The sequence below is a fragment of the Oryza glaberrima genome, chromosome 8 (assembly GCF_000147395.1).
Source record: "Oryza glaberrima chromosome 8, OglaRS2, whole genome shotgun sequence".
Taxonomy (NCBI): domain Eukaryota; kingdom Viridiplantae; phylum Streptophyta; class Magnoliopsida; order Poales; family Poaceae; genus Oryza; species Oryza glaberrima.
The window spans coordinates 11535879-11607967 of record NC_068333.1 but is presented as its reverse complement, the minus strand read 5'-3'; the positions used below and the strand labels follow the sequence as shown (position 1 = coordinate 11607967).

The 72089-nt window shown below is 41.3% G+C and overlaps 2 protein-coding genes, 1 long non-coding RNA gene and 1 pseudogene across 6 annotated transcripts; 1 reads left to right on the top strand and 3 right to left on the bottom strand.

Annotated features, from left to right (window-relative positions):
- Nucleotides 1-32675: 32675 nt before the first annotated feature.
- On the bottom strand, nucleotides 32676-40855 carry LOC127781900 (uncharacterized). Of its 2 annotated transcripts, none has more exons than XR_008019096.1 (10): nucleotides 40706-40854; nucleotides 40550-40618; nucleotides 40201-40389; nucleotides 39620-39751; nucleotides 38486-38625; nucleotides 36955-37038; nucleotides 34975-35076; nucleotides 33850-34032; nucleotides 33686-33765; nucleotides 32676-33224 (listed from the first exon to the last, which is right to left on the bottom strand). XR_008019096.1 is itself a non-coding variant. In XM_052308965.1 (10 exons), the coding sequence occupies exons 1-10, from the start codon at nucleotides 40740-40742 to the stop codon at nucleotides 33185-33187; spliced, it is 1044 nt and encodes a 347-aa protein (XP_052164925.1). In that variant the 5' UTR covers nucleotides 40743-40855; the 3' UTR covers nucleotides 32676-33184. The 2 variants fall into 2 exon arrangements, 1 of the variants encoding a protein (XP_052164925.1); XM_052308965.1 differs by having other exon boundaries at nucleotides 33862-34032; nucleotides 40706-40855.
- Nucleotides 40856-42935: 2080 nt separating this feature from the next.
- LOC127781317 (B3 domain-containing protein Os03g0619600-like) lies at nucleotides 42936-49852 on the bottom strand. 3 transcript variants are annotated; one of them, XM_052308257.1, is made up of 9 exons: nucleotides 49521-49852; nucleotides 46267-46354; nucleotides 45701-46160; nucleotides 45423-45625; nucleotides 44755-45184; nucleotides 44338-44546; nucleotides 43840-44199; nucleotides 43526-43755; nucleotides 42936-43084 (listed from the first exon to the last, which is right to left on the bottom strand). In XM_052308257.1, the coding sequence occupies exons 2-8, from the start codon at nucleotides 46342-46344 to the stop codon at nucleotides 43621-43623; spliced, it is 1875 nt and encodes a 624-aa protein (XP_052164217.1). In that variant the 5' UTR covers nucleotides 46345-46354; nucleotides 49521-49852; the 3' UTR covers nucleotides 42936-43084; nucleotides 43526-43620. The 3 variants fall into 3 exon arrangements, with proteins under 3 accessions (XP_052164217.1, XP_052164215.1, XP_052164216.1); XM_052308255.1 differs by lacking the exon at nucleotides 49521-49852 and adding an exon at nucleotides 47964-49272; XM_052308256.1 differs by lacking the exon at nucleotides 49521-49852 and adding an exon at nucleotides 47964-49272 and having other exon boundaries at nucleotides 45423-45622.
- Nucleotides 49853-62424: 12572 nt separating this feature from the next.
- LOC127782924 (uncharacterized) lies at nucleotides 62425-65166 on the top strand (annotated as a pseudogene).
- A 3380-nt stretch (nucleotides 65167-68546) lies between these two features.
- On the bottom strand, nucleotides 68547-71395 carry LOC127782798 (uncharacterized). The gene is made up of 4 exons (XR_008019227.1): nucleotides 70991-71395; nucleotides 70497-70748; nucleotides 69669-69786; nucleotides 68547-69545 (listed from the first exon to the last, which is right to left on the bottom strand). It is a non-coding gene; the product is annotated as an uncharacterized LOC127782798 (long non-coding RNA).
- Nucleotides 71396-72089: the final 694 nt, after the last annotated feature.

Genomic DNA, 72089 nt, shown 5'->3' with positions numbered 1-72089 from the left:
AGACGACGACGTCGGCTGGCACACGGGCACGAAGGAAGAAGCGGCCGAAGGAAACGTTGACGAGGAGGAAGGAGAGACCGGCGCGGCGGCGGCGGTTTCCGGATGAATCCGAGGGCAGGCCGGGGTGGAGGTCGATGCCGTGGTACCGAAGGAGGAGATAGCGACGTCGGCCGGTGCTCTGGCGCGACGACCGGGGCGACTGGAGGCGGTGCAGTGGCGGCAACACCACTGGACGTCGACGAGGACGCGCCTCCGGTGGTCACCACGTGAAACGGAGGGCAGGCCGGGGGAGAGGAGGCGGCTGCGACGCCAAGGATGGCGACGGCACGGCCTACCGGTGCACGGGCGAGGAGGGGGAGGCGGCTGGAGGTGGCCGGCGGCACGAGAGAGAGAGAAAGGCGGTGCGGCCACGGGGAGACGCGGGAGGAGGCTAAAACGAGAGAATGGAGGAAGGGGATCCCATTTTATAGCGGAGGGGAGCTAGTAAAGGGGATTAATTCCCCCTAATCAATTTGGAAAGAAGGGAATTGATTCACGCGGATTTGTGGGAGGAAACGGATAGGGTTTCACAGGAGAGGGAGGAGCCGGGCAGGAGGAGGAAGACGACCGGCGCCTGGGCAGTGGGACCCACGCGGGAGGCGCGGTCAACGCGCATAGAATTTTTTTCATTTTTAAATCTTTTTCTTTTAATATTTACAGAAATAATCCATCGGCGCAAAAAATTACAAAAATAGACCCTGCCGCCCTCCACTAGGGCGGCAAGCTGACGTGGCAAACGGGGGAGGGACGGGCGGTGACGGCAAACGGGAGAGGGAGGGTTTTTTTGCACGAAAACCCTTGCCGGGCCCCCATGCAAAAAAGGCAGCCCGGGCCTTGTACTTTTTGGCTGGTACTTTTTGCATCTGGGTCCCTTGCCGGCCTAGATGCAAAAAGTACAAGCCAGATGCTCTTTAGGGCTGCAAAAATTGCATTTAGCCGTCAAGGGGCTAAATTCAATTTTCGCAGACGGCGCCATCGAGCCGCCGTCTGCCACGTCAGCTTGCCGCCCTTCATTAGGGTGGCAGGGTCTATTTTTGTAATTTTTTGCGCCAATAGATTATTTTTGTAAATATTAAAAGAAAAAAAATTAAAAATGAAAAAAATTCAATGCACGTGCGGCGCGCGTGCGCGGGAGGGCTGCGGCTCGGCTTGGGCCAGGGCAAGCCCAGGCGGGAGGAGGAGAGGAGGGAGTGGGCCGGGAAAGAGAGGAGGGAGGGGCGGCCCAGGAGAGAGAGAGGGGAGGAAAAGAGAGGGAGGGAGGAGAGACTTCGGCCGCGGGCCGAGGGGGAAGAGGGGAACTTTGTGCTAGACATGGCCCAAAGGAAAAGGAGGATTATTTTTAGCTTTTCTTTTTAATAAACTTTCTTAGTTGTTGTTGTTGCTTAATAATTATTTTCGGTATTCTGAAAATTCAAGTAAAATTTGAGAGCTCCTTTTAGACCAAGGAGAATTTAATAAAAATTCTTTGGGCCACATTTGAATTTTTCTAGTACGTATTTTAGTGTATGCCAATTTCTTTTTTGAATTTTAATTAATTCTATTATTCCTTTTAGAGAATGATTTTTATTTCGGGATGAATTTATCACGAGCGTGACATCCTTCATTACATCCGCAATCATATCGGCCCATGGTCGTTGCTGAGGTACTCCTTGAGGTTGTTGTGGCATGAGCTCGAATTGATTGTATTGAGGAACAAACTGGGGTTGAGCCGATCCTCCCTGCTGATATTGAACTTGTGGTGAAGGAGGCTAATACTGATAATTCAAATTGCCTCCCTGGTAATTTGCAAAATTTGGGTAAATATTGTGCACCAAATGCTCGGGGACAACTTGAGGTATCACCGTCTGATCTGGCTGTACATGATGAACCAAGTGCTCTGGAACAACTTGATTCGCAGCATGCTGCCTTGGCTGATTGTCAGGGGTTGCAAACCCAGCCGATGCATTCATCAAGCCTTGCTGTTGAATTGGCTGAATAACTTGTTGCCTTAACGGCGTTTGCTGAATCGGTTGCAAAACCTGCTGCCTAGGTGGCGTCTGTTGAATTGGCTGCACAACCTGTTGGATTGGTGACGTTTGTTGAATCAGCTGCACAACCTGCTGCCTTGGTGGTGTTTGCTGAATCGGCTGCTGCTGGGTTGGATCAACAGTAGGTTGAGGAGGTAAGAACATAGCTGCAACATGATCTTGCGTTAGCCGATTCACATTCTGTCCACTATGCTGTGGTTGCTCTCTCACCAATAATCGAGGATTCATTAATTGACCTGGTGCTGATGATGGTGCAGCAGGTGCAGGAGCCGATACTGGTGCCGTCGGCTGAGCCGATGGTGTATTAGGAGGAATTGGTTGAACAGTTGGCTGATTATCAGTGATCAATGGCCGATAATTCGGGAATACCCCTCCTGGTTGATAAACCGGTCCTGTAGCCTGATATTCAGCCATTGACCCATCAACCATTGTCTTCACCATGTTTGACAAAGTGTTGACTAATATTCTAGATTAATTGATCAAAGCATGGTGCACGGCATAGTCAACTTGATCCTAAAAGTTGTTAAACTGTAACTGTGTTGTATTGCCATCTTGATTAGGACCTCCACCTTGAAATCCCTGAACACCATCACCTTGAATTCCTTGAGAGCCAACACCATGAACTCCTTGAGAGCCATCACCTTGATCTTCTTGAAAGCCATCTGCAGCACCTTTATTACTCAGTTGAGCCGCATCATCTGGAGCTTGTTTCACTTTTCCATCCTTAGAAGAACATGTCCCAGGAACATCAGCAATTACTTTTACTTCGTACTTCTGAACAAGTGTTCCCTTGCGGGTCTCCGTGAATGAGCTCAAGAACTGATTCCGTGCTTGGTGCATCATTGCCTCAAGATCCTTTTGCTGTTCAGGTGTCAATTTGTCAATAGTGACGGGCACAATGTTGCCTTCAACAACCTCAGATAGACCCAGCTTAAGGATCTTAGCTTTAACAGAGCCAGGTTCACCAGCCGAGGACGGCGATGCTGGTGGTTTCTCAGCCATGGGAAAAAACTGCTGTTGTGATTCTGACTTCTAATCGGTCCCACCGGGCGTGCCAAAAGCGTGTTGATGCAAAACACGAGGCCTGGGAGATCTGCTTAACTCCAGTGCAGGTCCAAAACTCGCCTGCGGGTATACGAGCGTGCCAGTTGATTTGATCCTACAATCAACAAGAACAAAGACAAAGAAACCGCGGTTAAACCCATAAACTATAGCCGATTGGCTAAGTGCCATGCCGATGACATATCATTTATCTTCGAGCCGATGTCATATATGTATCGATTGGCAATCGTGAATAAATAAGAAGGAACTAAATCTACTTGATCGGCTGTAGATATAAACAATATATACTCCTTATATCGATATATACTTAAATCAAGTGATTGGGATAGATCAGTCGCCATGCCGAGACAGTATAAATCACTTAGATCGAAATATGTATTAATAATATCTATCCATGCGCGGCAATCATCATGAAGCTTATCAACTTAAACCGACAACGTTTCTGTGTCATATTGTCGGATTCAGCTCAATCGGCTAACCTTGTCCGACTCGAACTCTGCCCATCTTAGCCGTAGCCGATTCGGACTTCAGCCGATCTTGCCGATCTTACTCTGTTCCCTGATCGATTTCCATCTCGACTTCTACTTTGATTCCATCTCCATCTCCGATACTTAGATTACCAAATTTGGTCGTTAACACCAGCAGACAAGGGACAAGTCCATTCCAGAAGCATGGGAATGATGTAACATCCTGAAAATTCCCAGTAATAAAAATCACTAAAATCTTGAACTTTTTAAAACTTTTGCATCATGTTGGTTGATTGCTATTGCTTGCCAAACCGTAAATGATCACAAAGAAAGTAAAGAAAAGATCTAAAATTTAAGCAATAGATATAATTTACGAGAATATGTTATTTGTTACTAACCCTGCAAATATTAGTGCACAAGAAAGCAAGCCAAATCAAGCATAAGTCAAATATTAATTTCTATTATAAATCACAGATCAAATATTAAATATTCGAACCATGCTGATGGCTTGATGCCATGATTAGCTAAAAGAAATAGTAAAATCAAATCTAATTCATTTGAATCCAATCTCACATGAAATATAAGAACACATGAAATGATGATCACCACTATAATGATCGTGTCTATAAATAAGTAATTCACCAGGATATATAGATTGATACTTAGAACATTTCGCCGAGTTCCTCATGACATGAAAATCACTCATATAAAATAATGGTCATATAAATAAATTAAGCTTTATAAGAATATGTGAGTGTCTAATTAAACAATTAGATTAGTATTGTGCCGAGTCTCAATTTACTATTTATAGAATAAATAGATTAAACCCCTCCATACAAAATAAATTAACATCTAAATAAGTTGAGCTAATGTGCTACTATGTTAATGATGGTCTCATTAGGAAATTATAGAATCTTTAATAAGTCGTAAATATTGGACAATATTAATTTTGGACAAATTCACACTTGGATACATAATAGGAGCACTCAAATGCACTAGTGAAAATACAAATTTAATTTGCAACTTTTCTCAATTTATAAAACAATCAAAGCCCTAAACGTAGGAAAATAGGAAAAATTAGAAAAAAATATATAATATAAATAAAATATGAGTAATATTAATCTAGGGTGAATTCATTAGAGGAGATAACACAAATATTGAGTAAAATGCATATATGCAAAAATTAGGAATTGTGGAATCAAATTTATATGGGAAATACACTAAAATCGGGATAAATAGGAAAAGTCACTGTTTATTGCCTCCTAAGTGTTCGATCACGTCCCCTAGCCCTAGACGCCCGTCTGTCGCGTCGCCGCTGTCGCGCCGTCACCGTCGGCCGTCCTGTCACCGCTCGCCTGTCGCCATTGCCCCGCTCCGCCGCTGCCGCCGCGCGCCGTCGCGCCACCTCGCGCCCCGCGCCCGCGCGTGCCGCTCGCCCGTCCCCTCGTCGAGCCGCGCCGAGCCCTTGCCGCGCCGCTCGCCGTCCCATCGCCTCGCGCCACGTGCCCGCCGCCTCGCGCCCCGCGCCGCTGCCACGCCGCGTCGCCGTCGCGTCACCCGTCGCCCTGCGTCGCGCCCCGTGCCGCGCCGCCTCGCGCCGCCGCGCCGCCGACGCTCCACCCCTTCCCCCCTCCTTCTCTCCCTTTTCCCCCTCTCTCCCCTATAAAAACCCCGGCCCTTTCCCCCTCCTCCACCCCACACCACTCCTCCATTCCCCTCCCTCTCCACCGCGCCGCCGTCGTCGTGCCGCCGCGCCGCCGCCTTCGGAGCCGCCGCGCCGCTGCCGCGAAGTCGCCACGCCGCCGCCGCGAAGCCGCCGTGCCGCGACTGCGCCGCCGTCGCCGTCGTCGCCGTCACCGCCGCCGCCGGTGAGCCGTCTTTCCCCCCCCCCCCCCCCTCCACCTCGCGCCCACCGCCGTCACCGCCCGAGGGAGAGGCCGAGGGAGAGAAAGAAGAAGGAAGGAGGAGAGAAACCGGAAGGGAGAAAGAGAGAAAGAAAAAGAAAAGAAAGAAAAGAGAGAGAGAAAGAAAAAGAAAAGAAAAAGAAAGGAAGGAAAAAAGAAGAAGAGAGGGAGAAAAAGAAAAGGGAAATAAATAGGAAATTAGAGGGAGATTAGGGGAGTTTAGAAAATTTAAAATAATTAGAATTTAGTTATAGATCAATTATAGTCGTAGAATTGCAAAATTTAATATAAATTATGGATTATTCTTGATAATTTCTACAAGAAACCAATCCGCGGTAGTAATTTAGATGTAATTAACAACTAAACAATTAGATGAATTTTTATAGACTATTATAGATTATTTTTGGGTAATCTCTATAAGTAATTGATTCACAGTAGAAATTCGGATTTAATCACTAGGAATTTTAGACGTATATTATATTTAATCGTTTATTCATAGACTAAACTAAATCGTATAACATTATAAGATAATTTTAAGATTCCGTCCGATATTTAGTTCGCGATAGAAATTTCTAACCTATTATATGGATATAATGCTCGGGTAGATTAAATTAAAAACTTATGATAATAAAATATATTTATAAATATTAAATAATTAATATCAAGATGATGCATAATAGTTAACTTAAAAATGTGCCAATAAATAAAAATGGATAATGTACAGTAGAATAATTACCTTTAATATGTTTTGTCAGTGTAGCAACCACATAAATTAATTATAATCACTGTTTGAAATTAATGGATATATAGGAAAATATTAGCGCCATTTATTAAACTATGTCCAAATATAATTAAAACCCATGACTTATTAGTTATTTAAATAAAGTTAGCCTTATAATTATTAGGTAAGTAAAATATGGATACACATAGATCGGTCCTAAGCTTGTTTATGGCAAATAATAACAGAGCTAGTGTGATTAAATCACCTATATGAAATTAATCAACGACATATCCCATATAATAGCATATAGTAGGAGAGGTGAGCAACCCTTAGTTAACCAAGCAGTAAATAGCAACTATTCAAATAAATGATTATATATATATTAAGATATTGTACACACACATATATTGTACATCCTATTATAGATATATGGTATCGTATTAATTTGCTTGTTGCATATATTAATTTAGAGGGAGTATATGACAAACATGAATATTAGATAAATACTAGTTATAAATCTTGTCCTCGTATAATTACAGATCAACTGTAAATTTGGAATATTCATTGTAAAATTATGTGATGGGATAATCCGTAACCATAATATGATTAACCTAAACAATTCTAACATACTAAGCATGGGTAATTGTTAACCTTTTATAATTTATTTTGACAAGTAAAATATGTACATAATTAAAATAAAGCCTCCATTAATAAAATAATAATACAAATGATTCACAGTAATTATTTGACCGATCCAAAATCCATCCGACAACAGAACCTCTAGTGTATAACCGTTCTATTTAGATAGATGCATGTGTAACCATAATCCTTCCTTAGCCATTAGCTAGACTGAACCACCATGACAACAGAAAGACTAAGAAACCTTAGCTCTTAGCTTGATTAGAGTCCATTAGCAAGCGCGAATAATATGAGCAACCTTAGGTTCGACCTCAACAAATATATTTTGTTTGTGCATATTTGATTGTTGCTTGAATATTGGTTTTTCTCGCGTATTCTAGACTGTGTATCGGTTAGTCGTGAGGCAACGTATGCAGCTTCCAGGAGGTGAAGGTTGATCAAGATTATATTAAGAATAAGGACTACTTTGAGCAAGGCAAGTCATCACTATTCTTTGAACATGTTGATCCCAATTGCGAAATTATTTTTGTTTAAAAACAAATTGCATGCAATGATGAACATCCTACTTGTGATTATGCCATGCCTTGATTATTGTTTACCCCTTATGCCTTCGTAACCATGTTTACATATGAGTCCCTAGTCAACTATGACAAATGCTTAGAAATGTTACTCTAGATTTATGCATACTCATATTTATCAAATGCTATATGCTTGGGCAATTACCTTTGGGAAGGTAATTGAGATACGGCATGTGGAGACATGAGCGCCACATTGCCATGATATTGATGACATGATTTGTGAAAGGAAAATGAAACTAAACAAATATTTTCGACTAGGGCGGATGGAGGATTTGGGTGGTATTCGGAAAAAGGCTAGTGCCGTCCCTGGTCAATTAAGGACCGAGCCATGAAGTTAAGCATGAAACGACCCACGTACAACCACACTTCTCGTATGGGTATAGACCTAGCGGAGTAGATAGCTGAGCGGAGGCAGTATCCATGCGTAGTGGTCTTCTTTTAGGTGTGTGATGCGGCAAGCAGTCTGCTGGCGGATGCCCAGTTCGGATGGCCAGGTGGATGGCGGATGCCCATTCCGGATGGTCAGAGGCTGGCTTGGCAATACTACATGAGGATACCCATAAGAGAACAATCATGATGGACTCGGTTCAACGACAAGAAGCAACGTAGGAATGTGTGTGTTTTTTCCTTCCCGGGAGCGCCAGAACTCCTCTCACTGCTAGAAACGTATGACGCCTAGAGTGCATGAGGGCTAAAGTTCATGGAGCGGGTACTGCCAATGCGAGGTTATCGAAAAGCTTTGCCGTGATGCGTCTCATGTGTTGGGACAAGGCTCATGTGTTGGGCAGTCGTGGAGTGCGGGTAAAGTGTACATCCATTGCAGTGTGAGTAAACCAAATCTATTCGAATAGCGTGCTCGCGGTTATTGAGCACCGGGACATGTATTACACTTGGCTAGACTCTAAATTCTTAACTTGTGTGGGATGGGATATTGCATGATGATTTTTATGCTGATGGAGCCACTTCTTGAGAGGAGGGAAGGTGGACGTCCTCAGAAAACCATGACGACTCAATGGCGGGAAGCTATCCTTGGGATCACAATGGATGGTGGACAGAACCGTCGTTGTTTAATGTGATCACTGGAACTAAAATTTGATCAGTCTATGATAGGTCTTAGGCTTGTGAAAATATTTGCAAAACGCAGCTTTATGCAAAAGAACCTGAAGCCATTCCTTGAATACCCTCTATCATATGCATTGTTGTTGTGGTGGCTTGCTAAGTACGGTTGGTACTCACCCTTGCTATTATATATCTTTTAGGGGAGTGTTGAAGAGAAGCCCTTGTCGGTACGCTTGCGTATCCAACAAGATGATCGGAGTGCGGTCTTGTTCTAGGTCTCGTTCCCCAGTCAACTGCCTGTGGCATGTTAACCGGGCCCTTATATTATTTTGTCTTCCGCTGTTGCTCTCTGATAGTTGTTGGCCTACCTGGCCCTAATGTAAGTATTTAACTCTTTTAGCCTGAATTCATTCGTGATATGTTGTGATCCAACTACGTATGTGTGTACCAACTACTGATCTAGGGATTGGTACGGAAAAACACAGAAGATTTCCGATTTCCAAAATCGGGGGTCTACAAATGACTACAGGAGTACGTGGCCGCCTGTCCTCATCATGGGATGGACGACTGGCTAATCCTGCAGAACTTTTATAATGGGCTCACCCCAATGTCCCGCGATCACCTGGACGCGGCAGCTAGAGGAGCCTTCTTCTCTAAAACGGTTCAAGGAGCCGTTGAACTCATAGAGAAGATGGTCTCCAATATGGGTTGGAGCGAGGAACGACTCCAGACACGTCAGCGAGACATGCACACTGTCAAGGAGACAGAGTTACTTGCTGCCAAGCTGGACCTCCTCATGAAACGCTTGGACGACCACGAGAAACGGCCACAAGGCACCGTCAAGGCCTTGGACTCTCACATCACATATGAAGTCTGCGGCGGCACGGGTCATTCTAGGAACGACTGCCCAGAAACCCGTGAGAAGGCGATGTATATGGGCAACAACAACGGGTATCGTCCACAAGGTGGTCAGAGGTGGAACCAACCACGCCCATATTATCAAGTAGGTAATAATAATGGTAACTTCTCTAACCAACCCTCCTTGAAGGATCTTGTTTTTGTGCAAGCTAAAACCACTGATGCACTGAGCAAAAAGCTTGTCGCCAATGATAAGATCTTAGAGAACATGAATGTTAAGCTAGATGGCTTTGCTTCCGCATTTCAAAACCAGCTGAGCTTTAATAAGATGATAGAAACCCAGTTAGCTCAGTTGGCATCTTTAGTCCCTGCAAATGAAACTGGGAGGATTCCAGGGCAACTCGACTCCTCCGTTGAAAATGTTAAGGCGATCACAATGAGGGGAGGTAAGTCCACTCGTGATCCGCCGTATCCTAACCCTGCAGGAACTAATGGGATGTCAAAAGAAACGCCATCTACTGACTCGGCTGACATGGAGATTCAGCCAGAGAAGACAGTGCCGCAGGAGTACTGTGACACACGGTTGCTGCCATTCCCTCAGCGGAGTAGGAAACCGTCAGTGGACGAGCAGTTTGCTCGCTTTATTGAAGTGATCCAAAAGATCCATATCAATGTGCCGTTGTTGGACACTATGCAAGTGCCGACATAAGCCCGTTATCTCAAGGACATACTCAACAACAAGAGACCGCTCCCAACAACGGAGGTGGTCAAGCTGACGGAACACTGCAGGAACCTGATACTCCACAAGCTCCCGGAGAAGAAGAAAGATCTGTGGTGTCCCACGATCACCTGCTCGATCGGGGCACAACAATTCGACCAGGCCTTGTGCGACCTTGGAGCTAGCGTCAGCGTCATGCCAAAAGACGTCTTTGATAAGCTCAACTTCACGGTGTTGGCACCAACACTGATGCGCCTCCAACTGGCTGACTCGTCAGTCCATTACCTGGCAGGGATAGCGGAGGATGTTCCAGTTAAGATACGGGATTTCTTCATCCCGGTGGATTTTGTGGTGCTGGACATGGACACGGGGAACAAGACCCCGCTCATCCTAGGCAGTCCGTTCCTTAGCACCGCAGGAGCCAACATTGACATAGGAACGGGGAGTATCCATTTCCATATCAACGGGAAGGAGGAAAAGTTTGAGTTTCAACCAAGGACGGAACAATGCTCCATGGTCAGGATAAAGTACGGACCGAATCCGCAGAATATTCAAGTGGTCGAAGTGGAGCCACCCAAGACGGATAGCCTGGTAAAGTTCATGCAGAACTTCCTAGAGAAGGAAACAACAATGCCCAGGAACCGTTATTGGAAGAAACCGGTAAAATCACCTGTACCGGCCAAGAAATTAGAGCAGCCGACTCAGAAGAAGCCGTCCTCTGCACCAAAATAAAAGAAGGTGTGGAAGAAGAAGCCAAAGACGCCCACTCCATCACCTCCGGAGACGGTGGAAAATCCGCGCACTGAATCAGAAGGAGGAACGGTCTTGCACGTCGGACTTTAAATGACGCAACCTTCGCCAACAGGTAAATTGGTATGTATCCACATATTTGCTTTCAACGATTTGAATTTTTTGCATCACTGCATGTTTGAATTTCAAAACTACATTTAGGACTTTTGAATTTCGAGGAAATTCTTCAAATGAATTTTTCAGAGCAAACCAAAACTTAATTTTCAACGAAAATTCACAGTGCCACGACCACACTGACCGTTGGATTCCAACGGCCAAAAGTGGGGCCAGTTGGGCCCACCAGGGGTTCTGCCGAACACCCTGGTTCGGCCGAACCGGCCAGGCCAACGGTCGGCCGCCTCCCTTTTTGAGGCAACGGCTAGTGGGCCCCACAGGTCAGTTTTGACCGTTGTGGGTCCACTACTTAAGCCAATTGGCCGGGAGAAGGAATTCCACCCCATTTCAACTCATTTTCATTCCCTCTCTAAAGTTTGCTCTCAAGTTTATTCATGCTTTGATAGTTTTCCTCAAGTTCAAACTATTTAGTTGTGTATATACAGGTTGCTTTGTGAAACTAACCGGCGGGTGAAACTCTTGTCATTTGTAACACCCGCCGAGTTAGCTTGTTCTTGCTCCATTGTGCAGTATGAGGAGGCGACTATCTCGTCTGTTCAAGGGGTCGAGCTCTCCATCAAGTCGTCATGACGAGTCTAGTACTCGCTCATCAGCCAATGTCTCGATGGAAGACGACGATGCTCCGCAACAACTCCTGAGCGACGCTGACCTCGACCTTGTCAGTGATCAGGAGAGACAAGCCTACTACATGCTGAGCGACCGGGAGTATGCTCACACGCGAGAATACTCACCGGAGTTGCTGAAAAAGATAGGTATGGATGTTGAATTTCGTTCTATTTGGAAAGTTGTTGGTTGGCAGTGATTTGCTGTGGTAGATGAGCCTGGTTCTCGTTTACTTACTTTGCAATTTCTGTGCACTTTGAAAGAAATAGAAGATGGTATTTCTTTTCGCTTTTTCCGTAAGGAGTTCACGCTCACATGGAAAGGCCTGAGTATGCTTCTTGGTTTTCACAATTCCTGTAAAGTCGACCTCCAGAAAGGAATTTCTGGGTTCGAGAAAAATAGGTTTTAGGAAGATATTTCTGGTGCTCCAATTTGCAAGAAACCTAGAACAAATGATATCCATAATCATGCACAAATGGATTGCTATGACTTTGTCTCCTAGAAGTGATCTGAGACCCATTAGGGGAGATGAATTAATTATCATGTTTGCCATGGTGAGAAAGATCAAAATTTCTCCTGTGAAATGTATGATAAGGCAATGGTTAGACAGTATAAAGTTCTCTGCTCCTGTTGAATGCACTTCTCTGATTACTAGGATAGCAAAAGGGCTAGGGGTCGTTAGCGACCGAATTGCTTTTATCTCAGCCACTCGTCTGCGTATTGATGAGGCCTATCTAGTGCAAGGGCATATTTTGAAACATGGAGCAGATGGATCTTTGATATACTTTTTCCCCGGTTGTACAAATGAAATCCCGTTGCCAAATGCGGGGTATCATTTGTACAACTGCCATGAACTAACCATTCCCCTGCATACCATAGAAGAATCTCGTGCAGGTAGAACATACAGGGAGACGCGCAACATGACAAGGAACGAACAAGGAAGTTCATCATCCTCTACACTCGTGCAGATGTATGAGGCAGGATGGGCACCAACTGGGGATGCACCCGGATGGACCCAAGCTCCACGCCATAGCATCGGAGTCTCAACCTGGTCAAGCGCCAGTGAGGACCGGTGGCATGCGCCTCATGACATCCACTGGGGGGACAACCAACCCTCCAAATCAAGTGGTGAGCCTCCATCTCCAAGTGAATGGCGCTCAATTTCCTCTATTTGGGACTTGGGTGAAATCACTAGGAGGATGGACACCCTTGATATACAGACGGGGGAGATCCAGTACAACCTCGCGGAACACATAGCTCAAACGCAAGAATGGCAACAATCTGCTGACGCTCAGTTCACCAACATCAACAACATGATGCAGCAACAGCATGATGACCTTCAGGCGTACTTTCGCTTTCAGGGGTTCAATCCTTATCAAGGACCCTGAGCGAAAGCCAAGCTTGGGGGGAGACTTCGCTCCCCCCACCGAGGTAACTTGTATCACATTGCATATTTCCCTTTCCAATTGCATATTTGCTTTCCAATTGCATCCTATAAAAAATGAAAACAACATAAAAATTTGCAAAATAGAAAATACCAAAAAGATAGGATAGGTTTGAGTCATGCTAGGTAAGACAAGCTAGTTCTCTTTGTTGAAATGATTAATAGTTGCTCTGTTTATATCTCTTATATATGGGTTCTTGGTAAATACTCTATCAAAGGTTAAATATAAGTAGCCAACAATTATCCGGGAACCTGAGGTAAATGGGCTGCATTTGCTAATCTAAGTCTAAGTTGTTGCAAGATATGAGATAGTAAATATGAGTTGCTATGATCCTCGTACTAGTTTGACTTGAATTCTGGATGTTTTGTTTTTCAAAATGATAATATTGAAAGTTCCTCATTTGATATAAATTCCTACCAGAGCCAAAAATGTGCTATCATGATTGAACCATATACATTTTGGTTACTTGCCATTCCATTGAACTTTGTCAAACTCTTGTGACTTGTATAGATACTTCTCATACTCTATGATCAAGATCATACACCCACATATATGCACAAGCTAAACTCCTACATTGGGAGCTAAGCAATATTCCATTCCATATCCATATTTCCACCAAAATAAATTCTCCATATTTTCATGTGCTTTCTTCTCCTAAAAAGAAAAATCCTTTTGAAAAAAAAAGGAGGGAAAGGCATGGTTATAAAAAAAAGTGAAAAATAAAGTTATGCTCCATCAAGCATGAGCATGATTGAAAAAAAAATAACGTAGCCATGCCTTCTCCTAATAAATAAAAGAAGGATTTTTGGGAGAAGAAAGTAAGCACAAAGGAGAAGCATTTTTCTTTTATTCCTCATACACCATTTCCACCATATACCACACACATTATGCACGATCTTGATCTTGAGTATGTTTAGTTATCTGCTTTAGTCCAAGTTTTTGACTTAGTAACAGATGTGAATGCAAGTATGCCATGTTTGATCCTTACCGAGCTCCACATATAAACCTTAGAGTAGGAATCAAAAAGGCATCATTTGGTGAGGAATTCAAATTGATACACTTAGAGAAACTGAGTGAATCAATTGAGGAACTTGGTTTTCTTTTCCAAAATCATTTGAAAACTTCCGGAATAAGAGTTGAATAAAGATTGGGTGATTAGTGCTCTAATTGATGTTTTGTCTTTCAACCGCCCAAGATAAGGAGAAACAGTGTCTCGTGGGAATCAGGGGTAAGGGTAAGCTGTCACATCCTGATTTTCGTCTTAGGATTTGTAAATTATTTAATAAATTATTATTAGAATTTATATTAAATGTTCATTAATTTACAAGTGAAGTTAAATGTGGGAAATAAAATTTCCTAAATATAAAGCATGGATGGATTTAATTTTTATTAAATTCTTCATGGTTAATTATACTCTCTGGAATTTTCTCGGATTTTTCGGAGCTCAATTCCTAATTTTAATCATACAAAGAGCATTTCAGTAATTACCCACATATTAAATTAATCATTAAATGGTCTAATTATAATTTTGTTAAGTACTTTGAGTGTCCAAGTATTTTCAGGATTTTTCTTGAAATTATTTGAGCATTGGAAGTATTTGTAACAATTCAAAGATCATTTAAGTGATTATTTTAATTGGAAAAGTAATAAAAATCCTCCTCCTCAGCTTGGGCCATTTTCGGCCCATTCCTTCCTCTTCTCTCCCTCCTCGCGCGCGTGCTGTGCAACCCACGCCGGCCCAACCTGAGCCGCCTCCTCTCCTCTCAGCCCAGCCAGAAAAGTCTACTTTCCCTCCCAGTCGCTACAGTGCGTCTTCAAGCTCCAGCCACCGGCCGAGCCGAGTTGGCTGCCATGCCAAGCCGCCTTGCCGCGCCGTTTCCTCCTCAATCTCTCCCCTTTTCTTCCGATTGTTTGAGGGGTTTTGATCCTCTCGTTCTCCTCTATCTTTACCCCCAAAAATCGGAGCTAATCGTTGAGTATCCTATCCGAATCGAACTCGTTTTCGAGTTCCCTAGTCCTCCTCTTTCATTTGCCCCCTCTCCCGTGATCTCCCGTGCCTCGTAGCGCCGCCGCCACGTGCTCCACCCCGCCATCGTCGCCGGCCGAGCTCCATCCGCGTCGCGCCGCCGCCTCCGTCGTCGCCGCCGGTCGCCGTCACCGCCGTAAGGTGCGCCGAGGTGTGGGCAAGCTCGGCCGCTCCCTCCCCGCTGTCGCCGGTCACCGGAGCCCCGTCGCCGCCGTCGACCGAAGCCGCGCCGCCGCTAGACCTCGTCGCCGGCCGTCGTCGTTCGTCGTTTGGTTCGAGGGTGAGTACCGTTGGGTTCGTCTCGTCGTCCTCTACGTGTACATGCCTTCCAAATCCGCAGCCGGCCGCCCTAGCTCCGGCGAGGTCGCCACCCGTGCCGTGGCTGCCGTCGATGACGTCATCATGACGTCATCATCTCCTCTTTTTCAGTTTTTTTTAATAGATTAAATCTTCGGAAATTCATAACTAAATCATCGTAACTCCGATTCGAGTGGTTCAAGTTGCTAAATTTATCTAAAATCAAGATCTACATGTTAAAAATATCCACATATACTGTTTATGCTTGTTTTTGTACTGTTTTGTTGATTTTTTTCTTTCGCTTTAGTTTCCGACGTTCCGGAGGAGAGCGTTTTCGTTGAGGAAGGTTCAGAAGTGTTTGCGGAAGATCAAGGCAAGTCAAACAGATCCCAAACAACCCTTTGAGCATGTTGAACCCGTTTAAAATTGATGTTTTATTTCAACTTATGCATTATTTTCGAATGTCGTCGGGTGGTGAGCCTTTCCCAATTAATTAATGGCCGAAGATGACTTTATTTTCCTATGGGTTATAATTTGATTAGCTAGAACCTTATATATTGGTTTGGTTCAGCTAAATGCTATATATATATAATTGCTTAGCCATGCTTAGAAACATTATCACATAATTGGGATAACTAATGTTACACTATCACTTATGGTTATATTTAATGGTAGCTCACGATGGTTAATCGTGTTATGATAATTAATTGATAACTAAAACTTGACAATGGTGGGTTGTGAGCACATGGTTTTGAAGGTCGTGCTCATGGCAATTAAGGACCAGTTCGCGAGCTACTGTTGTGAGACATTAACCGTGACAACCACAAGCCAGCGTGGGCAACGGCTTTACCTTTTGTATAGCATGATTCATTGCGGGGTACCAGACTGAGAAGCGGCGAGAAGTCCGTGGGGGTCGCTGGGGAGTCCATGCCTCTGGTTATATTTATAGAGGGGGTGATTATGATCCAGGAATGGTGCACTGTGGTGAGTTATGTTGTGCAGAGGGTATTGTCACAACCTCTATTCGGGTACTTTCCAGTATCGCGACGCATGGTAGACATGATGTTGAGGCTGTGTCTTGTGGGTACAGTGGTACACCTCTGGCCAGAGTAAAACTATTCGAATAGCCGTGCCCGCGGTTATGGGCGAGTTGAGCAATGTTTTTCGTGATTAGTCTCACACCTCTCACAATAATTATTGATGCTATAATTGGTAATAATTTGCTTAGCTCCTGGTTTGGAGTTAGATCTGTACAGCCGAGGTTGGTTGTTCAGGTTTGGTTGGGCCTGTGCAGCATTGGGGTGCTGTTCAGTGTTGATTAAAATTGATGACTAATTACTCTATTGTTTTACTACTCTTAAATCTTTGCTAAATGCTGTTTTCGCAAATGAACTCTATATTATGCCATCCTTTGGTATCCTTGTGCACTTGCATATTTGCTGTGTGGCTTGTTGAGTATGTCATATGCTCATTCTTGCAATAATCAATCAACCTCAGTTAAAGAAAAAGGATCCAAAAGGAGAAGACGTTTGGCTTATACCCCAGTTGAGCTGCCTGTGGGAGTGGAGCTGAAGCCATCGCTAGACCGTTATTCCGCTGCTGTTTTTCTTTTCTTTTGTAAGTATGTAACGTTATTATTATGATGGATTTGTATATTAAATTGTCAGTTTGTGTACCTCGGCTGATTCCTGGACGAGGATTTTATGCACAAATAAGTTCGGAAATCACTAGTGAATTTCCGGGCGTGACATAAGCCACCGTGCCAAAGATTATTTAATCTGAGAGAGAGTACATATACCTTGCACCTGTATCTTTGAGATATGCAGCATAGTAGCAACTCCTGATCAACAACCAAGTCTTTGTTTCCTTTTTGTCCTTCACTCGAGACGAGCAAAGGTTCAAGCTTGGGGGTTTTGTTGACGGTCGTTATCGATCAGTTTCGACCGTCAATATTACTAAAATAGGAGAGAACTAGTGATGTTTGCAATGCATAAATATGTTAGAATAATAATATTCCACTAGTATTAAGTCTACTAACCTTTTGAAGAGAATGACAATAAAGTGAAGGAGAATCGACATCAACACCAACGATAAATCAATCGGACGATGTCTAGAACAAGACTTATGTATGAATGGGCCAAGAACTCAGAATTGACACGATGAATTGGGCCAAAATTCACAAGTCTGCGAAGAGAAGCAACAGAGGAGGCCGCTAGCCGAAATTGGGCTGGATCGCGCCGGCCCCAGGTTCGGCCGAACCAGGGCTTCTTAGTGCCATCCGATCTAGGGCTTCGCCTGGACGGTGTGGATTAGCCCCCAATGACGGTTGGAGGGCATTTCCGACCATTCCAACTGCCACAACCGTCATTGGGAGGCTATAAAAGGAGTTGCTATTCTCACTTCACTTACACACCTCAAGCAAGAGCTCTCTCATTCCTCTCAAGTTTAGTTTAGTAGTATCTAGCTGGTGGAATAGAATTAGAATAGGAATCAGGAGTCCGGAAGCCTTCGGAAGAGTTCGGGTATGGCTCTAGTAGCTTTCCTTTCCTCTTTTGTAACCTTTGTACTTTTATTAGAATACTCTTCTAAATACATTTCTGGTATTGAAATACTTTCCGAGTATATGAGTACAACCTTTACATTATGTTCATGTTATACTGAATATACTGCTAGGTTATCTGGGAGATGCTTTGGTGCGGGTATAGTGTTTGCTTATGCAATTACTCTATGTCATGACGATGATATTAGAGTAGTATTTGGTAGTTTAGACGCGGTGTCTAGATTACGAGATACCATTATTTGGGGTTATATATTGCGGATGAGAGGTGGGCCGCTGATGGTGACAGCTCAATACGGGTGTTCCTCCGCGCCTATATATAATCCTAAGTTAATTTCCTGGGGAGGGTATTCCTCCGTATTTAGCCCGGTTGGATGGTCATGACGGGCTGTCGTAAGGAACTCAGCAGTTAGGGGTGGCTTCTCGAAGTACCAGGAGGGCATTGGATAGAGGGTATTGGCTAGTATACCAGTTAACTAGAATGTATGTATACTATGTATATTAGAAGTATAGGAATAGATTCTCTTTCTCTTTTCTTTCCACCTAGCTTAGATTAATTATTATGAGGATGAGTAGTAATGCTTGTGTGTCACTCTACCCTTGGATTATCTTAACCCCTGCTTAGAATATGATTATCACAAGTAATATATAAATTATTAGTTAAGTTCTCTCTGCATGCTCTTCCCACGGGATAAAATAAATACAATACCCTTGGAATACTCTCGAGTGAAATGCTATAATGGTATATCCGTGCGCTTGCGGATGAACTCTGTAACCATAATATACCAGAAGTATTTCTGCGCCATTGCTGGGAATTATATTTCTAGTAATGTCGTTGTTGGTATTTATTAGCGACACTACTGGGAATATAATTCCCAGTAATAGCACTAGAAATAATTCTGGTATATTATGGTCACAGATATGATCCGCAAGCACACGGATATACCATTGTAGCATTTCACCCGGGAGTATTCCAAGGTATCGTATTTATTTTATCCCAAGGGAAGATATGATAAGAGAGTACTATGCTAATAGTTTATATATTACTTATACACATCAAAGTCTATGCAGGGGTTAGTTCAGTTCAAAGGCTAGGTTGACACACAGAAGAAAGAAGTAGGAACTACTCTCTCTAAAATATAATCTAAGCATAAGAGAGTACTATGCTAATAGTTTATATATTACTTATACACATCAAAGTCTATGCAGGGGTTAGTTCAGTTCAAAGGCTAGGTTGACACACAGAAGAAAGAAGTAGGAACTACTCTCTCTAAAATATAATCTAAGCTAAGTGGAGAAAGAATAAGAAAAGTATCATTCTTGTACTTCCATTATACATACATCTTTAGTCTATACTAACTAGTATACAGTCATGCAACCAATGCCCCGTACCTAGTGTCCTCCTGGTGTTTCGAGAAGTCACCCCTGACTGCCGAGTTCCTTATGACAGCTCGTCATAACTATACAACCGGGGCTAAATACGGAGGAGTACCCTCCCCAGGAAATTAACTTAGGATAATATGCGGGCGCGGAGGAATACTTGTACTGAGCTGTCACCATCAGCGGCCCACCTCTCATCCGCAGCATATAACCCCAATTAATAGTATCTAATAATCTAAGCACCGTGCTTACATTACTAAATACTACTCTACATCCTTGCAACCGACATAAAGCAACCGAATAATCGGACACTAAACCCACACCAATACACCTATCTGGAAAGCTGGTTACACGACTATATTGATTCAAGTATAAAGTAAAGTCGGTACTCAAATAATATGAATGGAATAAAATACCGAACTTGTATAAACAAGAATATTCTATTAATTCAATAAGTCTTACAAAAGAAGAAAGGTAAGCTATTAAAGCCATACCAGAAATCTCCTGAAGGCTCGAGGACTATGAAGACTATTCTATTTCCTACTCCACTAGCACTAGAACTACTAAACAATACTTGAGAGAGCTCTTGATCTTCTTCTTGAGGTGTGTGAGGGAATGAATGAGAGGAGGGGTATTTATAGCCCATGAGGTGCCTTGGGAGTGTGGAGATGCTCCAAGCATCCTATGAGCATCTTTGCTCTCCTCTTGACATGTGGCATGATGAAGCATCCAAAGAGCATATTTCATCTCCTCTTGCCATGTGTCCACTTTCATGACGGTTTCTACTGGTAGAATTGTTCCCAACCGTCATAAGATACCTGTAGATAACTGCTGGTGGAAAATGGGCTAGATTGGGCCAGTTTGGGGTTCGGCCGAACCCTGGCTGGCTCCCCTGGCCCACAACCTTCTTCAGGATGTTGTCATGTGTGCCCCACTTTATGGTACACAATGTTTTGGGTCAGAATGATGGCTCATTTCTGAGTTCTTGGCCCATCCATCCATAAGTCTGATTCTCGACAGCGTCTGTTTGATTGATCGATTGTTGTACTGTCGATTCTCCTCCATTTTGATAGCTTCTCCTGCATGGTTAGTTTTCCAAGCATATAGTGGAATAGAATATTTTATTTATGGAATAATGCATTGCAAGCATAGCTAGTCTTCATATATTGGATAGTATTGATGGTCGAAACTGGTCAATAACGACCGTCAAGAGTCGTCAAGAAATACCTACACCACAACCACCGCTACTCAATCCACTCCGAAGGAGGAGCGATTCCACATTTAGGGAGTGCGAACTCCCGGCGGTATAGATGGCCATATGGCCCGCGGCATACGGCCCGGCACGAAGCCCGCAATTTTGGCCCGGCCCAAGCACGGCCCGGCCCGACTAGGGTCGTGCCCGTGCCGGCCCGGGCCGTGCCTGGGCTGCACCCTCGGCACGGTGGGCCAGCCCGGCACGGCCTGATCAAATAAAAAAAATATAGGGACAAAAAATAGACTTATATAATCGTATAAGGCATGGCCAAGAAAATAGGTATACAAAATAGACTTATTTTCCAGCCATTTAAACACAGCCCACAGAGTTGAGGGACCAAAAATAGACTTATTTCCAGCCATTTAAACACAGCCCACAGAGTTGAGGGATCAAAAATAGACTTATTTCCAGCCATTTAAACACAGCCCACAGAGTTGAGGGACCAAATATAAACTCTTTCTGTGAGGCAGCACAATAGCCCATTGTGCCTTCGGGCCGGCCCGGCACGGCCCGACTAGTATTGGGCCGTGCCTGGGCCGTGTATGCCGCCCGTGGGCTGGCACGGCACGGCCCGGTGCATCGGTCGGGCCGTGCCGGCCTGACAAGCCTCGGCCCAGGCACGGTCGGGCTTGGGCCGTGCCGTGCCGGGCGGCCCAGATGGCCATCTATACCCGGCGGTGGGTATGGCAAGGGTTTACTCCGGCCATTGACGGCATCGGAGAAGGAGGGGGCAGCGGAATCCCGTAGCCCTCCACCTATGAAGGTGAAGTATCACTTGACGCCCTCCAATTGTGAGGGCTCCCGGCCAATTCCAAGAAGATGAGGTGAAATCGCCGGAGCCCTCGATCCATAAGCTCGTTGCGCAAGTGAAGAAACTCTGTAAGGAGAACATAGAGCTTAGGGATCGTAATGCAGAGCTAGGGGTAGAGCTTGCTGAAATTAGAAATAATTTCGACACCCTTAGTCGCGGTTTGTGCGCTAAAATCAAGCGTGCATTCATAGAGATGGGAAAGGAAAATAAGTATTATGCTAATTAGATGTTTCCTTTCCCATGAATAAAATAGTAGTAGGTGCTTGGTCTTATTTTCCAATGATGTAAGCACTTGCTATGAATAATGTGGCACATTGGTGTTAACCCCAATGTTTGCCAAAATTTGTTGTGTTTCATGTTTAATAAAGTTCAGGTTTTGAATAAGTGTGGGGGAGACATCCCAACTTCTGACGTGCATATGCTCTGAAAATTGATGAAATCTCTGAACACCTCGAAGCACCAAACTCTGCAGCAATTTGCAGAGGAATTGGGCACCAGAGTGGTTCGGCCGAACCACCAGGTTCGGCCGAACCAAGTCTGGCCACAACCCCTCTCAACTTTCATAGGTAAGCAGGTGAGCACGTCTTGTATTTGTGTATCTCCACTACGGTATAGTACTAGAGCTGAAAATTCAGGAAATAATTGGTTCAAGCATAAAGTGAAAGATAACTAATGAAATTCTTCATATGATTGATCTTGTATATTCATTATTCTCAGCTAAACTTGTGCTTGTGAACAACCATCCATGATTAGGGAACCTTATACATCTAAGTGATTGCTTTATGTGAGATAATTAAGATGAAAGGAATCCTTGCAACTTTGTTATGACTCTTGGGAATTTGTTTTCAAAAAAAAATTGTTTTTAAAGGCTCAATCCTTCAATTGACTTTACCTTATACCTACCAAGGCCATATGCAAGTATATCATTGATAAACCTTATTATGCATATGACTGCTTGACATTATGCATATTGAGCTTTGTCAAATTTATGTGACTTGTGTTAGATATCTTTCATACTCTCATGATCAAGGGGTCAATTCCACTTTCATTTCCACATATAAAATTAATCTAAGCTTCTACACTAGAAGTTGGCTTTCCACAAAAAAAAAATATATCCATTCAAATAAACTCCTACATTGAACTATGCTTTCTTCTCCTAAAAAAGTTCTTGGCAAAAAGAAAATGAGAAAAGGAGGGAAAGGCATGGCTGTGAAAAAAAAAGAGAGAAGAAGGAAATAAAGTTTGCTCTCAAAACATTGAGCAAAGAAAATATAGCCATGCCCCTTCCATAATCATGCCAAGAGAACCAATTGGAGAGAAAGTATAGGAAAAAGGGAGAATCATTTTCTTTACTCCATCATTCCACAAAAATATTTTACTTTTTCATTTTCCACCATAAATAAAGACCCTTGATCTAGGAGTATGATTGATTATCTTCTTGAGTCCACATTTTTGGTTTTGCAATATATATGATGCAGGTACGTCACAGTTTATCCCTACCAAGCTCCACATATTAGCGTTAGAATAGAGATGAATTCTGGCACACTTTGCCTTGGTGAGGATCCAAAAAGAAAATATACATCTCTGAGAGATAAGAGAGAAAGTCAATATGAGGAAAAGAGCTGTTTTGCGAAAATCCATAAAAATCCATAAGTCTAACAGGGAAGCAAGGAGGACCGGAATCAAGATTGTTCCATTTATCAATCACCCAAGGTGGTAAGATAGCTACTGACAAAGTTCACAGGTACAGGTATGGTTGTGAATAATTTATATGCTTGATTCATATCTTAAAGAATTTCATTCTGCACTAACCTTTACTCAGGGACGAGCAAACAGCTAAGTGTGGGGGGTTTTGTTGGCGGCTGTTAAATGCCGATTCTATACCGCCAACATCTGCATAAGGATCAGATAATAAAACATCCAACATAGTAATAAGTGTTTAATCTCACATATTCCACAAGTGTTGGTGAATATTTGTATCTAGATGATAAACCCGGTGTTGGGAGGAAAATCAGACTAAAGTGAGGAGAATTATGTATCCATGCAGGGAGGGATTGTGAACTTCATCAAAACATCCGTGAATCAGCCCAAAACTCCGAGAATTGGACAGAGGAGGACCAGAGGAGAAGCCAGGCCAAAGGCCAGGCCAGGGGGGCCAGCCCAGGTTCGGCCGAACCCTGGTGAGCGCCGTTGGATCCAGGTTTTGGCGTGGACAGTCCTGATCATCTCCTGATGGCGGTTGCGGGGTATTTCCGACAATTCGCATAGTACAACCGTCATACATACCTCTATATAAAGACCTCACTTCACTCACTTCAACACACACTTCCAAGCTTGAGCTGAATTATAAGAGGCTCTATTGTACTATATTGTATACTAGAATAGGAAGAGAATAGAGTAGAAGAAGTCAGAAGAATTCCGAAGCTGTCGGTAATCTTCTCATATTTCTTTTATTTTGTTGATTACTCTGAATTCAATATAATATTCTTCTTGAGTAATTTAGATTTATATTGTGAGAATTATCTCTTGGTTAGTTTCTAAATAGCATACGAGATTATTGTTCACTATAATCAACTAAAATATAGTGATTGCTTTAGTGAGTTATAAACACTAAAGTAGATATTAATTACTTAGACGTGGTGTTTAGGTAATTGTTATCCAGTAATTGCTGCGTATCCCACAGTACGTTTGAGGTAGGTGTAGAGGTGGTGACAGCCCTCGAGATCACTTAAGTCCTCTCTGTTCGGGTACGAAGTAGAGCGACTTCTAGGAACAGCAGATTGCCAGTGCCTGAAGTATTGCGTTAGGATTAAAGTTAAGTTTTCCCTAGACACTGTTTCTCAATAATAAATCCTCTCGATCCTGGCCTATCTTTGCTTGGTGTCCTTGGATGAACCGGAGGAAGCTCTGATCACACACGTTCCCTTGGATTCGATACCCTTGGAATACTCCGTAAGGGAAGTGCTACATCGGTGTATCCGTGCGCTTGCGGATTTTATCTGTAAACGTAAGAAATACCAACAGTTGGGCGCCACTCCTCCTCATCACCACCCGTTAAGGCGTACGATCCGGCCATGCGGGGACCAGATCTAGTCCTACTGACGCCAGATCTGGCCACCAGCGCCCGTCGCACCCGTGAGTCCTCCCTCCGGTCATGGCAGCGCCCCAGGCTGTTGCGCCCGCGAGAGGAGGTAGGGAGCCCTTCCGCCGCTGTCATTGTGTCCCCCCGGCTTTGCCGGCGGCCGCTCAAGTGGCGGCGAGGTGTAGGGGAGGAGAGGAAGAGGTTGGCGATGGCACGCTCCCCTGGTCGGTGTCCGTGCTACCGTGGGGCTAAGCGGCACGAGGGTAACGTTACATGAATCTCAAAATGGTTACAGCTTCACAATATGGGGGAATAGACGAGAAAGATGATTATGGTGGAGATGAAGTTATCACAAACAAAACAAAACAAAACAAAAAAAGTCAAACATGTATGATTAATTAAGTTTAAATTATTATAAACTTAAACTTAAAATTAATTAATTTGATATTTTTAAACAACTACTTCCTCCGTTTCACAATGTAAGATTTTCTAGCATTGTTATCATTCATATAGATATTAATGAATCAAGACATATATATATATATATATATATATATATATATATATATATATATATATATATATATATATATATATATATATATATTCATTAACATCTATATGAATATGGGCAATGCTAGAAAGTCTTACATTGTGAAACGGAGGGAGACTAAACAGGAAGTTTTACAATGAACAAATCTTTTAGCAATTTAAAAGGCATGCTAATGAAAACCGAAATAATATTTGCATCTTAATTAGAAAAAAACGAGACCAAACTTGGGCCATGCACATGGATCATGGATAGCCACTTCCCGCTCTAGTTCCATACTTGCATCCCATCACCACATCTAGCGTGTGTTTAGTTTGGAGATCAAGTGGATGGATTTTTTAATGGGATGATTCTATTATGTGTTTGGCATAAGGGAATGAATAGTCGTACTCTTTTACCGGTGAGATGGTGTGGCCTTCAATCAACGAGAGAGAAGAAGTGTGTTGGATTGGCCCGCCAATTTTTAAGGTGTGGCGTTGATACAGATTTGGGGAGAATATTCCCTTTCAAGCCTTGTTTCGTTAAGAGTAAATTGCACCCAAGGTGCATCACCTTGGTAGGTGGGTGCAATTTGGTGCATTAACTCGAGAAATGAGCGTTCTAGTGCAACAACTTGGTAGGCAAGTTCAATTTAATATAAGAATTTTATAAGTAATCGTATAAATGCAACAACTTGCAAGGTAGCTATGATTTTTATTCAATAAACTTAGAAGTTATGCGACAACTTAATCATTTAGAGCATTTTTTATATAGATTCAATTTTTAAGTAATTATTTTGACAATATACTAGTGTGGATTTGTATAAGCATATTTATATTTTTATCCTAATAACTAATAACTAAAAGTCAATTAAACTGGATGTAAAAATTATTATATTTCGGTTGATATTTGAGAAGGTGAAGAAAACAAAAAAAAATCTTAAGGTAATTGGATGTAAACTCTATGTGCAGTATAATTCTTAAAGATTAAATTCAATGTTTAAGGTAATATCTTTAGGATTACTATGAAATGGCATATTGACATCGTGAAAAAAACTCGCCTAGCATATGCCTAGCCAAGTTGATACACCAAAATACTAAATTGTCAAGTTATTGTACTAGAACACACCCACTTGTCAAGTTGTTGCACTCGGACGTTCAATTCTCAAGTTCTTGCAATATATCACACCCACCTGCCAAGTTGTTGTACCGTGTGTGCAATTTACTCTTTGATTAATCCCCAAAAGGAAGTGATTGGAGAGGATTGAGTAGGATTAATTTCACACTACAATAGGTGTGGAATAAATCCCCCTCGATTCCCTTGTGGAAGGCTTCTAGGATCAAACCATACTTGCCTCTCAACTCAAATACCCTGAAAAATAGATTTGACCTAACCCGACATAACCCATCGATTGAACCAAACATATGCTAGAGTCGAGAGGTGGCGGTTGGAGTGCTCTACTAATATACTACCTCTGTTCTAAGAGCATCCGAGCAGATACTCCATCCACCAAATAGCATACGTGGGGACAAGCCTGCTAGGATGGAGTACTTCATACAGGATACTTCATACAGCATACATGGGCCAGAATTCTGCTAGAACCACGTATAAATAATCTAGCAGATACTTCATACAGGCATCCAAAGAGAATTTGGTGTCTCTCCCTATAATGCAAGGTGTAACAAGGTGTAATATTGCTCCATATATCTCTCCCTTCTGCCTAGTAAGTTAAAAGGATGCTCGGGATGTTGCTCGGAGTGATCCGGTCCGAGGTGTGTACCAACCTACCTCCGCATCCACTTAGCATTGTTCATTACTCGATGGGTAGCCCAGAACTTCATAGGCCAATAGGGCAGTTCTGAACTCTCGGGGCCCATCGAGCCCACATATATAAATCATATAAACATGAACCATGTCACTTTGCTTCACACACTTGAAAGCTAATGGCCAGTACACCGAAAGGCCTAAAGAAGTTCAATCAATTGGAGCAATATACGGCCAGGTTTGATAAATCGATCGTGTGGATGGGCGAAACTATGTCATTCTTATTGACACAAGGGGGTTGATTATTATATCAATTTTAAATAAGAAATAACCATAGATAAATCCATATATCCATCACGACCATAAACAGGTCCATAAAACCAAACACATGAACTCTATCATGTGTATCACCCGCTCACAAGCGGTGCCAACAATTCTCAGCATATAGCCATAAATAGTTCCATAAGCATGTTTTCATAAGCAATAATAATATCCATAATAAATCGATAGCATGTTAAATAATTAACAGTTTGTTTAAGTGTTTCTCAAATTTTATCCTAAGTTGGTTAGACTCTAAGGCTCATTAAGGTGTTTATAACAATAACAGAAAATATAATGCAATAATAGTAATATACTTAATTTAAAAGAATTCGTGCAGTCTATCGTACTCCAAACACGCTACTAAAATAACTCTCTAACTACTAGGATTAAATTGTTCAAGGGAGGGTGCATGTCTTGCAACCTTCGGGCTCGATGCAGTCGTACAAACCGTCTCCTCCTAGCGCGGAGATTTCACTCGCTCCGACTACCGGACCAACGTCAGTGCTTTCTATTTATGCAACAATCATCACCACAATAAATAACAGAAAAACAAAGATATTTATGCAACAATCATCACCACAATAAATAACATAAAAACAAAGATAACCAAAAGAAAATAGTATCACAAAGTGCAACAATGGGTGGAAAGGATTTTAAAGAAATAATTTTAGGGATTTTTGGAATTTCGGTGAACGGCATACCCTAGGGCTAAAATTAGGGTCGCGACAACGGGTGCTCTGATTGCAACGAAACTGATACGGATGGATTCGGAATAATTCTAGGAGTTTGGAATAGGTCACAGATTTTGATTTCGAGGTCAAACGGATGGTCAACTTGATAGGAAAATAAAAATGATTTTTCTGGAAAATCGGATTTCCTATTCTCGTTCTGTACACAGGAACTGGCCGGAATCCCACATTGCCAGCAGCAGAGGAGGCCGGTTTTGGACAAGGGGACGCCGGTTTTGTGATATACGGGTCGAGGCGATTCCATTTTTATGGTTGGCGGCGAGAGAAACGGGAGGCGGAGGCGGCCATGGCGGCGGCGACTCCGGCGAACTCCGGGGTAGGCGGCGGCTATGGTGAGGCGATGCCGGCGACGTTCCGGCGATGCATTGAATGGGCAAAGAGAGGGGAAAGGGAGTACTCGGCATGGAGAATCCGTTTTTACCTTCAATTTCAGAGGATTGGCGATGTATGCGACGAATTTTGAAGGTATGTGAATGGCGTAAAATTAGGGCTTCGGGGATTTTTTCCTCCGGTGACGATGATTTGATTCAGCGGGGGTTGGTGCGGATTTGAGGAGGTGAAAGAGGTTGAAATTGCGCTTCTTTTGCCTCCAATCTTGAGCCTTCTAGTTGAGAGACGAAGGAAATACGGAGGCGGGAAGTTGGAGGTGTCGTCCGGGCATTCGTTCGTCGTTCATCCTCGTGTGCGCGCGTGCGAGCGTGTGCGGGCTGGCACGAGCTGGGCGCGAGCGCGGCGCGGGATTGGCGCGAGGCAACACGGGCGCTGGCTCGGCCTGGCTTGGCCTAGCCGAGTAGAGAAGAAGAAAGAAAAGAAAAACAGAGAAAGGGAAGGAGAGGGAAGAAAAACAGAGAAAGGAAAAAAATATGGAAAAAGAAAATTAAGGTGGAAATAGAGAAAAGGAAAATTTTGGGGAAAATTAAAATAGATAATATTTGAATTGATGTGGAATTTAGATGGTCCGACATTCGGGATAGAATTAAATCGGATCAAAGGAATTATTTGAGGGATGATATGCACTTTGCGATAAAATTAAACGAGAAAAGAAACATCAAAAATAAGCATGGAAAATATATTTTAAATAAACTATTAACTCGAAGGTTATATTTTTAGAGAACCAAAGCAAACTAAATTGGTTTTAAAAAGTTGTCAAATTTTAGGGCTGTTACAGTTCTACCCCCTTAAAGAAATCTTGTCCTCGAGATTTACCAGTTGGCAAATAGGTGCGGGTAATTCTTTTCCAGCTCAGACTTTCTTTCCCAGGTTACCTCATCTTCTGAGTGATTTTTCCACTGTACTTTGCAAAATTCAATTCCTCTATTTCTTAACCTCCTTTCAGTGACCTCCAATATTTTCTCAGGTTCTTCTTCATATGTTAAGTCCGTCTGTAAAGCAATGTCATCCAGAGGCACTTGTTCTGTTGGTTTTCTTAGACATTTCTTGAGCTGTGAGACATGAAAAATAGGATGAATTCCGATTAATTCTGCTGGTAGTTGCAACTGATATGATACTTCACCTCTTCTTTTCACAATTCTATAAGGTCCAATATATCGAGGTGCTAATTTTCCTTTCATTTGAAATCTTTGAACTCCTTTAAGTGGCATAACCTTTAAATAGACAAAATCTCCAACTTCAAAACTTACGTCTCTTCTTCGATTATCACTGTAATTCTTTTGTCGATTCTGTGCTGTTTTGAGTTTTTCTCAGATAATCCTAACGTATGCTTCAGCATCATGTGCAATTTGTGGACCAATCAACTGTCCTTCTCTTGTTTCAGTCCAATTAAGTGGTGTCCCGCACTTTCTACCATATAAAGCTTCAAATGGTGCCATCCCAAGACTCGACTGATAACTATTATTGTAAGAAAATTAGGCGAATGGCAAACAAATTTCCCAAACTGGACCATAAACCAAAACACATGCTCTTAGCATGTCTTCAAGTTTTTGATTAACTCTCTCAGTCTGTCCCCCAGTTTGTGGATAATATGCTGAGTTGAATCCCAACTTTGTACCCATCGCTTCATGAAAACTCCTCCAAAATCTTGATGTAAATTGAGTTCCTCTATCAGAGACAATTCTTTTTGGTACTCCATGCAATATAACAATCCTTGTGAGGTACAACTCAGCAAGCTTGTTTCCATCATGTGTCTGCTTAATAGGCAAGAAATGTGCTACCTTAGTTAATCTGTCAACTATAACCCAAATGGCATCATAACCTCCTTTAGTCTTTGGTAGACCTGTAATAAAATCCATACCAATTTCATCCCATTTCCATTCGGGTAGGGGCAAAGGTTGCATTAATCCAGCTGGTCTTTGATGATCTGCTTTCACCTTTTGACATACTTCACATAAATTGACACATTCTGCAATTTCTTTCTTCATATTAGACCACCAAAATATTTTCTTCAAGTCTTGATACATTTTTGTACTCCCAGGCTGGATAGAAAATAAAGAATCATGTGCTTCTTCTAATATTTTATCCTTGATCTCCTTCTTATCTGGAACACATATATACGCCCTTGGAATTTTAAAATTCCATTATTTTCTGTAAATCCTAGGGCTTTGTCCTCCTTGAGATCCTTTCTCAAGGATCTCTCTTTCATCACGCCATATCGCAATCATCGCCCCCAAACCCCTTTCTCACCCCCATCCACACAGACTGAGTAACGCCTCGTCCATTGCAAATGTAACCATTAAAAATAATAATATATTACAAATAATATATCCGTTCAAATATAGCCACATAAAAAACAATCCGTTTCAAATACACCCGATATTTTTTTCTTGTTCGAAATATAACGATTACAAAAAATAATATTACAAATGTATGGGTAGTTGAAAGATATTACTAAGGGTTGTAATATGGAGAATGTAATACGGATAATATATTGAAGTGAAATGGGATATAGAGAGGGAATTTTTATGGTCATCCGAATGGGAGCGATAATGCTAAAAAACTAGTGCTCCTATACAAATCCCCATGCATTACCACTATAAGGCTGTGTTTGCAAGAGCAAGTTCCCAACACAGCAACACTCTCCTCTCGTTTTCTGCGCGTACGTTTTTCAAACTGCTAAACGGTGTGTTTTTTAAAAAAGTTTCTATAGGAAAGTTGTTTAAAAAATCATATTGATCTATTTTTTAAAAAAAAGCTAATACTTAATTAATCACGTGTTCATGGACTACTCCATTTTCCGTGCGCAGGTTCCCATCCCCCTAACGAACACAGCCTTCCCGGCAGGGAAAACAGAGCGATAGATTAATACGTGATTAATTAAGTATTAGCTATAAAAAAAACTTGAAAATAGATTAATATAATTTTTTAAAGCAACTTTCCTATATAATTTTTTTTAAAACGTGTACCGTTTAGCAGTTTAAAAAGCGTACATATAGAAAAAACGAGTGAGATGGGTTGGAAACCCATGGAAAAAAACACAGCCAAGTGTGTAACCTAAAGATTGTAATGGGCGAGGGTGTACGTAACACAGCCTAAAGCACATTTTTAACCAATCTATTTTTTCTGAATTTTCTTTTTTACGTGAGCACGTGATGCGCGCCCGAACAGGAGGGAGACCGAGAGTTCTCTTTCTTTTTTTTTTTTTTCGAAAGTGCGGCAGGGAGGTTTTTCAATCACGTTGTGCGCCAGCAGGGAAGAGAATGATACTCCGTTTTCAAGTAGAGATATAGCTAAAATAGTAATTTGTGTCTACGGTATATAAATTTGGTAGGTGAATATAATCTATATAAATTTGGTAGGTGAATATAATCTAGTGCAAAAACTTAAAAATTAAGCGTATAGGTGCAACAACTTGGCTAGTACGTGTATTTTGGTTAAAATATTAATATTCCACACCATATTTTTTATGCCTTATAAAAAAACAGTCACTCATGCCATCTCGACAAGCATCTATGGGTTGGGTGTGTTTAGTTCACACCAAAATTGAAAGTTTGGTTGAAATTGAAACGATGTGACGGAAAAATTAAAGTTTATGTGTGTAGGAAAGTTTTGATGTGATAGAAAAGTTGGAAGTTTGAAAAAAAAGTTTGGAACTAAACAAGGGCTATATGTATTATGTATTGCTTCTAATTTGTTTGTTATAATAAGAAAATAATCTATCGATTTGAGACCGAAAGGCGAAAGATATATGATTATTAAGAGTAAGTGCATGCAAATAACATGATTTCCGAGTGATTCGATTAATCAAAATATTCATTATCTCGGGTTATGAACATGGGAAAACACAAAATAGAATCCGTGAGCCAATGATCTAGCAATTAAGGATATAATACTAGGATTAATCAAAGGTATGTATCAATGTTCTTTTACTAAAATACACGTGATTATCAAGTTTATGTACCAATCTACTCATTACTCATTTTTCAAGTTCTTGCACTAAATCGTTCTTATACTGTGGATGCAATTTACTCTAAAAATTATTAACAGAGATAGTATTATTTAAACCTCAATTTAGTAAACAAAGTTGGACCCCAACACTCCTTTTGGAGCACGTTTGTTTTCCCACAAATCAATTGCTACTACCTTTGTTCTAAAACTAGCAAAATACCCATACTTAATTGAATATATGTTCTTCACTTGATTCAAATAAAAATTAAACTATTACATAATAAAAGCAAAAAAAATATCATGGTTATAAATCATGTAAAAGTACTGGTGGTGGTATATATATAACAACTGATTATGAATCTGAAAGTCACTATATTTTGAACAAAAGTATTACTATGTTAATATGTTATTATGCCTTATTCGATTACAATTGATTCCTATGTTGGACACGGTGTCTAGAAACTACATTCAAGCTAACTTTCAAAACAACTGCATCCACATTTTAAACATGAAGCCAAATTTGTTAGAATTGTAAACTTGATACTCGCCATTCTCCAACCCCCATTATCGTGCAACTACTTGAATTCACAAGGTCAAAACTCACGCACATAACCAATTCCTGTAGCATTAAGACGACAGCCCAGAGATCACTGGTTGAAATATGACTGGGATAACAGTAGCTACATGATAACTATGCTAGCTAAGAACTGCAGGAATCAGGTAGTCCAATGGTAACCAGGCAACTTGCACTACCTACAACAGTCACTAGTTGCGCTAGATGTAACAGAAACATTTGCGGAGTATATACGTTACTCCGTACAACGGCATCCACCTTTGAAGAAAACGATGGTTCGTAATGCTTGAGCACCCACCAGTTGGTTACCACAAAACAGTAGATTCGTAATGGCCAACACCCACCATTTTGCATTCCAGAGGAACCAATTCATAAAATCCGAGTAGCATTGTGCAAAGGTAAAGCAGGAACCGAAACATCTTTCGCTGGCAACACTCAATAGAGCCTACTTAGCTCAAGTGCTTTGGGATATCCTCAAGGACTTGAAAGCCTCCCTGCATAGTTCAGAAACTATCAGAACAAATTAACGGTGCAGCAACTTTCATTGGAGAACAATCAAAATTACATGATAGTGTCATGATCAGTAAGTGTTGAGGTGCCAACATGTGCAAATGGTAATGCTATGCGTACCTCTCTTTGAACAACTAAAAAATGTAGAAACTATCATTGAAGATCACTCCAGAGAGATATACTAGAACTCTAGCAGCAATGCAATGGTGCAAGTGCAAATGAAGGATATGTTAGGTGAGATATATTATGGTTGCCACTGCCATTGGCGATAGTCTAAAGCATAGCGAGTTCAGACAGGAACAGAATTCAAATGAATTATACAGTTGAATAAATGTAACCAAGCCTAAACCTACAGCGTATGGAAGTTTTCACATAACTAGAAATTATTGCCCGTGAAACACAGGGTTACAATAATAAGCTGTAGCATGACTGGGTGTGAGGATACCGTAATGCATCTTCAATCTCGGCATTCTCGGGATCCAACTTCAATCCATCAAAAAGGGCTTCGCACGCTCTCCGGTAGTCCTTTTGGTAAATGAACAAGTGAATTATTCAAAAATAATCTGCAACTTAAACCACTCCAAGAAAACTAAACTGTATCTCTGGTACCTTCTATCTGACCTTCAGTAACATCAGAACTGTGCGCTGCCGGTAGCAAGCCTTTGGCCAGTCAGGCCGCTTTTTCCTGCATTCATGAGCATCCGGCAAAGCCTTATCACCATCACCCATGTGAAGCCAGCAAAGGCTCCTATTTGACAGCAGAGTTGCATCATCAGGGTCAAGGTCGATGGCCTAAATCAAACAAGAAGACCGACAGTAAGAACTAAGAAGATTTGTCAAGAATAAAAGAATAGTAACAAACTTGTGAACACTCACAAAGAAGCTTTGTAATTTTATGACCGCAATTCAGTAATTTTATGACATAATAATACAAATGTAAAAAAAAATCTGAATGTATCCATAAACATCTGTACTAGTTATCAAGGGTGAGTCTATCGTAACATACTGCTTTCCTGTTTACAACATGTAAGATTCACACTTTTTGTAATATCAGAAAATGGTTGCTTTACTTCATTGAGCATCCATGGGACTAATATCAGCATATATAATAAGAAATATGCCACAGATATCGGGAAGAAAACAAAAACAACAAAGATAAAATACACATAATGGGAACAATTTGGAACTTAGTACGCAGTGCGCATAACTTCCTTTCCAACCGATAGAAATAACAAGGCCAGTTAGTTGAACCTCACAAGCTGTTCGTAAAGTGCTGTGACTCAAAACCTTAGATGAAAGCCATGTAGCTGCGAGTTCAATGCAACTCTCAGAGTATATTACTCCCTCCAGTTCCATAATTCTTAACGTTTTGGACAAGGTTGAGGTCAAACTTTTATAGCTTTAACTATCAATAACTTTAAAAAATATTTAGAAAGCAAATATTTATTTATTATATTAGTATAATAGAAAAACATAGTCAAAGATATATTTTGGAGACCGCATAATTGTCCAAAACGTCAAGTATTCTATTAAGTATACAACTAATCAGAGCATTTGCGTTTTCATTCAAGAAAAAAACAAGTTGAGATTTTTTTTTTTGTGAAATCATAACCTCACCTTCTTAACATAGACAGCTGTGAAAGCCCTTACAATGTATGCAATGGAATAATAGAAGTTGGAAAAACAAAACAAAAAAAAAGAACGTAAAGGATGGCACTTTATTGATAATAATACCTTGCTGTAGAATTCTGCTGCAGAAAGATAATCTTTTATCTGAGCCGCTCTACTTGCTAATGACTTGAGCTCTGCAATTTTACTTCCATTCACAACTTTGTCCTGAAAAAGTGAACCACAAAGAATACCAAAGAAACGAGATATGGAAAATCCATGTTAAAGATATAATAGTTCCAAAGCAACTAATATGCACAGAAGAAACAGTACCAAAACATAGAGGAAAAGGTATGAGCAAGCTACATCAACAGAGCCCTGAAGCGTACTCGCCCTCACAGTTTCTTTACCACCACCACTTGCTCATATGAGCAACTACCTAAGCTCTCACTAGTCACTCCCAACCACCAACCCATCTGATCTACCATCTATATCGTCTGTTTTAAGGACTCATGGATAGATAGAAAAATTGTTACTTAATGCCTACACAATATTTCAGTAACTCCTTTTCAAATAGGAAACTATATTGACAGAGCCAGGTTAGCTTCAATTTACATGAAATTTACACATGGCAGGCATGCCACATGAACGAAATATTGACTTCTCCATTACAAGTCATTCTTGTCCAAACTGCAATTCCAGGACAATCCTATTACAAAGCTTTGAAAATTAATCAGCGTGATTAGTTAATCATTAACAACAAACAATGGCAAAACATTAGAAACAGACTGTACGTCTCTACACTAAGGTTACCGTTCTTACGGTGGCAAATCCAGGATATAAATTGGGGTGGGTCTAGCGTAGAAACATCGAATGATTGAAACTAGTAGTTTTTTATCAACTCAGTATTTTTCTAAGAAACACATATGCACATGTGCTGAAAAGTAACATATTACTTCTGAATTCTCCATATTAATTTGCAGTATACTTCCTCCGTTTCGCAATGTAAGTCATTCTAGCATTTCCCACATTCATATTGATGTTAATGAATCTAGATAGATATATATGTCTAGATTCATTATATCTATCTAGATTCATTAGCATCAATATGAATGTGGGAAATGCTAGAATGACTTACATTGTGAAACGGAGGGAGTATTGACATTATGACAAATTGGTATGGTTTACTCAAAGTATGTTCCATATTTGCAACTTTGGGCGCTAGCTTGAAGCAGTGAGGCGCTAGCATATGCCGTGCAGCTACTTTTGCTAATCAGGTTCATTAGTAGCTAACATAGGCAGGGGATGGAGGTGGGGCGCATCAGGCCCAACAGTGGAGAGAAATTGAACTAAATCCCCACCAATTGAAGGGTTGATCTAATCCCCACTTATCCAAGCACGCACTATAAGGGTTAGCGGTTAAAGAGGGAGACAATACTGCATGCGCCCATGTGCATTCATTACCGTATCAGAACGACGAAGTGAAGCTATGTATAGCCGTATAGGGAACAAGCAACATATAGTCATTTAATCAAACACTTTCCTCAAAAGCTTAAGAAACTGCATTGTTCAATTCTTGCAAAGGATTCTACTATGATAAACAATCTGCAAGGTTCAAAGTGCAAACTCATAATAGCAAAGATATCTTACATCATCAGGCACATGGTGATTGGTATCAATCTCTTCCAGCTTGGAATTCAAGAACTCAGCTAAACCATTAATTGCAGCATCCAGGAAATCAGTTAATATAGAATCATCAGCGCCAGCTTACCATGGGAAAGAAGTAGTTACATATCTGCCCACAAGATTGACTTTGGGTAATATGTCCTAGTTTGTGCTATTTTACTATTTCAGGTATGAAATAACTGCCTTAATGCCACTGCCTGTCATACATGAGGCAGCAAAATTGATGGTCACAGGTTTCGGGAAAAAAATAGCTAAAAATGTTTGTAAGTGTTTCATGAGACAATCATAGTCAATGTTCGCAAACCAAACACTAACAAAAGAAAGCCAAATTGTCCTAACTTGAGAGCGAAAAATGTCAAAACAAAGTAAACAGTCACAACGTAATCCTAGGATTTGACAGCTGAGATGAAGCTACAATACCTCAACCAGGAGTTCTACACATCTTTCTGAGGCAGCTCTCTTAGCAAGGAGGAGAGGTGTCTTACCATTGACCACCCTGTTGCACTGGTGAGAAACACAGAATTTGCACAAATTAGTTTATGAACCCATATTGCTGCTCAAAGCTTAAAAAAAAATACAGACTCGCCACACACACATATAAACATACTCCTTCTGTCCCAAAAAAGCTCAACCTAGGAGGGGATGTGACCCCTCATACAACGAATCTGGATAAAAGCCTGTCCAGATTCATTGTATTAGGAGGGGTAGGCTGAGTTTTTTTGGGGACGGAGGAGAGAGAGAGAGCAGCTTCCTGGGTTTGGCAAAAGAAATAAGCATCCCTAAACTCTGGCATATAATGAGTGAATTTCACAAGATGAAAACACTATCATAAAAATGCATTTCTAATAATCATTTTCATGAAAGTACAGTTCTATTGTCACCCATATCACAAAAAAAATAACTAAAAATTAGTTTGCATAAATAAATTTCTATTGTCACCCCATATCGCTAAACTATAATTCTTGGTTCTATTGCCATTTTGTATCACAAAATTACACATTTAAGAGGTACAGTTTTACAAGGCCAAATCTTAGAGGTGTTGTTCTGTTTTCTGATACAATATGGCACATTGGCACTAGGTGTAGCTTTGCAGAAAAAGAAACGATGACAGAGATGTGGTTTTGTTAAAGTAATTCTTGAAAGTGTAAACTTGCGATGATTTCTCAAAGCATAATTCTTTCTCACGTTTATGGAATATCTGAATTATGTTATCTGATTCATGATGGCGCTTAAAATGAGAATCAAGACAATGTAGGTTAATCTGTTTAGGCCGCTAATATACAGAAGGGCAATTGGACGTACGAAATTTGTTGATTATATGAAGGGCTTCTTCAGATCGCAGGAATTTTATAGGATTTTCACAGGAAACAGTTCAATACTTCAATTCCTCCTAATTTCCCATGAAAATCCTTCAAACCAAATAGGACCGAAGGTGGATAACATGTGCAGTGGTACAAGAGCAGAAAAAGTACAGGTAGAACGCTACTTCTGTTCGTATAATAGAACCTAATTTCTTCTGCAAAGAAATGACATCACAGTTTCTGTTTTTCAAGAACAAGAAAAAGCGCCCCATGTCTATTACACGACAGTAAATATAGCTAAACTGGTCGCCCAAAACAAAGCATGCAAATGTATATGGATCTGCCAACTATTTTATGCACATAATGCTTCGAATTTGAATATAAGTGGATGAAATACTTTTCATACTTCATATCAAGAACTAGGGGGCATAAACAAATGATATGAAGATTTCTATGTCAATTATACTGCACATACTAGCTAGCAATGCACAAAACTGATCTCATTCCTTTCAGAATTCCAAATACAGGCAACAATAGATAACATAGAAAATGACAACAGGGCTATGGTTCAAAGATCTAACAGTAAAATCAAGTACAATTACTAGTCCAAGGGACAACTTAAGGCAGTGATGATATGCGGTTGAGCTTACATCTGCATCATGGTCCAGCAGTATCTTCAGGGTATTATCCTTCCCTTCAAGAGCAGCAATATGAAGTGGTGTCCCGTAAACAGAGACTGGATCAACATAAGCTCCTTTTGCAAGCAGTTCTTTCACGATTGCACAATGACCTGAACAAAAGATCATAATGGGTCAACACAAGCTCCTTTTGCAAGCAATAATTTTACAGCTTCGCAGTAACCTGAACAAATATAAAACAGATTGTTACTGCGTAAGAGGATATGGCTAGTGCTGACAATATCATTATATTGTAAAGCACGTTAAACCACAGTTTAACCTGAAAATGTGCTACTGAATCCTAACAAAGGGGAGAAAAATCCATAGAACTAACATCTACACTTAACACGACGAAGGACATGACTGACTGATCATGAGCAATGAACGACTCACCCCCAAACATTTGGGGCACTGTGTACAACCAAATGACCAATAGCTGTTGAAAACTGTAAACATTCAAGTTTGCGCCTTTTCTTTCTATGGCTGGACACAAATTTGCAGCTATTACAAGAAAACCACCTATCAGGCCAAAAATAAGTTTATGAAAGTCCATAGATAAAATTAATGCTTCTTATCCTTCCATAAGCCATGAAATTGAAAGGACTTTTAGAGAATACAAGTCCCATGCATAGTGGCTAGTGGGAGTGAAAAATGTTGGGAGAGAAAGGGAGAAATCAAAATCATTGCATTTGTGAACATGCGTAAACTCAATGTTAGATTTAATGAAACTAACTTGGTGTTGTAGATAGTGCTACGTTTTTCTATAAACGTGGTCAAACTTAAGGAAGTTTTGACTTAGAAAAGAAGTCAAAATGCCTTATAACATGAAACGGAGAGAGTATGCAACTTCTACGCATAGTGGCTAGCAGGAGTGAAAAGTGTTGGGAGGAAAAGGGAGAAATCAAAATCAGAACATTAGTGAACATGCGTAAACTCAAATTGGTGCATATGAATATGTGCATAAAATCCATTTCCGGGGAAAAACCTAAAAGCATTTTCAAACTAAAGGTTGTAAGCACAGCCATCCAAATTCAAATATACATAATTTATTTAATACAAAATAAAAGGCACTGATGACAAAAAAAAAGTTTGTTTGTAGTGGGAGACCGAATCCAGCGGCGCAATGTAGAGGGGTGAGCCCGCAAATCATGGCATGATCTGGATCAGCACCATGATCAAGTAGATACTTGATAATGTCCAGATTCCCAAGCTCTACAGCGTTAAACAGAGCTGTTGAACCTGAAGAGCAAACAGGTGAAAAAATTTACTATATAGATTACCATTAGGTCCAGCGGAAAAAAATATTTTCCTATGAAAAGATTATATCTATGCAAAAATATAAAACCAGAAAAGCTAGACAATGGCATTTAGAAATTTCTCCTATTGCATGAAGGAGAATGGCAGTGCATGTACCAAATTGGACATATCAGTCTGAATATGTTCACTTAAAATGTTAATGGGTGCAAGTAATTAAATAACATACTATCATAAGACAAATAACATTTTACCTTCAGTCGTCTTTATATTTCTATGGATAACATTTTGGGTAGGAAATTACCATCTACCAGAGACAACATTTCAGAGAATAGCACAGACTACCTCAAAAAATGAGTTTACATGATCATGATGTACGGAGTAGCTAGCAACTGTACATATTAGCGTTTTGTTATGAGAGAGGTGGACTGGACCTTTGTTGCTGACGTCATTCACATCGAGCTGTAGCGTCTCGACGAGGTACGTGCACATCGCGAGGCTCCCGCTGGCGGCAGCGGCGTGCATCACCCCGACACCTTCCAGTTGCGGCACGCCCTCCACCCTCACCTCCCCCACGAACTTGGCCAGGCGGCCCCTACCCATATCCAGCATCTTCGCCAACCCTGCTTGCAACGAACGGATCGAGACACCAAAAATCAAAACAAAACAAAAAAAATCAAAATCAATATCAATATCACCACGCGAGCATCAGGAGGACCGAAATAACTCGCGGCGCAGAATCCACCCAGGCCGGAGGGCGGCGGAGGAGGAGGAGGGACATACGCTTGAAGCGGCGGAGGTCTCCGTTGAACGCAGCTTGGATGAGCTTGAACTCCATCGAGCCGGCGGCAGCTGCGGCAGTGAAAAGGGGAGGCAGGGTTGTTAGCGGTCGGGGTGGGGGCTAGGGTTTTGGTACGGAGCTTGCACAGATACGCTTACCGCCGTCGATGGAACCGGGGACGGGAGCCCACTCCATGGCGAGCGACGGCCTGTTTGGGGGTGAAATGGAGGAGGAAAATGGAGTAGGGTTTTGGGTGGAGACGCGTTTGTGTGGATTTGATTTTTGAAATGGGGAAAGGAAGTAGAAGAAGGAGGAGGCGTACGTGGGAAGGAAACGCCGCGGGGTAGAGAATGGGGCCCGCGAGCGATCGTTTCTCCGTGATTCGGTCGGAGAATTTCTTCCGGGTACCCACTACCGCACAAAAGTGGTACTACTACCAAATACTAATTACTAGGCGCCTACAGATCGGCCATCCGATTTTTTCTCACAAATCGGACGCTGTTCCGAAATTGTTTCACTAAGTAGATTGAAAATGTTTCAATCGTTTAAAAAGTTGAAACACAACCAAATCATCTCATGGAACATTTTGCTACGACTATGAAACAAACGGTTTCCAAAAAAAAGGTATTGTTTCACCCTATATAAAACAATGTTTCAGCAAATAGCAAAAGGATGTTTCAATTCACTGCAACATTTGATCCATACATAGTGAAACATTACGAGTACACTTGCTGAAATATTGTTGGTGGAACAAAAATTGAAACAAATCCCCTTAATAGAGAGTTTCCATAATATATGGGTAATTTGTTGCAACGGCGCATCCGTGCATGTGGTGGGGCACATAGTGGGGGCGGCGTGGAGGCCCCGGGAGGTGCAGGAAGGGGCGGGCGCCCGATCCCCAGCATTTTCGTACCAATTACCGCACACAATGCCATGAGCTTTAAGTTTCTAGGATCTTCTGCAGGTAGATAGGCTAAAAAATAACTAATTACATAAATTGCGACTAATTTGCGAGACAAATCTTTTAAACCTAATTGCTCCATGATTTGACAGGTGCTACAGTAAACATTTGCTAATGACGGATTAATAAATTCATCTCGTGGTTTACTGACAAATTCTGTAATTAGTTTTTTTATTAGTGCCCGAATACCCCATGCGATACCTATATAATACCTGATGTGACACGCCAAAACTTTATACCCATGTATATAATCACCCCATATAGAAAGGGTGTGATATCACTGCTTACAATGTATATAGCCTATGCTCTCTTAGTACCCCGGTTAATTCGCACATTGCAGATGCACTTACTGCTACGTAAGAGTGATGTATTTACATCAGTTTTAATTTGACAATATTAGCATATACTCCCTCCGTCCCTAAATGTTTGACGCCGTTGATTTTTTTAAATATATTTAACTGTTTGTCTTATTAAAAAAATTAAGTAATTATTAATTTTTTTTCTATAATTTAATTCATTGTTAAATATACTTATATATATATATATATATAGTTTTACATATTTCACAAAAGTTTTTGAAAAAGACAAACGGTTAAACATGTTTAAAAAAGTCAACAGTGTTAAATATTTAGGAAAGGAGGGAGTATATACTCTGCAATCACACACCAGTTATGCGAATTACTACAAGTATCCACACGGACTCAAGTGTTGTTAACATTCACGCATAATCCTTCCGGCAGTCGGCAGACACCATGTTGAAGGGGCCTTTAGCTCTGCACCCAATGTTCCGAGTTAACTACAAAACGGAGTAGCAAAGGTGCTAACTTTATCTCATGGATCATGATAAGCTACAGTCCGTGAACATTGCAGTCATGGTTTAGCCTTATACACTGTCAAGTGTTTGCCTGAAAGCACTTGTCAATAGTCTTTAAAAAAGAAGAGAAAGAAAGCACTTGTCATTCAAAGTTTCAAACACAGCTTGCTGTACCACAAGCCTTGCCGTGAAAAATAATTCAACAAGTTAACACCAGTTATTACACAATAACCTTAGAAAAAACCCAAAGGGAATTCAGATATATAGGGAACTCATATACAATGTGCACAAGGTGATGTGATCCAGCGTTAATTTGCCATAGAAATAGCATTAATTCTTCCTCCTATTGAAGTGCCACACACCCTTAGATTGATTAATCCAGGTTACAACACGGAGCAAATTGAAAGGACCCTCGGACCCTAAGGTACCAAAGCTACCGCTTACTGAAAGCTTTTTGGAATACAAAATAGACTTGCGCATCGTTGTAGTATTAAGAGAAGAAATGCGAATGTTTTACTGCTTACTGAAAATGATATGGACAGCCATAGTGAGCCTCCGTTCCTCCTTCAGCTCGAACAGACAGATGTCTCCAGCTCGCAGACGGTTGTCACAGGCAAACTTGGGCCAGCCTCCAGTAAGGAACCACCTGGTAAGGTTGCCGCTCACTATCATCTTGGTTTCCCAAGTGTTTCCCATGCACTGAAGCACCACACATCTTGACTTTCCGGGAAGATGATGAGCGGCGTACCGTGAACTCAATTCCTGACCGACGTTTTACCGGTAGAAACACATTAAAAAAATGTGTGGTAAAACTATTCCTATACATTTGACCATTCGTCTTATTCATAAAATTTACGTAATTATCATTTATTTTATTGTGAGTTGTTTTATCATTAGAAGTACTTTAAGTACGATTTATACCTTATACATTTGTATAAATTTTTTTTAATAAATTGAATGGTTAAACGTGTGTCAAAAAATTAACGATGTCATCTACTAAAAGGCAGGAGGGAGTATGTTTTAGGAAAATATACTATGTATTGCAAATTTGAGCCAAATAGTCTGTTGATATATTAAGGTGAATTGTTTAATTTGATGATTGACAACAAAAAGGAAAGACCATTTGTTATAACTAGAGAACTGAGCTTAGATGGGAAAGAATGTAATCTAAAGATTAAAAAACAAGGGGATAATAGAGCTTACTAGCAAGCAGCATTTCCTGGAGGAATAATCAACGTTGTAGTCTTTCATGATTGCTACACAAATGGGAACTTCACATCGAATGGCTTCTATTTTCTCTAAAACAACCTTCTCCTGGAATGGAGATAGATGGCTCCGATGCGGTAGAACGTAGGGAGAATCATTGGACTTCCTATTATGCAATGATTCATTTGAAGCTCCATGCTTCTTGTTTTCCGAACAACCATTTCCTCCTGCAGATAATTTCCCTTTAGTAAGAGATAAACAAATCATTTGCTATCTTTCACAAGTTTACAACTTTCTTATGCCTTCCATACCATCAGTTGGTTCTTCCTTAATATGAACACCTGATGCCATCTTTGGATTGGTTCTTCCATGACTTGAGCTAGCCCTTTGAACACTAATTCCACCCGAGCGATCAGTTGGCGCGGCGCGAAGGAGGTGAACTGTGAACACAAAAATTTCCCACCCTTCATGGGTTCAAAGAGGCAGATATCTCCCTCCATGACATGATTGTCAAGGACAAAATCTAACCAATGCCCCCTAAGCATGTAGATCCTTTTATCATTTTCCATGCATAATCTAGGATGCCATTTCTTGTTCTTTCCCAGCATCTGAAGTGTGATAGCCACGCTCTCATTAGGAAAATGGGCAGCAGCATATTCCTTAGGAATCTCCTGATTACAGATTTCAGGAATGTGATAACCAAGAACAGTAAAAAGAGTTATACATACAGGCAATAAAAAAAATGTAGCACCATCTGGTACCGTAGCACTGTGAAGGTTCATGAGAACTATAATGCAATATAAACCTACCAGAAAAGGGCTTGACGATTGGACATTTTTCTTCCTCATGACAGCCACCAAGACAGGTTTTTTGGGTCGAATTTCCCCGAGAAGCATAATTACTTGTCCCGTCTGTGCTCTAGATAGATAACTTTTATATGATAACACATAATCAGTTATTGTAAGTGTCTGAAGATCATCTGACTTGAAAGAGTCGTTTTCATCAGGACTGCCTTCTCCTATACATACAACACAAGTTTCGACAGGTAAATGAAAAGAATGAGCAATGAAGTTACAAACATGCATGCGATTGGTGCAGACACACACTAACTGGTGTATGTGCCTGTGTGTGCACATCTTTATAATTACAGAAGAAAAACATGTGCGCAAGTAACTAGGCAACAAATTTATAAATTTAGCACAACTCTTTCATTAGAACAGAAAAACCTGATTCTTCATATGCCATCTTTGTAATTTTCCTAAAGTGGCTTGAGCTGTCCCTTCGAGCAAATCTTTCTTCAAATCTTTTATCTCCTTGATTATACCGTGTGGTGTCATGATGCGAGCTGCTTGAAATACCACCAGAATTTATCTTTCTTGTCTGATGGCTCGAGGTAATATCAGTTCTCTCTTTGCGGATCAAATGGACTGTCATAGTGAAAACACTTGCATCGTTCTTTGTCATCGGTTGAAGGATGCAGAGATCTCCCTCCAGGATACGATTGTCATGGACGAAGTCACCCAGATAAAGGTGGCGTCCACCTCCATCAGCTCTGATGCGGAATTTGCAAGCCCAGTTCTTCCTTTTACCAGGCAGCTCGAGTGTGATAATTTGATTTTTGTGTGGAAAGTGCAAGAGTGCATCCTTAGGTACTACCTAAGCAAAAGGGACAGAATGTTAGCACTGTTAATTATAAGTCGGTAAAATGTAACAAATTAAGGCTAATGAAATCGACCAATTAATCCAGTACATATTATCATATTGTAGATTTGGTAAAGAATATGCGCTTTTTTTTTCTTCCGAAGTTAATATTAGAAGTTCATGAGTAATATGACTACAAGACCTAATTTCCCATACAGTACTAATTTTTACTTTCATTGAATTTAATGTATACCAGATCAGGATGTCGTTTCACATTGGTCTTGTTCATAATTATGACAAGCACACAGATTTCAGGTTGAATTTTGTCAACAAGCGCAACAAGTTCTGCCTTCTGTTCTTTGGCTAGCTTATGATGACCTGGTAAATAATAAGGGCTTGAGAACCTGCCAAGATCTTCTGACTCCAAGGATCTGTGCCCGGATGAACCGTCTTCTGCTGCAAAAGAGTTTCAGGAGTAAGTATTGAAGGGCAAAGCTTGCTGCCAAGTTACAAATGAATGATCAAGTCAACCTGACAAATCCTCCGAAGAAGACACCGAAGGCTTCTTTGCTTGCTTGCCATGATGATTTGGTCTTGCCTTTTGGCATTCATCAGACGTATCACTTGCTGATGACTGAGTAGTATGATCATCTGAGCTGCTCAAAATATCAATGTATGTGCGTGCCTTCTTCTGCACATTATTAGAAGCATTTTTCATCCCTGCAGCTGCACAGCAAAAATATACCTTCTCCAAGCCACTAGCATCGAAGACTGTGACCGCAAAGCGAGAGCTTCCACGGTATCGAAAGCTCAGGAAATCATTCTCTTGTATGCTATTGGCATGAACAAATGCCTCCCATCCAGAAAGGAGGAGAGTTCTCTTCATATTTTTGCCAACTCCAACTTTGTACATGTTACCATTAGGGGTTTCAAGTGTGATGGTCCCTGATGACTTGGCAGCAAAATGGCTCAAAAATCTATCTGGTATGACCTGTTGTTGAAACAATATATATAATATAGGGTGAAAAGTGATGCTGTTTGGACAAACTCTAGTGGTGCAGGAAACACATTAAAGTTTGGAATGAGAGCTTAATTACCATGCTATGTTTGAAATTTCCATTCATCTGCCAGATGAACTTCATCTTCGTGTGGCAGCATTCACAAGGCTTCCTCATTTCAGATGTGCTGTAAAAAAAATTGACTGGATCTTGTAAGTTGGCAGGATTCAAGAAATTAAGAAGTATGAACCACATTCACGCTCATGCAGTCATGCTGCATCTATATATACCCCGGCTGACAAAACCAACAATCTATACCTATCACGACTCATCAAGTAACACTATGAAACAGTCAAAACTGTACCCACATGCATGTACTCAGTTAAATGGGAAGAATCGGGACAATTCCTCTACAAAACAATCTTTTGTTTATTATAACTGTATCGCTATTACCTCCTTTAATGACTAACCATCAGTGTTGAATACGGTTGTCTCACTTTGACCATGGATTACTTCAAAATGATTATATTCTGATATAAGGAAAGTTGTAGGATTATATTCATGACATCACACTTTTTGATAATATAACATATTTTTAAGTATTTATATTTTTTTCAAAAAAAGGTGCTTAAAGTATAAATTTAAATAGTGCAAGTGTCAATTATTCAAGAACGGATAGAGTATTTTATCATCCTCGAAAAATTTTGAGATACTTGCCAAATGGTACCAATGGTTTGAAGAGTAGGCATGTAATTTCGTAACTCTATCTCTTCCCTGTGCCTCTTCTTTTTCAAGAATATGCATAAGGTTTGCGCATCTTTGTATTAAGGAGGGGGTAAAGTTACAACTTGCCGATTGACAGGGTCACCAAGACAGCAAAGAGCAAAAGAAAAAGGAAAAAAAAGACAATAGCATTGAGTGTTATATCTCGCGGTATCCGTTGAGTGATCTGGTAGCCAAGCGCGGGCTATGGGAGCAACCCAGCTTCCTGCCAGAGAGCTTCCTCCTCCTCCTCCTCCATTCTTGCCACCTCGGGCCAAGAACGCGTCTTGTGGTTGAAGACTCAGCGGTTGCACTCTTTCCAGATGGACCAAGCCATCAAGGTGACAATTGTGTCGAAGCCCTTGCGAAGCTGTTTACTGATTCTTTTCCTGCTGTTGCACCACCAGCTGACAAAGGAGTTCTGCGTTGTTGGAAGAACTTCAGTTCGCCCGATGGCATTGAGAACTATCCACCAGAGTGGCGAGATTCAGGACAGGACACCAGGATGTGATCCATTGTTTCCTCGAATTGGTCACAGACGCGTGGATTTGGCAGGGTGTGGCAGTCCACGTTTGCTCAAGCGATCAGCTGTCCAGTAGGCGTGGTGGGTGACAAGCCATGTAAAATACCTGCAACGGTGTGGTGCCTTGCTTTTCCACACGGGAGATTTTGGGAAGTTTTCGTGACCAAGGAAGGGTGCTAAAGTAGGCAAACTTGGCGGAGTATTGCCCGAAGCTCTCCCGCTTCAAATAGAAGCTATCAGCTTGCCGAGGTGATACGCGGCTAGACCCTAAGGTATTGCATTACAACTTCCACTCCTAGAGTCCCTCTGATGTCACCAATCCAGCGTCGATCCTTGCCTCCTCTCTCTACTCTCTCTTGGTTGGCGAGGGCACGGTGAGTCTCGATCGCTGGTGGATGGTGGTGGAGCCGACTGGAGTCTCGCCGGCAAAGGAAGCCCTCGCATGTGCATGGTGGGGACAGGGGAGTGGCCAGACAAGAAGTAGGCAGAGGAAGTGGAGTGGCAATCTCACCTACTTTCACAACCGGTGAGCCGTCGTTGCCCATTGCCACACTCATGAGGCGATCGACCACCTGCCCTGGGTGCATTCAAGGCCATCGCCGTTCACCTCCTCCTCCGATGGTGATGTGACCATCAAGTATAGGCATACAACCAAGCACGAGAAATATAAACATTGTCAAATCAAATAATACATTGGATGAATGGAAGATCTATAAGATATTCAAGCCCAACGAGTTTTGGAATCCAGTTCGGCCTCCGGAGACAGTACTAACTTCAAATAGACCTAGCGCCTTCATGCCAACTCCGATTTGGGTGATCTTGGACTTGTTGGAAAGCTTCCATCATCACCTTTCAAACGCTTCCAGTCTCATATCAAAATTCATCCCGAGTAAACGGGAATCGTCAAAACAAGACAGTGTTGTTGCTGAAACCGAATTTGGGCGTTGGATCTTGTAATAGACTAGGCCCATCTCGGAAGTGCCTCTCTCCATCTCCACGAACCAGCACCTAACCCTAGCTTTATTTTCCTCTATTAATAGCTTTGTATATCCAAAAAAAATAATTGGGTTTTGTTTAGTTCAATTTTGCCAAGTGCCATTCACCTTGTTGCGTCCTCGCTCGATTAGTCGGCGAGTATAGTTTCAGAGCCCCCAATAGTTGGTGTGTTGATTTGCCAGGTCGATTAGATCTACCACTTCAATTGCAACTATTTTTGTGTGCTTAATCACCTATTTGCAATATTTAGATTGTATTTTATCTTGTTCTTGTAGTGTTCTCTCGTTTGCATTGCATGGATCATCAACAGCGCGTCATGGTTGTTACGGCATCGTTTGTCGTGTAGCGATTGTATGGTGTCCTGTACTTATTCTGGTTGGTAACCACGTTGCAAATGTCACCCCCGATCAAAGCGAGAATTATCTCTTCACCAGTAGATCGGGCCACGAGAGAGAGGCGTATCGTATGGCTAGGGCCTAGGGGGCTAGCTCGATCCGTCATCCCCCGGCAGCCTATCCATCATCGCTCACGCCTCTTCCTGCCGCTCGATCGATCCGCCATGTCCCCTCCAGCATCGATCGCTGTGGTGACCGCCTCCTCAGATCTAAGAGGAGGGCTAGCTCCTCCCAATCCGCACGAGATCACCCTACCAGGAAATCTATGAAGCTGTCGTCCTGGCCGGCGGATTCTACCTTTTCCACTGCCATCGAGTGAGATGACGGCAGAGGAGGCGGTGCTCTGGTCACCGGAGTTGAGAAAGGAGAGAAGCTGCAGCGGAGAGGAAAATGGGTATCCTACCTTTCATTTGGTACTACTAGTGTTACTACCTCTCAAGTACGGTAAAAGAAATGAAAATTAGCACTAGAAATTAAAACTTTTTTCTGCCCTGATACCTGTGGCGATTTGATTACCTTGTAGGAAGGAAAACGGATCAAAGCAAAGATGGGAATGCGATACTGTTTCTGGATTTTTACTTAGAAGCAGAGAAGAGACACGTACGTACGGCTAAAGAAACTGCAGATGATCGATCTCGATCCAAGAATAGCACTTTGGAATGGAAGAAGGTGCTTACAGTGAACCTGATGACTGACGAGGCGACGGTCTTCAAGCAGTAGGATATACCTCCCCAGTACTATTGGAGTAGTTCACAGGAAATCAGGAATATAAAGATGGGGAATCTCAATGGTTTCCTTATACTAGGCGTCGATTGCATGCGCACAGGGTTAATGCAAATGTAACGGCACGGTATCATCATAAAACTACCTAAATCCGGCCCTGTTTTTCTATTTTTTTTCCTCGCTGGTCTTGAATCTTGATCTGATGACGTTGCTAGTGGACTTGTTTGATAGGGTTCTAGCTTCAGCTTCAGAGCTGGAGCCTAACAAAAAGTTTCAATCCACCTAAAATACGAGCGGAAACTGCTCTCACAAAACGAATTTAGGAAGTATAGCCCGGTTTTAGCTGCTCCACACTCTACTTTAGAGTCAGCTCTTGCAATTAAATTTAGGAGTCGGAGACCTACTGAGAGGCCCTTAACATTATTTACTCCTTCTCATAATATAAAGCATGGTCAAACATGAATTTCAAAACTAATCTGTAACTTATAATTTTCATATACTACAGGGTTTACAGTAATAAAATTATAACCATATTAATGTAAATTGATGTATCAACCTAATAATATTATTTTCAGCAAATAAAATTTAATTTATATTATATTAAGGTTGCGTTCAGATGAGGGGTTCCCAACCCATCTCCCTCAAAAACTTTTAGCGGAAATAAAAGTTACCCTCGAAATCGACGGAAGTCGGTCAGACCGAGATTGATCTGCCGGTCTGACTGAGTGGATGCTGCCGGTCTGACCGGTGTTGAATCTCCGGTCTGACCGCCGAAGTCGCCTGCCGCGCCTGTCGCCGCCGCTGGTCTGACCGCCGCTTGCCGCCGGTCTGACCGCCGGTAGATTGCCGGTTAGACCGCCGAAACCCGGTGAAACACAAATCAAAGAACTCTTAAAGTAGATGATGACTTTATTGATTCTCTCTGTGTTTACAAAGTGCACCAACAGCATTCCTTACAAAAATTTCGACTAAACTCGAAACCCTAACTCAAAACTCAACTCAATTGCTCTCAAAAGCGATACCGGGAAGCCTCACGCTCCCCCTCTATTTATACTCGAGGTAGGCAGCCTAAAGCTACGAACCAAACTCATACCAAGAGTCCTAAACACCTTAGGAAACCCTCTAGTACAAGAAAGAAACTTTACATAACCAATCATATCAAATTTGGACTCCTTCCAAATTCGACTCCGCATCCCATACGCACACAATACCTCCATCGTATGCCATATGGAATCTCTATCAACCACGTGCATCAACTCTAGCCTTAGTATCCCGCATGATCTCTGACCACCACGGACGTCGTCTTATCCCCAAGCCGACTCCCGGTCCATCACCGCAAATACTCTCCCGAGGCATCGAGTCACCTACACATGAAATAAACAAAGAAACCATATTCCGAGACCAAGCTATCTCTAACTTGACTCATTAGTAGCAAACAATAGTATTACATACGTATAGTATCCATCTAGAAGTCATAATCATGAAATAATCATGGATATCCAAACAAACAACTCGAAACCGAAACCGACACAGCGTTGACCGGTCAGACCGCGGGCTAGCCAGTCCGACTGCTCGATCACCGCCGGTCTGACCGGCACACACTGCTCGGTTTGACCGGTCACATGATATAACAAATACTGCGATCACCTGTGAAATCCAATCATCTTCAAAATCACTTCGTGAATAAATTCCAAATAACAAAATCAATAATCTCCAATGCCCGATTGTTCATCACAGAATAATAATAAAAAACACCTTTGATTTTACATATACATACCGATCTCACCACCACAGCGTATCGCTATGGGTCCACACAGGAAAGTGGGGATCTATGTGGGATTCAAATCTCCGACGATCATAAAGTATTTAGAACCCTTAACAGGTGATCTATTTACTACCCGGTTCGCTGACTCTATCTTTGATGAGGAACATTTCCCGGCATTAGGGGGAGACTTCAAGTACCAGAAAGAATGCCAGGAATTTGATTGGGATGCCCAGGGTATTCCAGCCTCAGACCCACGTACTACTGAAACTGAACTTCAAGTTCAGAAAATTATACATTTGCAAAGACTTGCAAATAACCTGCCAGATGCATTTACCAATTATAAAGGTGTGACTAAATCTTTCATTCCCGCTCAGAATTCGCCAGAAAGAGTGGAGGTACCAAATAAAACCACTCAACTTCCACTCACTAAAAAGAGAGGAAGAAGTATGGCCACTCAGCGAGAAATAATTGCTAATAAGCAAAGAAAGACGGTAAATGCAAACCAATCTTTAGTTGGTACACACCAAATTGATACTATATATCAAGCATATCGTGATATTCTGCAACCTAGCTCGGTGGTGCACAATGCTGAGACTAGGAATTCGGAAGACCACAGACACATTGTTTCGGGAGATCACGATGAGTCTATAAGGGTTGATGAAATTGCCATCAACTACTCTGAAACTGGAGAATCTTTTGATAGAAGAGCTACAATTGTCGACATTAATTTTTCTAAACAAATTGCTGATTGCCTCCAAGTTGATCCTGAACCTAGGTCTATAAAAGAGTGCCAAAAGCGCTCTGACTGGAACAAATGGAAGGACGCAATTGACGCAGAATTAGCCTCGCTTTACAAAAGAGATATATTCTCGGCTGTAATGCCTACTCCTCATGGTATCTTTCCTGTGGGATACAAATGTGTTTTCGTCCGGAAACGGAATGAATACAACGAGGTGGTGAGATATAAAGCAAGGCTTGTAGCACAAGGTTTTACGCAAAAACCTGGCGTTGATTTCAACGAAACTTACTCTCCAGTTATGAGTGGTATAACTTTCCGATATTTAATATCATTGGCAGTACAAAATCGTCTATTTATGCAGTTGATGGACGTAGTGACAGCATATCTTTATGGGTCACTTGATTCTGATATTTACATGAAGGTTCCTGACGGAATCGACATCCTGAATCAGAAGGTAAATCGTAACATGTATTGTGTTAAGTTGCAGAAGTCACTTTATGGCTTAAAACAATCGGGCAGGACGTGGTATAACCGATTAAGTGAATTCCTTTCACTAAAGGGATACACTAAAAATGATGATTTCCTGTGCGTCTTTATCAAAAAGTCCCCCACAAGATTTTGTATTATCTCGGTATATGTCGATGATCTCAACATCATTGGCAATACACAAGATATTACTGAAGCACGTCATCATTTAAAGACAGAATTTGAGATGAAGGATTTGGGTCAAACCAAATTTTGCTTAGGTCTACAACTTGAGCATTTACCTTCTGGAATCCTTGTGCACCAAAGTGCATATACCTAGAAAATTTTGGAGAAATTTAATATGGACAAGTCATATCCTTCCAAAACCCCTATGGTGGTTCGATCTCTAGACGTGGAGAAAGATCCATTTAGACCAAAGGAAGATGGTGAGGATGTGCTTGGACCTGATTTTCCATATCTTATTGCTATTGGCGCACTTATGTACCTTGCAAATAGTACGAGACCAGATATTGCTTTCTCGGTAAATCTATTAGCAAGATACAGCGCTGCTCCTACCAAACGCCATTGGACTGGAGTTAAGAATGTCTTTCGATATCTTAATGGCACAAGAGATCTTGGACTTTTCTTTAAAAAGAACCAGGATTCGACTTTAATTGGGTATACTGATGCTGGCTATTTATCTGATCCCCACAACGCCAAATCACAAACAGGATTCGTATTTTTACAAGGTGGAACTGCTATTTCATGGAAGTCTTCTAAACAGACTCTGGTAGCCACTTCCACAAATCATTCTGAAATAATTGCATTATATGAGGCATTACGTGAATGTGTATGGCTTCGTAGAATGGTTAACCACATATTAACATCTTGTGGTATTGGTTCATTGGAATCACCTACCATTATCTATGAAGATAATGCCGCTTGTGTTGTTCAGATGGAAACTGGTTATATTAAGAGCAACATCACTAAGCATATTGCTCCCAAATTATTTTATCCTCATGAGCTTCAACAACATGGAGAGATAAACATCTTGCAAACTAAGTCATGTGATAATCTTGCTGATTTATTCACAAAATCTCTACCATACTCCACATTCTTTAAATGTGTCGAAGGAATTGGTATGAGACGACTTAAAAATTTGCAGGATTCAGGGGGAGTATCTTCCTCTGGAAAATAACCTATTTTCGTCATATTATACTCCTTTTCCTTTGTATGAGTTTTACCCTTTAGGTTTTCTCATCCAAAGTTTTTAACGAGGTAATATCAACATAAGCTTCTATGTCTTATCATTTGGCTTTTCCCAACTAGGGTTTTTACTAAATGATAACTGTAGACATTATACTATTTTGGATCATACTATGAGCTTTACTCAGATCTAAAATAGTCAATAATATATCACAGTTTTCTCCTTATTTTTCCCACTGGGTTTTCGAGGAGTTTTACGTGATGTATTTAACTATAATTATTTCTAAGATTATCTTTACAGATATATGGAACAATGAAAGAGCAATGATCAAAGTTGAATTTGATCAATGGGGAGTGTTATGAAACAATATGGTGATCTCATCCATATAAAAGGATGGATCGCAACCGAAGGCAATCGCACCTCTTCTCTAGGCGCTCCTTGGCAATGGAAGCGATGGTTCCGAACCATCGCGTCTCCGGTTGCCACCCCTTCCCCATCTATAAATTGTACCACACTAATCAATAAAGAAATCCGCTCATTCATTCCCTACATTCTTGTGTTAAATTCTCTCTCTCGCTCAATCTCTCGCTCAATCAATTCTATCCACATTCAACATTACCCTCCTGTGGGTGAGACTAGAGGAGAGGAGATTATGGTCGAAATCGCTAATACGCGATCAGTCGTGCGCCCCTCTCCCGCGCGACTGGACACGTGTCGCGCGCGGAGAGGGGGGCGCAGGGGGCGTGCGTTTTTTTTTTGTTTTTTTGCTCGGTTTCCGGGCGGCACGCGTTTTTTTTTGCTTTTAGCGTGATTTTCTTTCTCTTTTTTTTCTTTTCTTCTTTCTGTATCGTTAATTTTTTTAGCGCACTTTTTTTTCTTTCCGTATCTTTTTCTGTTTTTTTGGTTTTTAATACATAGGTATACAAACTTTGTATACACGTATGTAAATTTTGTATATGCGTAACTTTTTATATATAGATGTACAAACTTTGTATAATACGTACATAAAGTTGGTATATTTTGTATACATACATATACAAACTTTATATACGGCATATAGCCGTATACAAAGTTTGTATACGCCGTATATAAACTTTGTATGTGTATATAATTTTTATACATATATACATATTAGAAATATGTGTATGTATATACATACGTATAAACTTTATATGTGTATAAAGTTTAGAGAGGAGAGACTAAAGGGTAGAAACCGACCGCGCGCCGCACCAAGGGCATGACTGATCGACCGTTATGGGCCCCCTTGGGGGAGATGGTGGAGGATGGGGAGGCACGAGACCAGAGGGTGGGCGCTGGCCTGGAGCACATAGAGAAGGACCTCGTCCTCCTCTTGGCCCGGTCCCGTGCTTGCACTGCTTGCGTTTCTTCATGACTTTTTCTATTTGTCAATTCTCCAGTTTCCAAATGGGTACCATTCTGTGATTTTGGTTTCTGTTTTTTTTTTTTCGTATTTCCAATCTGGATTATCAGGAAGAGTTTGGTTCACTGTACAGTTCTTCGATTTTTATTCAATTTGATTCATATTAATACCTATCTCAGAACTCTATATACGGTCCTCCACTTTTGATTAAAATCTGCTTCAAATACAATTCGTGTGCTTCGGTCGGATGAAAAAAAATTCGTGATGTGAAAAAAAAATCATATTATTAAGATAAGATGTAAAATCTTCATTAAAAAAAGATAAGATGTAAAATTGATATGGAATGTGGCATGGGCGTAAACTGATCTGGGACATGGCGTGATCTGTAGAGGGAAAGGAAAACGTGGAGCAATCTGGGAGGGGGCGATCTGGAGGAATCTGATGCGAAATCGCAAAAAACGCGTACGGGAGGGAATCGGACTGTAAAATAGCGTGGGAAAATCGCAAAAGAACGTGCACAGGGAGGGAATCGGACTCGAATGGCACAACGCAATATAGACGACGTACGAAATTGCTAGGCAAAAACATTTTAAAAATTTATAATAGATAAAGAAAGATACAAATTATTAGAAAATTAATTGTACCTTTGGTTGTCCCTGCATGATTACGAGCTGCACTCACTGATACCATAAGTATAGATTTTTTTTTTTTTGAGAAGGCAAGAACTTTCCTTGTAAGTATAGATAATTCACCCTGCTGGTGTCCTTTTGATTTGCGTGGTGCTTGAATTCGAAAATGGTCGTGGTGCAGAAATTCGGAAATGGTTTTAAGTATGTAATTGCATTGCAAGACATGGGCTGTGTTTTTTTGGCGGGGTTGGGAACCCGTCCCCTCTACACGGGAGCGATAGATTAACACATGATTAATTAAGTATTGTCTATAAAAAACTTTCCTCTATAAACTTTTTGCAAAACATGTACCGTTTGGCAGTTTGAAAAGCATATGCGCGGAAAACGAGGGAGATGAGTTGGGAACCCATGAGAAAGAACACAGCGTGTGTGCGAAAAACAAGGTAGATAAGTTGGGAACCCATGAGAAAGAACACAACCATGGTCACATTACTAGTAGTACATCTACTCCTGAAGGTCTAGAGACATTATATGGTTCTCTATTCGAGAGCGAACCAGAAAGAGGGTAAAAAAAAATGTCTTCCTAACCCCTCTTCCCCCTGGCTCCTGGCAGCTCACCGGTGGTGACAGCCCGAGGAGGGGTTAGATAACTTCCTCCTAAGTAATACTTCCCCCTTCCCAAAATATAAGAATCTAATACTGAACGAGACACGTCCTACTACTACGAATCTAAATAGGGATCTGTCTAGATTTGTATTCTAATATATGCTATATCTAGTAGATTTTAGTATTATGATGTATTATATCCAGGGCCGGTCCTGAGTTTTCAGGTCCCCGATAGGGCCCCTTAACATACTACTATATAATAATCAATAAGTACATATACTTCATATATATGAGTTATTGCCATAAATGTTTAAATTGCATTTAGAAATAAATTTTACATAGAAAACATTGTAAATATTGCCCTACAAAACATATTTTCTTGATGTGCCTATGTTACCTCTTAAAACTTTATCTAGTAACCCCTTCCGAGATTCATTAAATCCCATCGTTTTGTTTTTTCTCCATTTTCTCACAACCCGATGCATACTTTCTCGACGACATAGCTTGATAATTGCAAAAAAAATATTATAATGATTTAACTTCTATAAATTACACTACAAAATTACAGATCTGAATTTAAATCTTACCAATTAATTGATTGCAAGCGTCTAGGTGCTCACGTCAAATGAGTCGGAAACATACTAGTGCAGATAGGGCCTTTTCGGTTCATCCAACTCTGGGAACAACACCAACTAAATTAATTGACCTAACATCCAGTCCTATGGGAACAACAGCAGCAACTATGGCAACAACAGCAAATGGATCAATTTTTCACATGGGCTTGAGATGGCAATTGGGAAATTGACTCTTCTCCTTGTCCAGTACGGCAATACTCGATCTTGATGGCAGCACGCGCAAGCCGGCAAGCTGAAGCAAAGATTGCAAGAAACTGCGACGGATGGACTTGCGTCGACACAGGGATTGCGCGATCTCGCATCGCGTGAGGAGTGAGTGAGGACGTGGGCAGCGTCGCGGCGGCAATCTCGCTCGCTCCTGTTCGGCTTCTCCACTTGATCCTGCTGCGCCTGTTGGATTGGAGTGTTGGGCCACAGGGGGAGGGCGCGGGGAGGGGCCTCTACGATTTGAGGGCCTAGAGTGGCCGCACCTCTCGTGCCCCTCTAGGGCCGGCGCTGATTATATCTAGTATCAAGTTATTATATCTTGAAACGATGCGAGTACAGTGTAGTTCCGGTTTCTTGGGATTTGTAACACCCCGATTTTCGTTCGGGATTAAAAATCATTAAAAATACATTTTCTAGAAATTAAATAAAAGTTAAAGCAATTTAATCAAGTGAATTATTGAGGGAATTTAAAATTTCCTTTAAAAAATCATTGGCCGAGAATATTTTGTAATATTCTTTGTGCCCTAAAATATTCTCTGAAATTTCCCGTGAATTTTCAGAGCTCAAGAAATAATTTTAAAGTCACACATCATTTATCCAATTATATAAAAAGAAAAACTCCCCTCCTCCCTCTTGGGCTCGGCCCAAAGCCTCCCCTTTCTTTTCCCGGCCCGGCCGACTCCTCCCCTCATTGCCGGCTTCCAGCCGAGTTTTCCCGCCGCCTTGCGCCTCCTCCCTTTTCCCTAACCTTTCCTCCTTGTTCCCCGGGTCCTTCCAGCCGCCGTCCGCCAGTTCCCGCTCGTGAAACAACACCGGACCACCGTTGCCGTGCCACCACGAGGAGCCGCCGCCGCCTTCCCGTCACCTTCTCGCCGTTGCGCGAGCACGGTGAGCACTTCCCTCCCTCTTCCTCTGTCTCCCCTTCGTTGGCCGCCTTGTGCTGCGTCGCCGCCACCGGTGGCCGTCCGTCCAAGCCGCCGCCACTGTTCGCCGCTGCTCGGCCGGGCCGGTCTTGGCCGCACCCGTGCCCTGGCTACCCTGCCCGTGGCTGCCCGTGGACCACTCCCGTGGTCTCGGTCCACGGTGCCGCCCCGGCCGCGGTGGACCGTGTCCACCGTGCGCCCATCCCCTTTGTGCCGCTGACGCGTGGGGCCCGCCTGTCGGCGCCGGCTCTTTGCTGACGTTAGTGCTTAGCTTTTCCTTTGTAAAAATTAATTAATAATTGCGCAATAATTCGGTTAATAATTATATAAATTCATTTAAATGGCTCAAAACTTCTAAAATTCATATCTAATTCATTCGAACTCCAAATTGGGCCATTCAACTTGCAAAATTCATCTAAAATTGAGCTCTACATGTTTGTTTACTTTTTATATATTGTTTCCTTGGTTTTTATTAGAGTTTTTCCCTCGTTTTGCGTGCTAGCGTGTAGTTTCCGTCGTTTTGGAAGTCCGCGTCGCAAGGATAAGAGTTCAGAAGATCGAAGTGAAGAAGCAAGGAAAGTCACACATTCCCCCTTGAGCATGTTGATCCCAATTTACAAATATTTTACTGTTTGCTAATAAATATGCATGTTTTGCTAATTACATGGGATCAGGGTTTACCTATCTGCTCGCTTGTGCCATATTTACTTGATATTTGTCCTTTGTCAACATTGGGTAATAAATCGACTAGCTCATGTTACTTATGTGACCTAGCTAGAACTATGTGCATAGCCATGCTTAATTACCACTAGCTCAGTTGATGGGATAATTGCAGTATTAGACCTTTTAGTATCAGAACAAGCTGCATGCTCGAGACACCCGACCATGTTTCATTGGTTGTAATTATCCAACTAAAATGCAACATATTGGTGGGTTGTGGGTGCATGGTTTTGCTGGTTGCACCCATGGTAATTAAGGACCGGTTCGCGGGAAACCCTGTAAGACATACAACACTTGCCACAAGCGGGAATGGTTAACTGCCTGACTTGAAGTATAGCTTTTCTCTGGCTGACGTTCCCGGACAAGGGTGGACGTGATGGAGTGGGGTCGGCCGGGGTGTTCGGTTGATCAGCTTCCGAATTCACCGTGGCACGAGAGGGGACTGTCCGCTGCCTTCCGAGGAGTGGGGGTGAAACCTGAGGTGTGGTGCGATTGGTCAGAGGGGATTATATGAAGGGTCTTGTCACAATCACTCGACATGGTGACGTGTTCATCATGGGCGCATGATGACGCGGTGACATGCCGGTGGATTGTGTCTTGTGGGTACAGTTGTGCACCTCTGGCCAGAGTAAAACTATTCGAATAGCCATGCCTGCGGTTATGAGCGATCGACCAGATTCACCGTGATTAGTCTCACCCTTAATAAATCGATCCAATGCACTTTAGTTCAGGTGGGTGGGTTGGTTGGGCCTGTTCAACGTGGTGTAGCGTTGATCAGTGGAGATTTAATGTTACCTTAATTACTTAACAGTTTTATGGTTTTGCTCAATAAAATGCTTTACAACTGCCTTTATGCAAATAGCTACAAACCTCCCTTTGTCTCCCGTTGCACGTCTGCATCATTGGTGTGGCTTGCTGAGTACGTTGGTTGTACTCAGCCTTGCTATTATTCCCCCTTTTCATAAGTGTAGTGCTTCTGAGCTGAAGACGAAGTTAGAGGACCAAGGCTCAGACCTCAGTTGAGTTTTGCCTGTGGAGTGGAGCTGAAGCCCCGCTAGGATCGCCTTTTTCCGCTGCTGCTGCTTTCGTTTCGGTGTGAGGACTAAGTGTCTCTTCTGTAAGTATTTTACGCTTTATTTATGTTTGGATCTGTTTTTTGGGTATACCAACCATTCACCCCCCCCCTCTGGTTGGCTTAGTTCTTGTGATTCAATCCTACAGTACACAGCACAACCGAACTTACGCAAATGGGAAATACTTGGAGGATTTCCACGTACTAACTGCATTGGGGAAGTTTCATGATATGCAGTTGGTCATAGTTGGACAAGGTTAGCAGCGTGTAGAACTGCATGACCCCAACACGACGAAGGTAATTTGCAATTCATCAATAATGGTCGAGCAATAAGCTTAATTCTTTTGATCAATGATTCAGCCAAACCATTTTGTGTGTGGACATATGGAACAGAGTGCTGAACCTGAATTCCCAATGCCATACAATAATCATCGAAAGCATGGGATGTAAATTTGGCAGCATTGTCCATATGGATTGATTGAATCCTATGTTCAGGGTAATTTGCCTTCAGCCTTATAATTTAAGACATTAATTTGGCAAAGGCATGGCTTCGTGTTGATAAAAGACACACATGAGACCATCTTGCAGATGCGTCAATCAAAACCATAAAGTACCTAAACGGTCCAGATCTTGGCACAATAGGGCCACAGATATCTCCTTGAATGTGTTCAAGGAATTTAAGTGGTTCAGCTCTAATTTTGAGATAAGATGGTCTCAAAATCAGTTTCCCAGTAGCACATGCAGTGCATACGAAATTAGAGGATTTGGGAAATTTGTCGGTGATCAAATGATGACCAATAGAGTTGCCAATAATTTTTCTCATCATCCCGATACTGGGGTGCCCAAGTCGATCATGCCAAGTGTGGAATGCATCAACATTTTGAAAAATTACTTTATACGCAACATGTGCAATGGGCTTAATGTATGTATAGTACAATCCCGATGTGAGAGATGGAATTTTCTCGCAAATGCGTTTGCCATATCCATTTTGTTTGGTTAAGAGAAGAAATTCTTCTCGATTATCCATATGGATTTCAATGTGAAACCCATTTTGACGGATATATCTATAACTTAGTAGGGTACGGGTTGAATCAGGATACAATAAAGCATCCTCAATTGTAATTTATGTACCCATTGGGAGTGTAATAATTGCTTGTCCTGAGCCAACTATCACAGTATCGCGCCCAGCAATAGTCAAAACTTTGCCTTCTCTCTTTTTGAGAGTTTGAAAGTATTTGATCTCCCTAAGTATAGAGTTTGTGGTACCACTGTCCACAAGACATAATTCATCTTCAATCGGAGCGATATCCTTAGACATCTATTATTACTTGTTGTTTTGTGTACCCTGGCTAGTCCTGGACAAGGATTTAATACACAAAATAGTCTGAAAATTTGGGCTAAATTTCTGGACGTAACAGGCTTGTCCTGCTTTATGGTCTACTTTGATGGTTTCGGCTTCATGGTAGTCGTGCTTGGAGGAGGTGGATCTAGTGCCAATGGTTGTCTGTAGCAGTGGCTCCGCGTCTCATGAGTGGTGAGGAAGAAGCAGCCTTTCCAAGGCATAAGTGAATTTGGAAACAATAGTCACCCGTTGCAGCGGTTCCAGCATGACCGCCTTGTGCTAGTACTACATCGCACCCACGTGTGGTAATATCAGCATTAATTGACAAAAGTTCACCGCGCGAGTCGCGAAGTGAGTTTTTGCCACGAACGCACCCAATACACTCCAATATGTCCAAAAATCATGTTTTGGTGCTTTTTGAACTTTATCGTTCCGGTTAAAAACAACGCACCCACGAGTGACAATATCGGCATTAACTCTAATCGGTAAAATTGAAACCACTTCTATTTGAACAATAACTTGAATAGAAGTGTACATGTGTAATAATTTATTCAAATACTAGTTTATTTATCACCAACAAATATAAATTTTGTGGAGTTTTACTCTCTGTTTAGGCCTCCTAAGAATTCAAACCAACTTTCAGCCTAACCAATTTCATCTTTTCACCAGAATTAAAATATTTTGAATTTTTGAGTGAAACTTTGAAAAATGGAACCTAGAAACCAACACCTATCACCACACCAAATCCCTTAATTTTTGAACTAGTTTTACCTAGTCAAATTGAATTTACCAACAGAGGGAAAGAAAATAAATCCTGGAAATTGCAACAACGAATCTGTACTAAGTTTTTCACGCACCTCTCTCACCCTCATTAACAGCCACGACTTGGGCCCACTTGTCACTGACCTTAGGTGCCTCTTTAGCCCCAGAACACACCCATGGGCGTGCTCCCACCTCAAGACTTAAGGGGGGGGGGGGGCAGAGAAAACCCCTTCTTCTTCCTCCCCTTTCATCTTCACTGCTTGTTCTTTCTTTTCTTCCTCAAGCTGAGCTCTCATCTCACTTCTCCTCACCAAATCCCATCCAATAGCCCAAGATCAATCCCTGCATGTTAGATCACAACAATCCCCATCATCCAAGCTTTCCATCCATCCCAACATCTTGCACATGCATGGAGAGTTGAGAGAGATCGAAATAGGAGAAGAGAGGGGTGGTTTCAGCCTGCATGGTTGCAGTAGCAATATGACTTTATTTCCCTCCATTTGGTGAGCTTCCTTGCCATCCATGGTGCCTTTTTTTAGTTCCCTTCATGTTGAACATCTACAGCAACATTCAACAGGTCATCCATCTCCATTATTGCAGCTAGGAGGTGGCTGCAGCTCATCCGGTGTTAATCTCTTTTGATTTCGGTTGAAGCAGCCCTAGGCAACGTCTCTTACCGTCAGCCCGAGGCCTTGCTCCGTCTCTTGCCATCAGCCCGAGGCCTTAGCCTCGCACGACCCTACGTCCAGGTTGCTGCCATGTGAACGAAGTCCGGTGGAAGTTGGAGAAAGGGGGGAGTGAAAATAGAAATCGATTTCTGAGATAGCTTTTGAGCTGAAAGAGGTTTGCGTTTAAAAATTCATAACTAATTCATATAAACTCCGAATTCAGTGAACCAAATTTCTGTGGATTAAGAAAAACGTGATCTTCAATGTTGTAAAATAAAAATGACCAACTTTTGTACTGGTTTTCCCAGTAAAAATATAAATAGCTATATGTATCCCTTGTGTGGTCTAGCTGTTATGAAATTCGTAAGAAATACAAGCTAAAATTGTGAAACCAATGTTGTTGAGCTTATATTTTAGTACTCTTTGCTGTTGTGGTGTTGTTTTTGGAAAAACTATCTCTTAAATCATGTTTAGGAGTTTATTTAGCATTCCTATGTTTCTAACTTGTAAGATCCATAAATAAATAATGACAACACATATAGCTGTGAAATAATTTTTCTTAGGAGCTGTGAGTGATGTACTTTACTCTAAAAATAATCATTATTATGAAATTTTGGTTTGAAATGCATTTTACTTGTAATGTACTAAAGGAAACGTCAATATTTACAGAACTGCCATTTTCAGCACCTAAGAGCTTGTCATTTTCATATCTCCCAAACCATAAGTGATAATCTGGTGATTATTTGAACTAAATTCAAGTTAAAATATTATCTACCCACTGTATTTATTTCATAATTTATCGTTCATTTTGCATATGCATGTTTATTTGGCTCTTATTCGCATATTGCTTCTTTTCGATAGATTCGGAGATTCCGGAGAGTAACGAGCCATATCCCGAGGAGGATAGTGACTACCCTCAGCATCAAGGCAAGCACCTAAGCATATAGAACCTATACTTTCTCTAAAAATGATTTGGTTGCAATCTATACGTATATATATGCATGCATTGCCTAGATATTAATATTGTCGGTTTATGGTGTATGGGTAGAACCTATTTATGCATTTAGTTCTTGTGTTATTGATGTCCTTATATCCTATTACCACTGGTTGGGGGATTACTTGGGATTTCTTATTCATTAATGCTTAGCCATGCTTAGTGCTAATAGAACTATAGGGATGGACAGTGCTATTAATTGTGGTATATAAACAACTTGCATTATTGGGCATAAAACTTGAGCACTTACACTAAATAATGGTTGATGAAATATGTTGGACTTGGATGGGTGATAGGGCGATGATGGGAGGTTGGTTTCCCCTGATGCAAGTAGCCCCGTCTAGGTTGTTAAGGACCGAACATTTTGACATCTATTCAAGCACCCTTCGTACTTACCACATGCCTTATTTGGGACCGGCTTGTTCTTACTAGTTGTACTGTGATCATTTATACCACGTTGGAGAGTCGTGAGGCAAGTAGCCTTTGGAGGGCCTCGGGTGCCTAGGTTTGGCCGGGGGTGCCTCCCGCATGGCGCGCCCGCCTTGGTCACATCACGCACGCACGTGACTGAGTCGTCGGGAACCCCAGCGTGGTATATGTGGTTGGGGTGGGGCTAAGAAAGGGCATGTAATGAGCTTGAATCACTTGTGTACCGCACTCGACGGGGTGTGTGGCATTTGATCTTTGTTTATTTCGTGTGGGTCCAGTTGTACACCTCTGATCAGAGTATAATCTATTCGAATAGCCGCGTCCTCGGTTATGGACAATGCTTGATGTGTTAGTTAGTTATGTTAGCATCAAATGTGGATTATTATGGATGGGATTATGTTTGACGTTGGTGTTGGCATGTTGTGCCATGTTGGTATGGACTTTGGTAGTCCATGGATGATGATGAGAGCGTCGTTTGGGCTCATTTGCTTATACATTTCAGAATTATATACTTGATGTCCATAAATTAAAATGATGCTAGATTTACTTGTCCTTGCTTATTTACTCATTAATTGCTCAATAAAATTAGCTTTATGCAAATGTTGAACCTAGAGACCCACTATAGGCTAGAAAGCTTGCATACTTCTCTCTCCCTTATGTATATATAATTTTGGGTAAGACTTGCGAGTACAATCTTGTACTTAACCCGGTGTCTGCAATTTCAGGAGAGGATTCCGGTTATGAGTTATGCTTCTTGTGTGGTCATTGCTCTGCCGAGGGCGGCGAGGGCAATGAGTGATCTCTTGCAGCTTGGCTCTTGCCCGGTTGGTTTGCCCTAGTGGGGTTGTGGCACCACCGGTTTTATCTTTTGCTTATGAACTCTATTTGAGACTTCCACTGCTATATTTATGTGTTGTATGTTGGGACCTCGGACCCTATTATGTGTCATGTACCTCGCTGCACTTTAACCCTATTATGGTACTTGCTATGTTTATTAATTGCTTGTGATGAAAGTGTGAGGCTAGTCGCATTCCTGGGGACTAGCTAAGCATGAGTAACGGGTTTTGATCGCTTGAGATAATTGGGGATAGCGCTTTGGATCGAGTCACTGGGTATGCTTTTGGTCGCCACCTTCGAGTGGTTGACAAGCATATGACGTGGTGGACTGGCAAGCTATCTTACGGTTATGTCTTGCGCTCACTACTCGACATTTGGTTTATTATAACAGAAGGTTGTCAACCGCGATCATGGACACATTGAGGACGAGTGGCTATTTATGCGTGTATGGATCCTACTTCTCCAATAGTATGTGGTGGTCGCGTTGGACACTGGATGGTATAATACTCGGGGTGTCCACATGTCAATATCGGCATTATTTGACAAAAGTGCGCCGCGCGAGTCGCGAAGTGAGTTTTTGCCACGAACGCACCCAATACACTCCAATATGTCAAAAAATAGTGTTTTGGTGCTTCTTCAACTTTTTGATTCCGGTATATAACATCGCACCCATGTGTGGCAATATCGGCATTAATTGACAAAAGTTCGTCGCGCGAGTAGCGAAGTGAGTTTTTGCCACGAATGCACCCAATACACTCCAATATGTCCAAAAATCATGTTTTGGCGCTTTTTGAACTTTGTGATTCCGGTATATAACATCGCACCCACGTGTGGCAATTTCTCTGGAATCAAAAACTTCAAAGAGCACCAAAACAAGATTTTTGGACATATTGGAGTGTATTGGGTGAGTTCGTGGCAAAAACCTCACTTCGTGACTCGCGCGGCGAACTATTGTCAATTAATGTCATTATTGGCACATGTGGGTGCCATGTTTTTCACCGGAATCAAAAAGTTCAAAAAGCACCAAAACATGATTTTTGGACATATTGGAGTGTATTGGGGGCGTTCGTGGAAAAAACTCACTTCGTGACTCGCGCAGCGAACTTTTGTCTATTAATGCCGTTATTGTCACACGTCGGTGCGATGTTATATACTGGAAACAAAAAGTTCAAAAAGCACCAAAACATGAATTTTGGACATATTGGAGTGTATTCTATGAGTTCGTGGTAAAAAATCACTTCGTGGCTCGCGCGGCAAACTTTTGTCAATTAATGCCAATATTGGCACACGTGGGTGCGATGTTATAGACTGGAATCAAAAAGTTCAAAAAGCCCAAAACATGATTTTGGACATATTGGAGTGTATTGGGTGCGTTTGTGGAAAAAAATCACTTCGTGACTCGCGCACGCGCGCTTTTGTCAATTAATGCCGATATTGTCACACGTGGGTGCCATGTTTTTCACCGGAATCAAAAAGTTCAAAAAAACACCAAAACATGACTTTTGGACATTTCGGAGTGTATTGGGTGAGTTCGTGGCAAAAACTCACTTCGTGACTCGCGTGGCGAACTTTTGTCAATTAATGCCGATATTTGGCACAAATGGGTGCCATGTTTTTCACCGGAATCAAAAAGTTCAAAAGGCACCAAAATATGATTTTTGCACATATTGGAGTATATTGGGTGCATTCGTGGCAAAAATGCACTTCATGACTTGCGGGGCGAACTTTTGTCAATTAATGCCAATATAGGCACACGTTGGAGCGTTGCTTTTAACCGGAATGAAAAAAATTCAAAAAGCACCAAAACATGATTTTTGGGTATATTGGAGTGTATTGGGTGAGTTCGTGGCAAAAACTCACTTCGTGACTCGCGTGGTGAACTTTTGTCAATTAATGGTGATATTGGCACACGTGGAGTGGCAAGATTTCATAAAGATGTACGTACTGTTGCTGGCCAACAGTATCCAACATTTCGTGCTGCCTTTGAGGCATTGGGCTTACTCGGTGATGATCGTGAGTGGACCCAAGCTATGGGCGATGCAGCCCAATGGGCACTTCGATATCAGCTTCGACAATTGTTTACCAAATTGCTTTTATTTTGCGAAGTTACAAACCTAGCCAAACATTTTGATGAGTATGCACTGTTGATGGGAGATGATGTACGGTATCACACTACACGGATCACATCAGATATTTCCGCAACATTGCTTGAGAAATATATTAGGTCCTATGTCTTGCTTGAGTTGGACAAATTGCTTAAACATGCTGGGTATACATTGGCTCACTTTCACTTGCCACCACCAGATCATCATTCTACTCCCAATTTTGACAATAGGTTAATATTGGAGGAACTTGATTACAATATGGACAATCCATCAATATTTCTGTAGGAGCAACTTAGCCAGCTCAATCCAACTTAGAGGTTAGTATATGATGCTATAGAGCATTCAGTTCTCAACAATTATGGTCGTATCTTCTTTATCTATGGTTATGGTGGAACCGGTAAAACATTCCTATGGAATTCTTTGTTGAATGGCATTAGAAGTCAAGGCAAGATAGCCTTAGCAGTTGCATCTTCTGGAATAGCTACTCTTTTGCTACCAGGAGGCCGCACACCACATTCACGCTTTAGGATCCCTTTAGATACTCAAGAGCATTTTATGTGTGCAATTAAAAAGAGTACAAACTTGGCTGAGCTAATTCAACAAGCAGCTCTTATTATATGGGATGAAGCGCCAGTGAATCACAAACATTGCTTCGAAGCACTTGATCATACGCTTCGAGATATCATGTCATCAAATGACCAAGTTTTGGCAAACAACAAGTTTGGTGGTATAACAATTGTATTAGGTGGAGATTTCAGGCAAACTCTTCTGGTCATTCCAAATGCAAAGAAACAACAGATCCTAGCTGCTTCCATCATCTGATCCTATTTGTGCCGCTGTTGTATGGTTCTTGAATTGACTAAAAACATGAGGCTCAATTCTCCAACAATCTCTTGCTCTCACAAGATTGAACTTGAAAAATTTGATACGTGGCTTCTCTCCATAGGTGATGGTACAATTGAATCCACACCTACAGATAAACATGATACCTCTTGGACAGATAAACATGATACCTCTTGGGTCCAGATTCCTGAGTACCTCCTATTACCATCTGAGCAGAGAAACCTTGAAGGTTTAATTTCATTTGTTTATGGATCTATGCAGCATATCTCCGAATGAGCAAGCTATCTATGCGAGAGAGCAATTTTATCACCAATAAATGAAGTGGCTGCTACCATCAATGCACAAAATAATTGCTCAAATTGCTACTGAAGAAATGTCATACTATAGTTATGATAGCATTGATGATGCCACGTCCAACTATTGTGATGTTCAGTTTCTTTACCCTACAGAGTTTCTAAATACATTATACACTAGTAATATGCCCGTGCTAACGCTACGATAATATTTGATATAATTCATCCTTCAACCAAAAGACGGCAGCAGTATGTATAGTAGTATTGTTCTCTGAATCACAGACTTTCGTTGCTAGGAAAAACAATAATGACATTATCTTATAGTTCTGTTTTTTTTCAAATACACTATAATCGGGGCACATTTTATTCCTTGCAAGTAGAATCATAGGCAATACCACAATATGCTATGCTTCATAAGTCAAATTTACTACAGATGAAACAAAGGCAGGAATGACAAAAATGGTTGTTCTGTAGTAGTTTCTGCAGATAAACAAAAAGCTTCCGCTAGACAAATGAAGACAGACAGATCCCGTGAGTGGGAAGAAATAGCACCAGCCTCATCTCTCCTGTTGCACACCCACCTCGGGATAACCTCGTTAAGACCGTGCAGAATAAGCTGCTTGTCCTTCCTCATTAGTTTCTTATAGTTGCCAAAGCCAAAGAATATAGGCACTAAAGATATCGATAGCCTATGTGCACATGCTAAATATTCCTATCAAGTGGTATAGTAGGTGAGAAACAACTCTGATAAATAAAAAACTAGTACAGGTCTGATAATATTGAGAGAATTCAAATACAGGGGCATACATGCACACACCGTGATCAATTACCAGATCTCCATTCGCTTGACACGGTGTTGTCCAAAAAAAAAGACAGCTGGTGTTTATGTTGTGTCAAGGGTTGTATAACATCAGATTGAGGTGCTTGGGAAATTAATCCATCCTCAAAACATGGACACAAAATAGTCTGAACTATAGAATAGAACAAATATAAGGAAAACCAGAGCCTTTTGCAGGATTTTTTTAAAAAATCATATGTCAATGCAATGCAAGAACTCTGTACCTGTTGTGATCTCTTCTTTGTACTCACAATTCCTTTTCAAAAGTTCTCCCTTGCAATGCCTCTTGCAATCCCAGATTTTTCAACTCTAAGGTGATAAGCCTAATCATAAAAAAGATTGCAATTCCCCTCTAAACTAAAATATCATTTGTGGTGCTGCAACAAGCTTACAAATTAACTACAACAAACTTTGCTGTTGCATCCTATATATCCTTACCTTGCCAAATTATTTTCGTGAAGAGCCTTTTCTTGATCGTATCCACTTCATACTTTTGGTTACAGGGAATTTTTGCACTACCTGCAGCGAGAACTCAGGTCCATATTAAGGCTAAAAGATAACTGTAGAAAGTAGGTTAACTGTGGTCAACTTTTTTATTAAACAGTTAACTAAAAATTTCAGATAGAATATAGATTGTTCTACCTTGCTAATTCAATAAGCTTTGCCTCACTTTGCCAATTTATTTTTGTGGAGAAGAACCTATTCTTGAACTGTACTATGTCCACTTCATACTTTTGGTTACATGGAATTGTTGCACTCCCTGCAGCAAGAATTCAGGTGCATATTGAGGCTAAAAGATAAGCGTAGAAAGTAGGTTAACTGTGCCCAGATTTTTTACTTAAAAGTTAACTAAAATATTCAGACAATAGAGAATGTTGAACCTGCGTAATCCATCATGTAGCCCGATTTTAGTTTCCCATTGGCAGGTTTATTAAATAATTGAACGGGTGGCAGTATAATGGGACCTCAGTGTTATTGTTACTAATTAAGAAACACACTGAAGAACATCACGAAAAAATATAATTTAAGAAAACATTAATTTGATCGCAGATGCAGCCGCAGCAAAAACAACCTTAGCCGAAGCCTTCGCATTAACATCACAAAAATGAACTAATTCGTGTTTCCTCCACATTTTTTCTTGATTCAATGCTGAAATCTTCGGCTCTGATATCACTTGTTATAAAACATGTCCCGATAGCATATCGGAAACCAAACACAGAAGAAACACTTAGACTGTGTTCGGATGCGTGAGTTCCCAACTCTAATAGGGTGCACGGAAAACGGAGCAGTCCATTAGCACATGATTAATTAAGTATTAGTCCATTTATTTTTCAAAAATGGATCAATATGATTTTTTAAGCAACTTGCGTATATAAACTTTTTTAAAAAAACGCACTGTTTAACAGTTTGAAGAGCGTGCGCGCGGAAAACGAGAGGAGAGTGTTGGGAACTTGGAGTTCCAAACACAACCTTAACTTAATGTCTTGCTCCAAACATGTGGTCACTGGTCAGAGGTCCCACCATCCCCATAGGTTGCCTCCTCTTGCAAAGATGGGGAAAAAGAAACTATTGCCAGATCATTGCAGAGCTTCAATAATCCAGGGCAATACCAATATAGTACTAACTGCGCCATCCATCAGAACTTCAAGAAAGATCTGAGAACTTGCTGTCTTCTCAAAACCAGTAACTAAAAATAGAATCCTCCCAGCAGCAAACTTTTATCTGTGAAAGCAACAACACTTCATGTAAACTTTTGTTTGCTGAGAAAACCAGTAACTAAAAATAGTCATCCTATCAGTAAATATAACCCGTTAAAACATGAGACACATGGTTCAGTGAATTTACAGCCTACTCTGCAATACAAATTGCATCTGGCTATTCAGACATGGTTCAGTGTTTCATTATATAGCATACTAAATGGAATCTCACATCAATGAGGAAAACAAGAAGAGGAACCTACCAACCTTGTGGACAACAATGTCACTGAGGAAGAACTTCTGGGTGAATCAAATCTCCCGATGCTTACAGCTGTTGCAGATCTTGCAGAGTCATGAAATCCCTATCACCTAACACAAGATTAAAACACAGAAACCGAAATCCTATAAAAAAATCACTCTAACATATCATCTACAACCAGATTCCCCACGATTATAGCCCCGAAATCATCGAGAAACCAAACCTCCCCAAGTTCAGTGACCGACAAACAAGCAGACAAGGGGCAGATCATCCAAGAAACAAACAGATATGTACTAAGAACCGTATGATCAAATCAGCGGCGACTAATAGGGAGAGAGGAGACATAGCAGCGATTGGGAATATAGAAAATGGGAGAGGGGTGGGGGCGGAGGATTTGTGTACCTTTTGGCAGAGCATACCAAGGTGGGGCATGCCATGTCGGTGACGCTTGAGGCAGGGGGAACAGCATAGCATCAATGGAGGAGGCAGCGTGTAATGTCCCCTTCTCCAAACAAACTTACACCTGTTAGAAGAAACAAAAAATGTTATCATACTTTTTGAAATTTCAGTCGGTGTGTACATTCAAACTTGTATGATACTGTTCAGTTATAAAATCATGTCAAGAGATTTTTTTGTTTAAATGACCATCATACAAGAGCAAGCTTATATGTTTGATCCGATTTTTATAACTTTCAAGAACAATAAGATTTTTACCACCCCTGCCATATGACAAAGTTAGTGTGCAAATAAATCATGATTAAAATAAAAAATGAGTATATTGAAAATTCACTCAGAACAGCCCATAAATGATATCGCCAAATTCAGAAATATTCAGAGGAACAAGTATGCCTTATCTGGTCAAATGTATGGTGCAATTAATATAGAAAACATCATTATATTCATCAGAACTTGGACACAAATAATAATACCAAAATGATTGTTTTGGTTGTTTTATTTTGGTTGATTCTGGAATATATTAAGAACCATATGATGAAACGAGAGGAGGCATAGTAACGATGGGGAGAAAGAGAAGGGGAAAAGGATTTATGTACCTTTGTGCAAATCAGAGATCCATGGTTGTGTGGAGGTAGGCGACAGTGTCTGATG

What these genes read in the sequence shown, in the direction of transcription:
- LOC127781900 (XM_052308965.1), bottom strand. Translation starts at nt 40,742, where the DNA reads ATGGAGTGGGCTCCCGTCCCCGGTTCCATCGACGGCG. An exon ending in ACATTGCGCCGCTGGATTCG is followed by an intron (nt 38,626 to 39,619) that starts GTCTCCCACTAC and finishes TCTTTTGTTCAG; the next exon opens with GTCATTGTGCAATCGTGAAA. An exon ending in GTGTAGAACTCCTGGTTGAG is followed by an intron (nt 35,077 to 36,954) that starts GTATTGTAGCTT and finishes TCACTTTTTCAG; the next exon opens with GACAAAGTTGTGAATGGAAG.
- LOC127781317 (XM_052308255.1), bottom strand. Translation starts at nt 48,049, where the DNA reads ATGGCCTTGAATGCACCCAGGGCAGGTGGTCGATCGCCTCATGAGTGT. An exon ending in GATGGCATATGAAGAATCAG is followed by an intron (nt 44,547 to 44,754) that starts GTTTTTCTGTTC and finishes TTGTATGTATAG; the next exon opens with GAGAAGGCAGTCCTGATGAA. An exon ending in TAAGGAAGAACCAACTGATG is followed by an intron (nt 43,756 to 43,839) that starts GTATGGAAGGCA and finishes AATTATCTGCAG; the next exon opens with GAGGAAATGGTTGTTCGGAA.